This window comes from Nicotiana sylvestris, chromosome 12, assembly GCF_000393655.2.
Source record: "Nicotiana sylvestris chromosome 12, ASM39365v2, whole genome shotgun sequence".
NCBI lineage: Eukaryota > Viridiplantae > Streptophyta > Magnoliopsida > Solanales > Solanaceae > Nicotiana > Nicotiana sylvestris.
The window spans coordinates 86,711,788-86,783,267 of record NC_091068.1 but is presented as its reverse complement, the minus strand read 5'-3'; the positions used below and the strand labels follow the sequence as shown (position 1 = coordinate 86,783,267).

Sequence of the window (71,480 nt, the reverse complement as noted above, 5' to 3'; positions counted from 1 at the left end):
TAATGCTGCTGCTGATGTTATCCGTCTAACGAATGCTCCAAATGAATTCAAAAGGAAACGTAAAGATGCTGCCATTAAAATCCAAAGTGCTTATCGCGGCCACCTGGTAAGCATCATCTCTAGTGTTTCTTGAAATTTTCCTTAGTCCATAGTCTATTTAGTGTTTTTGCACCTGCAATTCCATTATCAACTTGTTTTGGACTTCCATTTGACTGGTATTAGCTAGTAATTCATCACTAAACTTAGTAATCAGGATAGAAATTGCAGTCATTGCTATAAGCGTCTTGAAGATCTTCATACAACCATTTATCGATAAATTGATAAGACTAAAAAGTTTCCAAGATTAGTCAAATCTTTTGTTGAGAATTTAGGTAGTAAAAGACCAAAGAGCCATCTTTGGGGCTACTATGCATCTTTGTTCTTAGTAGAGTGTAAGGATATAGCAGGATTTGAACCTACGACCGTTATGTCAACAGCCAAATGCTCTACTAACTGAGTCATACACCCAAAAAAATATACGTAGTAGTTGCTAGGAAGCAGGCCCCTCTTCTTCTAGAGGAGCACGGCTTTGTATGAGACTCGTACTGCAAAGCAAGTGGAGAAAACCTAAGGTTTCACCCTGTCTTTTTTTTTTTCTTCCCTTTGGCTGGTAAGGTGGTCTATCACCTCGTTTGGGAAGAAAAGCTTTTTTGTCGTCGGAAAATCTCTCTTCACTTAATTAAACCCTTCCCTTATATAGCTAGGCACAATTTTTAAGTGGTCATTTGGTAAGAGGGATTAGGTGGAATAAGAGGTGGGATTAAATTTATACCTCCAACCAAACAAGGTATAAATTTAATCCCACCTATTATCCCATCGTATCCCATCTTATGCCATCAAATGTGGTATTATTTTATACCATTTCTCAAGTGGTATAAAATAGTACCGGGATTATAATCCCGGTACTATTTTGTCCGCATACCAAACGACCCGTAAGAATATATTATGCTTGTTTTTGTAGCTACTTAGTTATTCTTTTCGTTTTCACTTATCAAAACTTCTCTGGCCTAATCTATAACCTTGTGGAATGTTGTGTAGGCAAGGAAAGCATTAAGTGCTCTAAAGGGACTGGTGAAGCTTCAAGCAGTGATTCGAGGTGAAATTGTGAGAAGAAGACTCATTGCCAGATTGAACTTCTTGTTGCCTCTTCAAAAGCCAAAGGCAAGAGTTTATCAAATTAGACTCCCTACCTTTGAGGATTATCACGACTACAGCGACAAGAAGCTCATTAATAGCCCAAACGAGAGCATGAAATCTAACGGATTAAAGGTAAGAAAAATCTTTCTACTTTTCTCTATGATTCAATGAAAGGGAAATCGATTTTGTTTGTCCAAAATGATAAAGTTTATTTAGTTTTTGCAGTTTGAATATTGTCATTCATCTGTTTTCATATTTGTTATATGGTTTTGGTCATTTGCAGCTTAAATGCAAGAGCCATAGGACTTGGGATTTCAACTTGGCTTCAGAACAAGACACTGAAGCCTTGTGGTCAAGAAGAGAAGAAGTCATTGCCAAAAGAGAGCATTTGATGAAATACTCGTTTTCACATCGGGTAACTTCACTTGCATTTGTATTCTCTCACTCCTTTGTTAATAAAATAAGATTTAACTTATATACGCTATAGCAGGTAGCCTGCTTCTTTTTCCACGTTACTAATCTCACTTTTTATAGACAGTTACTTGTACTTATCTTTTAGGTAACCTGACCGTCAGTGTATAGAAGTTACATATTTACAATATGTTGCTTCTTTTCAGGAGAGAAGAGATGATCAAACTTTAGAGGAATTATTAACCAGCAAGAAAAACCGAAGAAGCTGCAGGTTTGATCATCAGGTGGCAGAAATTGAGGCACCAAGAAAAGTAGAGTTATTTGATCAATTTACAGACTCAAATGTTCCTCTAGCTGACATGAACGGAATGATGCAACTTAAAGCGAGGAAAGTACATAGATCAGATTTCATAGAGGAACTACATTCTCCTTCTTCGCTCCCAAGAAGATCATTTTCTAATGTAAAACAAAAATCAAATGTTGATGTTAACTCTTTACCAAATTCTCCTATATTTCCTACTTACATGGCTTCTACGGAATCTGCAAAGGCAAAAACAAGGTCAATGAGCACGCCGAAGCAACACCTAAGGTTACACGAAACATATTCTTCAGGTCAACATTCTCCTTACAAGCTCAAGGTTTCCTCTTGGAATTCATTTAATGGTGAAATGAATGACAGTAACAGAAAGAGCACAACTTCTAGCAGATAGCTCTGAGTGTACAAGGTGTTTTACCAAGATTGAAGAAATACTTTTTTTTTCTAGATCTTATATTTGCTATCAAGCATATTCTAGATGAGTATTGCTGCCTCCTACTAACACAAGTACCGGGTAACTCTGTCCACCAAAGATGAGTGTCGTACATTATTGACCTGTTCTATTCAGTACTTCCAACAAAGGAAAGCAGAAACTCCTGAATTTGCACCATTACTTCTGGACTTGAAAACAATCAGAAAATGAAGCTACAATTGGAACTTGAAGCTGCTTGAGTAATCTATCCAGAGTTGATTGATGAAAGCAAGCGCACAATTTTTATTACTGGATTAACACTTGCAGAGACTTGCCACAATGTATATATAGTTCAATGTTTGTTATTCCTTGTTTTATTTATTTAATTTTTTGTCTGAGTTGAGTATGTTAGGCAGAAATTTTTTGATGTTGGTTGGTGACCTTTTACCTGGAAACATTTCTAAGTTTGGTATTTGCTTAGGGGCTTAGTCTGTGTCTGCTATATTTACTTAGCTTAATTTCTTTTGGTTTCTTTCTTTATACCAAAGATTACCTCTCTATTATTTCATGTAAAATTCTTTGAAGAATAAACTTAAACAATATTTAGGTCTAAGCTCTCCGATTACACCTGATTTTGGAAACTAAAGAAAATGGATTATACCAACCGAATGTAGACGAAAAAGCATTTTGGTATGTAAGATTACTGACAGATAAACAACCAAAATTGGCAAAAAAGGGTAGTTTGGTTGCCTGTTTGGTGAATATAGTCAGAAATGCTTCATAGTTTCAGGCCTCTTTAATCTTTTGATCTTCATCAAACAAACCAAAAATATAAGCCCCAAAATTTTCCTCTTGATGAAGGACAGTAGAAGTAGCTCCTCCTCTATGTTTTGAACTATAGATAAAACACAGTCCAGCAACAACTCTGGTGATCTCACATCTCGAAACCAAAAATAAAGGGATAATACATAAGATGCTCCCTGAACTTGTGTCGAAAAGTGAGTTTCCATCCCAACCTTTACGGGTGTCCTAATACCTCCCTATACTTGTCCAAAGTGAATTTAATACCACCTTATGAAGCATAATACCACTTTCATGGCCTGGGGTGTTCCACACGCGCATGCCACATCAACGCCATGACAGAAATGCAATAAATTAAATTTTTTTGACTTTTTTTCTGTTTTCTTTTTCATTCACATATTATTATTCTTCTTTTTTTCATACCAACCACCAAATTCATGGCTTTGATTTCATTTGAATGAATTAATTTGTTGAGTCCAAAGAGAGAAAAAAAGACAAGAAAGAAATGAAATTTACTACACAAAATTTGTGACGCCATAGGTTGGTGATAAGGGGGTCAAGATCTAGTTGGGTTTTGTTTGTTGAATCACCGGAAAATATAGAAGTTTGCCGGAGGAATTGAAGAAAGAAATGGGGAAGTTTGCCGGAGGAATCTAAAAGTTGAAGAAAAAGAAAGGGAAAAGAGCAAGAAAATTTGCTCTTAAAAATGAGCGGAGTGAAAATGGAGAAGAAAGAAATGGGGTTGAGATGGAGAAGAAAGAGGGGTTTGGGGGAGGGGGTGGGGGGTTGAAGATGAAGAGAAAAGGGAGGTGGGGGAGAGGGGAAGTCCAAAAATATGTTTTATTTTTTGCCAAAAAAATATTTTTTTTGCTTTAAATAAGACGCGCCACCACTTTATTTATTTTTTTTAATTTTTTGCCACATCAGCTTTTAGGGTGGAATTAAATTCTGTATGAACAAGTATAGGATGGAAAAACGACACCCGTAAAGGTTGGGATGGAAACTCACTTTTCGGCACAAGTTGAGGGAGCAACTTATGTATTTTCCCAAAATAAAATATATACTTGACCATAAGACAGAAAGAAGATTCACAAATATTGCATAGCATGGTTGCTGCAGATGCTCCACAGAGGAAATAAACGCTCAGTTGCTCCTTGCTCATTAACACAGCTTTCCTTCAGCAGGCTTTAGCAGGATACTGTTGCAGGACGAGGCAGCAAAATTTTTGGAGTTGATTAAAACCAGAAACTGACTATCTAATCAGTTGTTTTTACCATCTTGTTCACAAATAGCTGATCTCTTAAAGTATCGACTATCTTAGCTAAAACAGCACCATTGGCAGCTAGATACTCTTCAGCATCCTGTCTACTGTTTAAAACCTCTCCATCTATGAAGTAGCTCCCTCCCTCTTTCAGAATGACTTCATGTTCACAAGCCAATTCCAAAACCTCAGATTTTATGCAAAAGCCTCCCCCAAACTGTACCCTCAGTTCAGCTTCTGTTGCTGCAGGAGCTAGCTTATTTTTAACGACTTTGACACATACCCCAAGACCAGTAATCTGGAAAAAAGTTCAAGCCAAGTAAGTGACAAAGCAACATCACTTAAACTCATCTCTGACAAGTCCATTGGAAACAAAGGGTATTACAAAACAAAGACAAGCAGGTAAAGAGTTCTCTTTTTTTTAATTTTTTTTTCCCTGGGGTGAATGTAAGGATTAAGAACGGAGACATGACACCCAGAGAGATTCACACTATAGAGAAGGAGCAGAAGCTCTTTCTAGTTTTGCTAGAGGGAGTGAATAGTACAGTAATAGCAAGTGTACACGATCTAAGAAAAGTCATAAGTCAATGTTCTGGATCACAGATTGAGAGGTCTTCCAATCTGAAAATAATACACACTGTAAATGACTAATAGCTCATACTCGCGTCTATTTGATTAGCTTCTAGCCAATGAGCATCTCAAATATCCAAATGAAGTAGTTTCATATGTTCTCTTCAACAATTAACACACACACATGTCTGGGTCCGATGGCATAACTTAAATGATTTTAAGCTTTTTACCCTGATGACTTCAGTTGTTTATCTGATTAATTATGTTTTGTAAAAAAAAAAAAAATTAAACTGTCAGTAGGGACATAGCATTTTCTCCTTCTCATGCTCATAAGAAAGAGACGGAATGACAGATTCGGAATAATTCATATCATAATTGGGTTACTAAAATATATTTCTGAAGGCACGAACCAATGAGTCAAAAACATGCAATATTTACCTTATCCCTGTTCTTAAGCAATTGTTTTCTAATCGTTCTAAGTCGTACAGCAGCATAAAAAGGCAAAGCATTTCCACCACAAGTTACTTCCTCCATACGCCCTGAGCCTCGAGCTAATCCTTTGTTCGATCTTACCTAAATAGAGGTCAGATCAGTACGCCAGCTGTAACAGAAAACGGATAGCAAGATATAATGTGTTCTAGTAACCAGAACAAACCTGATTAACGAAAATAATTAGTGTGCTAGAGTTGCATAACGAAGAATGAATTTTACGTAGTGCTTGTGTCATTATCTTTGATTGTAAGCCTTTAGGAGAGTCACCTAGAGTAGCATCAAGCTCTAGTCGGGGAACAAGAGCTGCCACCTGTTAAAAGAAAAAAATTTAAAAATAAAACTAGAAATTTCAATTAGCAGCCTGAGTCTAGGGGATCAATAGGATGAAGTAACAGGTTGGGTAAATTATAGAAAATACAAGAATGAAAAAGGGAATTGTGGACATATACTGGGAAAATTGGAGCAAATAAATCAGCCTTGAATTATAAAGGGAAGCACTTACACTATCAACCACAATTACATCCACGGATCCACTTTTTGTCAGGGTATCAACAATACTCAGCAGATTCTCAGCAGAATCTGGCTGTGAAATAAGGAGATTTTCTACATTAACCCCTATTGCTTCAGCAAGAGAGGGGTTCATTCCATTTTCGACATCCAGGTATGCACAGTAACCTATCAGTACAAAGATAATAGGATGAGAGGAAACTAATTTGAAAATTGTTTGAGGAAGGAAAAACTGAAATGGTTGTAAAGATTTCACACTTACCATTCTGGATATCATTATCTCATGCTAAACATTGAAATGTTTCCTTTCAAAAGGTAAATCATCCTTATCGTTGAGAGTTAGAATCACTTTCTTATTTACTCTTCATTAGTTTCTTTTAAGTAATTAGGTTGGAAAGAATATGGATTGCACAATGTCCATGAGTACATCTGCAGATCAAACTGTTTAATATCACTACTGTCTAACGTCGTTTTTTAAATCCTTATGTGGTGCCCCTCGTTTCAAGCGGCATCACTTTTTGTGTCAAACTAGATCAAATAAGATCTAGTTGTTTTCTAATCAAAATTCAAGAAGAAGATCAGAACAAAAGTAGTCTTTTCTTGAGAGTTCTGCGACATATTCATTCTCAAAAAAAGAAAAAGAGTTCTGCGACATATAAAACTAAGAAGCACTCAATCCATTTGTTAGCCAATGAAGTAAGCTCATCTATATAAACACAAAAAATTTGCAGCCATGAGAACTATGCAAAAGAAAAAAGTAAGGATAGTACCCAACTGGAAAAGATAAAGTTTCCGTTCATTCTATCAGTGGATGCTATTTAAAAGAAAACAAAAGCATACAATATGTAAATAATAAGCTAGGAAAACATATTGTGAATAGTAAAAGGTCATTAAACTATTCACCTCCAAGCTTTTGAGCCTCTTTAATTACATGAAGGGCAAGTGTTGTCTTCCCAGATGCTTCTTGTCCATAAATTTCAACAATTCTTCCCTTTAGTAGAAAATTCAAATGAACAGCAAGTGTTAATACCCGCGATATCCTTGTTACAACAACAATATCAAAGTACTTTGATTTAGAGAAGCAACAAGCACTAAAATCATTATACAGATCACTACAAATTTAAAACACACAAAGAAGTACTTTGATCCAGAGAAGCAACACACGCTGAAATCATTATTTTATAACTAATAATCCCCGGAAACTACTATGTACTGGAAGAACCCTTCCCCAGAGGAAAAGGAACTATGGTTACAAATGGCACTAGCATCTTCCTATTGTTAAATGACATATATCCATTTGGTGAAGCCTCACAGCAGAAAAGAAGGAGAATGCTCTAGGCACATGACTATCCTCAGACAATTATGCCACTAAAAGCCAATAAAAAACCACTTCTAATTGGATGCTAGCCTTAAACAAGCCGGTTGAGAACAGTAGCTGATTTATAAATCCAATACGGTTATTTTCAAGATAAGTTAAGACAAATATAGACTATACTGTCCTAATCCTCTCCGCTCAAAAGAAACTAAAGTCTGGCAAAGGAAAATTGCAAACTGCTTCAAGAGATCAGACATTCATGGCCCTTTGCACATACAGGAAAACAGAAAATCAGCCATTACTTGTTTGAGATTAAAAAATTTAGAGAACAACACATCAGCACTACATGAAGACCCCATTTATGCAACCGGTATCGGAGACAAAATCCACATTTGGAAATAAACACATCTAATGTAATCACTTTATATAAAATCACCTTGGGTAGTCCTCCAATCCCAAGTGCTAGATCAAGCCTCAACGAGCCAGTAGGTACAACAGGTGCACGTCGTCTAGCACCAAAGAAGCGCTGCAAGGACAACATTGATTCTTTGCCAAAATCACCTACAAGCTGCGAGAGGGCCAAATGCAATGCAGTGGCTTTCTCTGATGTTTTGGTATCATCTTGGATATCATCAAATTCACCTTCTGAGATTCAACAAAAAACAAGGTTGGAGTTATTAAGAGACACCTGAATGCTCGAGGAGCATGATATACGATGAAGCCACAAAAAGATTCCATGCAGTTTAACACCAATAGGTAACTCCAACCTAAAACTGTACTTGGAGACAAGCAATTGGTTTGGCAGCATACAATAAAGCATTATCTTACATACATTTACTAGTTGAGAACATAATCTCGTCCTATTTCCTATTTGTCAATTTTTCTGCCAAATAATTGCTCTTTGATTTGTAAGTGAACCGATATTTTACCGCAATAAGTATTATGTTTCATACTAAATCGAAACATATATAGTAATACCACACAATTAGTAAATGCAAAACAAATTTTACCAAGCAGAGTTCTAAAAAAAAATTGACCAAGCAGACTTGTGGATACATGTGCTAGCTACATAGCTGAGAAGGAGTTGCCATGGTAAACAGCAATCAACTAAAAATCAACATGTTCAATATTCTTGGCGTAACAGAATAATTCTTCCTCCTAATCTCAATATATTAAGGATTGATGTCCACAACTAGACTCTTGTAATCATTGACTAATCAAGAAACAAGATGTTTAGAAAATTTTTAACTCTGTGTAACTCTACAACCCATATTATTCACTCTCTTTTCTCCCCTTTCCTAGTCAGTGTTATTCGGATCAGATAGAATAACACAAGAAAGCTTCACATGGGGATTAAGCGTACAAATGTTAAGAAGGGTCTCAAAGAGAAAACCTGCTATATAATTCTAACCTGGAAACATGGAACAGCAAAATTCAGCCATCGAAAAGTTTGAAAGACTAGATACAAATGGTATGTATAACACAAAAGCACCAGACAATTACAGAACTTGCAACCAAGCATTTTATAATATAATTTTCTAGTTGTTCCAAAGTCTTATAACATATCAAATTCATTTTTTGCGTACGGGAAGGATGAATCGCTCCCCAAAAGGAATTTATTGATTTTCTCCCAATTGGTTGGACAGTAGGTGCGATGATTTACTTCACCGGCGAGGTCTGTGGTTCAAGTCCGGGATGGCCAGATGCGCCAGGGAAAAGAATAGAAGAAGAATCCGATTACTTCATGCATGCTCCACTTGGCTCAGGGGATATAGCTCAGTTGGTAGAGCTCCGCTCCTGCAATTGGGTCGTTGCGATTACGGTTTGGATGTCTAATTGTCTAGGCGGTAATGATAATATCTTGTACCTGAATCGGTGGATCATTTTTCTAAATAATGAGGAAGAGGACTGAAACGTGCCACTGAAAGAGGTAACCCCCACCCCACCCCACACCCCACCCAAAAAAAACGGTTTGAACTTTTTTATGTTAATTAAAAATGTTTTGAACTTTAGAATCATAAAAATAAAACTAAACAAGAAAAGATGGTTTTTATCACCTGCCCAAGATGCATCAGTGTTCAGCATCCTTGCCCAAGCAATTCCATTCTGATAAATAATTAACCCCCAAAAAAAGACACATAATAAGCAGAAAACTTATAACAAAAAGCAAAAATAAGACTGACAAGATAACAACTATACTTATAACTGAATTCTAAGTTCAAAGGAACAAATACCCATATTTTTAATTGTGTATATGTAAAGAGAGAATAAAATTACCTGGGGTTTGTAGGGAAAAATGGAAAGGCGGCGAATGGAGGAGGGAATGAAACGAAGAAATTGAAGTGAATGAGGCACCATGGTTTGTTCAGTAGAGCATTTCTGCCGCTTCTATTTTGGCGCTTTAGCAGCTGCAGTGCTCTTAAGTCCCGCCATGAATTCTACAAGGAGAGCATTTATATCTCTCTTCTTTTTCTCTTATTTTTCAGAACGAAAAAAGGGGCAATTTTTTTTTGAGAAAAATGACATAGATGATCCCGTATGTTTGGGATTAAAATTAAATTTAAAATAGTCCCTTAAGGGATCGTTTGGTACGGGTAATAGATAATTACTTTCGAAATTAAATTTGAGATATTAGAAGTAGGGCGGGTGCTATCGATCGCGAAGCTATCGCCCGGTTCAACCAACCGTCCGTCCTGGTGCCTTTGCTACTGATTTGACCGCTTCTCATCGTTAATCCGGGTTCACCTTCATTTCATGTTTGGTTGAAATAAAATAACGGTATAATTAATCTCGGGATTAGTTATTCCAAAATTGTAATGTTATTTTTATCCCTATGAGAGGGTGAGAACTAATCTCGGATAATTAATCATGCGATAACTTATTTTCCAACCAAACAGTGCCTAACATCTTGTTTGATTCTTATTACATGTCATTTCATAATGTATCGTATTATATTGCATTGTATTGTTTGATGAATACAATGTTTGGATAGATTGTATCATTTGTCATCATTTCATGATGTGACACACCAAAAATATGAAAAATAAACTAGCAACATTACTAAGAAAAAATAAGATGCGAAGTAGAATTATTATATTAAAAAGTAGGATAAAAGATAAAATATGATTATTTAATAATAAGGAATGACAAGATGAGAGAAAATAGAAAGGAAACGACGCCACCACACCAAATTTGTTCATATACGGGTGCTCTAATCTCCAGTATATTATGCTAGAACTTTTCGTGTATTGGAGTTCCAGCATAATATGTCGGAAGTTCTAACATAGGTGCACCAATCTCCAGTCTATTATGCTGGAACTTTCCGTGTTGCAGCAAAATAATGGCTATTTTTCAATGACTTTGCAAATGCTGGCTATTTTTCAATTACTAGTCTGAAAACTGGCTAGCCCGTGATGTTTTCACAAGCAACTTTAATTGTTTAAGTTTTATCAAAAATATTTTATTATCTTTGTTAAAATTCAATAAATTTTGACTTAAATTTAATAAAAAATCGTAAAAGAAAAGATTTAACCAAAAAAACCAAATGTATCAAATAATAGCATCACCTAATAGACCAAAAATAGTTAAGAAATTTCTAAAATTGCAACTCCAGATGTAAGTTATAGTTAAATATTTTCTTTTTCATGATTTTCTTAAATCTAACAACCACATAAATTTAGCATGATTATGTAATGAATTGATAAAAAATAAATATTATTAATCAAAATGAAGTGATAAAAAAGATTTTCCCTACTCTTATTATGAGTCCGGAACCTAAATAATGTGTGTTTGGACTCAAAACACACAAATAAGTGTATTAAAAAAAACGACATTTCTATATATAGCGTGCAACAACAACACGCTATATATTAACGGTAACGTCTGCCGTTAAGTATAGCGTGTTGTTGTTACACGCTATATGTGTCAGACGATTTGACTTCTCATATAGCGTGTTCAAATTAAACGCTATATATAGCGTTTTCAAATCATACGCTATATATAGCGTTTAATTTGAACTCGTCTTCTTCCTCAACAAAACCCTCCCCCGTTTTTTTACAAACCCTCCCTTCTCCTTCTGGTCCCCCCGTCCCCAACTGCTCGACAATCTAAAAAAAAAATGTAGGCCCCTCCTGTCACACAAAAGGTCAGGAACGTAGGTCCTCCATCGTAGTAGAGCATTCTGGACTCGTGGTTTATCTCCTTCGTCTTCAAATTTTCACGCAATACAACACACAACATCGAGGTATTTCAATTTATTTTATGTCCAAACTTGTATAATAATGTATATCACTGCCTATTGAATGTGTTTTCCATGTCCTTTTGTGTTGTATTTGCAAAACTAGTATGTTATATTTATCCGGACTTAGATATTAGTGTAAAATTTAGATTTAATTTTTTATGTTAATATAAGTATTTAGATATTAGTATTACTATGTCATTATGTGTTTTTTATTTGCGAAACTAGTATTGTTGTAGCTATTTTTTTTAATGTTATCTGATTAAAATATATATGTTGTTTATATTTAATTTATTTATTAGCGTAGTAAAATGTAGAAACTTTTAGCATAGTAAACTGTATAGTATTTTAGCATAGAATCCTTGTAGTTTAAGTAATTTTAGAATGGTAGATGAAAATATATACTTTGTTAAAATTTAGAATTTAAAGTATAAAACAAACACACACAAAATAATTGAAAAATTAAATTTGACATACATAAATATTCACGATAGTTTGGTGCTACTGGGCCTTAACTATCGAGCCTGGAACCCAATTGTTACATATACTTTGTACAATTAAATCTCTAAAAAAATTTAGAATTTAAATTATAAAATAAATACACAAAATATTATTAAAAAATTAAAATTGACACATATAAATATTCATGAAAATTTGGTGCTACTGGGCCTAAAATATCGAGCCTGGACCCAAATTGTTACATATACTTTGTACAATTTAATAATTAAAAATAGAATTTAAATTATAAAACAAACACACACAAAATTATCAAAAAATTAAATTTGACACACATAAATATTCATGTAAATTTGGTGCTACTGGACCTAAAATATCGAGCCTGGACCCAAATTGTTACATATATTTTGTACAATTAAATCTCTAAAAAAATATAGAATTTAAATTATAAAACAAACACACACAAAATTATAAAAAAAATAAAATTGACACACATAAATATTCACGAAAATTTGGTGCTACTGGGCCTAAAATATCGAGCCTGGACCCAAATTGTTGCATATACTTTGTACAATTTAATAATTAACATACAATTAATGTTGTTTAATTTACAGTTGACGACATGGACGCGCCTATACGTCTCAGCCCTTACTCTCGTGAGCTATTAGTGCTTCAGGGCGATCATAGGCCCGCCCATATATGGGATGGAGAGTTACTTTCCCAGGCTCTCTGCGCTAGGAGAGTGGATGACCTGTGAGATTTTCTTCATGACAGAGTTCTCCACGAGCGTGTAGTCCATCGCCTCCAGGCCACGGGATTCTATAGGATTATTGAGATAGCCCGATTACACCCAAACCAACTTGTTGAAAGCACTTGATGGCATGTGAGCAAGGCATGTGGTAGATGGGTCATTTTCCACAAGAGCATAACCTTCTAGATTCATTTATAGTATGTACATTATTACCTCGATTTTGATGGATAGCGGTGCGAGCTTCAAAAAACATTTCTTTCGTTATCATACTGCAAAAATGAATGCCAATGCGCTCGCCATCTATATTTCTCAAATCTTTTTATAGGCACTGGCATAAATTCAACACCCTTTTCCATCAATGATGTTGCAGCTGCAGACCTTTCAACAAATCTCTCTGCCATCTGCTTGAACAACAACCGCACCATGGCTGTGACAGGCAATCCTCTTGCAGACTTCAATAACCCGTTGAAAGACTCTGACACATTTGTAGTCAGAGTTCCCCATCGTCTGCCACCATCCGCATGCAACGTCCAATTTTCAGGGTCATGTCGCATTAACCAACGATAGGCTACCTCGTCTTCTTGTCTGATATATTCCATGTGCATCCGGAATTTATGCTGTTGATGGTTTGTTGCTGCCATCCACATCAAATCATGGAGATCCTTGTTGGGATATGCCTTCTGAAAATTAGCTTTAAAGTGCCTAACACAGTAACTGTCGACGTCCCCTTTTTCTACTGGTCGAAATCGGGTATACGACATTGGGAGAACAACTCTATTCCCTTTCGAGAATTGGGTTTAGAAGTTGAAGAGTCGCCACCTAATGAGTATAGTGCATTAGGACACTTTTTAGAAGAGTTTGAGTTGGAAAACCAGAGTTCGGGTAAGGGCTAGAAATTATCTCGAGGGAAGGTGTTAGGCATCCCTCAAGATCCACTAGTGTGGTCCCGACCATGCTACAATTGTGACTTTACAAGTAAACAATCAAGGTTCAAATAAGGAATCGCATATAACATTGCAATTAGGTTGAAAACTTTAGAAGGAAAGTAGAGAGGGCAAAAATTTATGAAAAAGGATCTGAAAGTTTTACAAGAAGAGATGAAAGCAAATAAAGGGAAGGGGGTCCTTGGTTTACAAATAATATGGATCACATCAATGCAATATCCAGCAATCACTACTCAGAAGAGGGGTCGCACGTGATATTGGCGCACCGGTCATCATATCCATATTATACCCATCCCATCCCGTTAAGGTATTAAAGCGTGGAATGGTATCGTTACTTATTGCATGTTATTACCCGTCTCATCCTATAAATCCTAGAGGGTATTTAGGACCACTATTCCTACAAGGTAGGGACTAGCTGAACCCTTAGGTTTAAAGGACAAAATGCTAAGCGACATACATAACAAGTAGGACTACACATAAAGGGAACACAAAGGCAAATAAAAAGCTCACAGATCCCTCCACAAGTAAACATGTAATCAGCACGTCTCAAACACATTTAAGGTCTCAAAGATAGGAGTTTTCAGAAAACAGGAATAGATAACAGTAGTTGAGTTTAGCGACAGATAAAAAAATTGTTAAAGCATGGTTTTTGAAAATCAAGTAGTGACAGTAGTTTAACAAGGTGCTGGACACGTATTCAAAATAGCACAATTCTGGGCAAAGAATGGTAACCCAGTAGTTTGAAAACATAATAGAACAAGAACCAGAAAACCAGTGAGAGTAAATAGATGCACAATTTCAAGATTTTGTTTCCAGATAGAGCGGGAGTTCTTAAAAAAAAAAACAGAGTGAACTTCAGCAAGAATGGGAGCAGCAGAGTTCAAAATTATAAGAGGCTGATTGGTCTTAAACCGGTAAAACATGATTAATCGATTCTTATTAGGCCTAAAGTTTGTGTAGGCGTCGTATGCGTTGCATAATTACCTTAAAGGGGGTGAACATGCATATTAATTCCAGTTTTAAAAGGACGCAGTTAACCAAACTTGTATTATTAGATTAAACATATTGGTGAGGCGTTCAACAATTGCAACTCAGAAAAAATAAAAGCCCTAAGTAATAAGATGTCTAATGCACATAGAAGCTCCTAAAACATAGTCTCTAAATGCTAATGAGAATGCAGTAGTAATTTTATAACAGTTACTTATTGGTTATTAACTAATCGTGATTACGAAATGAGTATAATAATAGACTGAAAGTAAAGAGCCTAAAATAGGATTACTAATATGTGAGATGCATGTCATATACATGATATCTATTGCGCAAGTAGGTAAATAAAGTCCTATAAGCATGTTTTCTACCCATTACTTGAACTAAGCATGGATAACCCCTCCATATTCACTATTCGACCCCAATCATTCGTTTACAAATTATTACAAACCAAGGATAGCCGAATTACAATAATAAAGAATAAAAAATAAGAAGTTATTCTATAGGGAGCCTTCAGCCAGGCCCAATCTTTCAACCTCACTCCTTTCGAGTTTCACAGCCTTTTCCATGGTCTGGGTGTGGCAAAGCTCTCTAAGGCCCCATTGGGTCCCTGGCCAATACCAACACCCAAACATTTACCAAAAAATGTTGAACAAGTGCAGTATGGAATTACCATCCTTGTGCATCAAAGTTCAGTGAGTACTCAGAGATACCCAAAGCAATGCTTACACGAAGGGGGCAGGACCTAATCTCTAAGAGTAGTGAGAGTGCGTGATATAGTTTAAGGAAATTGAGTTGAGAAAAAAAACTGTTTAAAAATGATCCATATAGAATCAGCTCTTGAAATAAAAACAATAGAAGAGTGTGACAGTTTTGTAAGAAGGTGAGTAGGACAATCTCAGAACTAGAATATCACACATAGTTCAGGGAAGCAAACACAAACAGGGGAAATGGGGACAAGTAGTTCACATGTGAGAGCATAGTTGCACATACGTAGACATCAGAGAAAACATTTCAGAACTTAAACAGTCACAACACATTTCATCCCAAAGTGCTCATGGAAGAGGTTCAGGATTATTTAGTAGCTAGGAAGGGTCGTGAATACATGCTAATACTGTACTGGGGTTAGGGGTAAGGAAGAACTGTATTAAACAAGTAAGGGAAGCAGTAGACATGCTGAATTAAGGGAAGGGTAATCACATCAATGAACTAGCAAAGAGGCACGCTAATTGCAATGAAAACAACAGAACCATAAGTAGAAGCATAAAAGAAATAAGAGAAAGTGCAACATGCATAAAAACATGTTGTTTTGGAAGCTGTAAATCAAATAGCAAACATACCAGTCAAGAGTGGGATAATAGAGCAGTAGTGTGCAGGGATGTAGAGCAGTAGTGTGCAGACCAAGAGAGAAGCAATGTATAGAGCTATAAAATAGTAGAGTAACAAGTTACTCAGTCTTGTCTTCTAGCCGACTAAGTAACCAGTAGTCAATAAGAGAAGCGAGCGAGAATGTGTAGGAAAGTAAGAGAGAACAGTGAGTATGCTTGTGTGTGTAAGAGAGAGTTCAGAACAGTGTGGTTGTTCGTTTGTTATGCTAAATAGAGGGTAGAGTATTTATAGTTTTGAAAACAAGTAGAGAATAAGGTAACAAGTACACAATTATAGAAGCAATACCAATTGGAATCAATCACAGGACCAAACTCCTTTTAATTAGGGAGTCATGATTCGAATGGGTACAAGTTATATCAGATAAGGAAAAAATCACTTAGACTACTGAATCTACCATAATAGGAGTAGTAAAGCATGTAACATGTAATAAGGACCAAATACATAATATTTCAAGTAAGGAAAATATATACTGAATATTTGAAAGTATGTTTATGCGCATAAATATGGTAAAAATATAAATTAACTCTGAAAATTAGTCAAAGAATCACGGATGAGACTAAAATCACAAGGAATTAGTTCTAAGTAAGGAAAACATCTCACAAATAAAGAAGTGATTCAAAATCAGTGAAAAACTTCTAAGGAAAACGTGTACAAAATCAGGAATTCGAAGAGATGCACAGAATCAGCAGAATATTTGGTAAACAATGAATAATTAAATCTATTAAACACGATAGGCACGAAAATCAGAGAACCCTAAGCAAGAAATCACAGAAACAGTAGAAGGTTGGAACCCTAACAACAAAATTAAAGCATAGAACTCGGAGAATAACCCAGAAAATCACACAAACAAGAAAATAATATAAACACAAACATATAGTACTCAAAATCAGAAGATAAAGTGATTTCGAAGAGGGGTTCAGAAACCCTAGTTTGAAAAAAAAGGGAACAAAACGTTTAAAACTTGAGCAATCGTAAAGATCGAGTAGAGAGTAGTGTAAAACATAAAGGTGTGAGTTAAAATCGTTTAAAAATACAGAGATTTAAGAGGTTTGGGTAGAGATTAGGGTTTCATAAGAAACCAGTGAGAAGTAGGAGAAACATGACTGTGAAACTCAGCAATAATGGTGTTCATAGCACCATCGGACCAAAACCCATCGGAGAAAGGCCGAAGACAAACCAGGCAAAGCTTTCAGTGACCATCTCGTATGGTGGAGGCTCCTGGGGTCTCCAGGATAGTGAGAATCAGCGAGATAAGGTTTCACGGCGGCTGGTGGTCGAAAGAGGTGAGGCTGGAGGTGGTCGGATAGATGGTGAAGGCCATCGGAGAAGAACCAGAAGGTTCTAGAGAGAAAGAGGAGAGGAAGAGACCAAGTAGAGAGAGAGACCGGTCTCGATGAAATGAGGGGTCAGGAGGGTAGTTAGAATTTAATTAAGGAAACGAAATTTGGGCCGTTGATCTCATTTGATCAACGACTCAGATTAAATCGAAGTTGGGCCGAGTTATTCGGAGATTGGGCTTGGCGGATTTGGATTGGGTATTGGGTTAATTAAAAATCTGATGGGGTGGGTTATAATTGGGGCTAAAATTGCAATAATAATAGGTTAGGTATTAAATAGCCAATTTCTCCCTCTTAATATTATAAAAATAATGGAAATGATTTTAAAAGAAAATTAAAAGTACTGAAACCATTAGTAATACAAAAATACTGGAACTGATTTTGCAATTATAAAAATACTATTAATCGAAACATGGGCTATAATTGCAATTATATGCAAATTAGCTTTAAAAATACCAAATAAATTTGTAAAAATATGCAAAAATCACCTTAATTATATTTTGGTGTAAATATGAGAAATAAATAAATTATTCACCAAAATAATAACTTTGGGAATAATTATTGGATTTTGCACTGCTAAAAATAGACAATAAATTGGTTTTGAAAAATCCTTAAAAATTTTGGGAAAAATACCAAAATACTTGGACATGCTTATGTATGCACATATATGTTATTTTGAAAGTATTTTGAGTGTAAAAAATACTTAGGGAAAAATTGGGTATCAACAACTGCCCTCTTTACCCGGGAAGGATGAAAGAGTTGTCGGGTAAAGATAAGATGGCTAATTTTGACCGGAAGTGGCGATTTGAAAGGAATTCTGACCGAGCTCTGGTTTCTAAGCCGCCTACATATCCATGGTCTTACAAGAATCAGGTCATATGTAGTTCAGGAACCATTGACGGAATATGCCGATGGAGATTTGAAACGGACGAACGCGATGTTTAGATTGAGAGAGGTTTCTGAAAATCGATAGGCTGCGGGAACCGGAGCGGGATCGCTCCTGCTGAGACGGTCGTTGCCAGCCGGTGTACCTGCAAGTAAGCCATACGAGCGTATATTGTGCATAAATTTAAACGTGATGCAAATTCCCATTGGACAATGAATGCTGTCTTTGGACGGTTAGGATGACGTCCCGGGCTATGAAGAGCGTAAATAAAAATTCGCAGGCCATGAAATGATGTTCTCGGGCCATGTAGATTATGCCTCCGAACTATGATTCCTTTGAATAATGATATGCAAAAGATAAAATAGGGTCCTCAGGCCATGGCATGACGTTCTCGGGCTATGCAAATGGTGCCTCCGAACAATGACGCCTTTGGACAATTTGGCGATCTTTCAGCCCATGAAATGCAGAAGATGGCGATCTTTCAGCCCATGAAATGTAGGATTTGGCGATATTTCAGCCGATGCAAGACGTAAATAAAAGGTGGCGATATTTCAGCCATGCGAGAGAGATAAAGTGGCGATCTTTCAGCCGATGCAAGAAAACAAAGTGGCGATATTTCAGCCATGCAGGATGGAGACAGAGCTTAGTCTCGGAAGGCAGAAAGGTAGCCTTATGCAATGCAGATGGAGGTAGAGCTTAACCTCGGAAGGCAGAAAGGTAGCCTTATGCAAAATACAGATGGAGACAGAGCTTAGTCTCGAAAGGCAGAAAAGTAGCCTTATGCAGATGATGATGGAGGTAGAGCTTAACCTCAGAAGGCAGAAAAGTATCCTTATGCGAAATGCAGATGGAGACAGGGCTTAGTCCCGAAAGGCAGATAAGGTAGCTTTATGCAATGCAAGGAAATGCAAGATGGAGACAATGCTTAGTTTTGGAAGGCAGAAAGGTAGCCTTATGCAATGCAGAAAAATGTAGGATGTAGACAATGCTTAGTCTCGGAAGGCAGAAAGGTAGCCTTATGCAATGCAGAGAAATGCAGGATGGAGACAATGCTTAGTCTCGGAAGGCAGAAAGGTAGCCTTATGCAATGCAAAGAAATGCAGGATGGAGACAATGCTTAGTCTCGGAAGGCAGAAAGGTAGCCTTATGCAATGCAGAGAAATGCAGGATGGAGACAATGCTTAGTCTCGAAAGGCAGATAAGTAGCCTTATGCAGATGATGAGAAATGCAGGATGGAGACAATGCTTAGTCTCGAAAGGCAGATAAGTGGCCTTATGCAAATGATGAGAAATGCAGGATGGAGACAATGCTTAGTCTCGAAAGGCAGATAAGTAGCCTTATGCAGATGATGATGGAGGTAGAGCTTAACCTCGGAAGGCAAAAAAGTAGCCTTATGCAGTGCAAGAATGTAAAAGGACAATTAGTAGTAAGATCTCTTAGCTGATAGCCGATTATGACAATATGACTGCTGGGGAGATTGTGTACGGATAGCGATTGCGGGCACGCGATGGTTCTGAGAAGTTGCATTTTTGGGAAAGTGTGAGTGCATAAATATATCTAATGATATTGCAAATTGAGTGCCTGCATCCAAAGAAAAATCGTGAGTTCTGTAAGGGGAAAATGTTAGTTCGTCTTCCCCGGGCTCTTGACGTTGTGTGTCATTGGGGTAGCGTCGCTAAACAGCAACAATCCGGATAATAGTTATGCATGATTTAGTAAATATAACGTAAGTATATAATCGAAAATAGTTTTCTTTAGATGAACCAACGACTGCGACGTGGTTCCAGACATTGCAACCTCTTTCGCTCCGGAATTTTGAGGGTCCACCTCAAAATTCTGCCCCAGTTTGCTGAGTGGACATTTCTGACGGCTGTGCTGAATGACTAAAAAAATCATCTTCGGAATTTTGAGGGTCCTCCTCAAAATTCTGCCCCAGTTTACTGGGCTGCGCTTCTGGCGATGCATGGACTAAAATCAATTTCGGAATTTTGAGGGTCCTCCTCAAAATTCTGCCCCAGTTCCAATAGCGGGGGGAAATGGATTTTTTATTAAATTGTGACCGAACCCATAAGGCTGCCTACGTATCCCTTCTTAAAAGGGAATCAGGTCAGGCGTAGTTCAAATTACATCATAAAGGGAATCATAAGTGGTTATACATAGTATCGTTTCACTGCATCTGAATTGATTGGCTTCGGCCAGACTTCTCCATCCATTTCTGCAAGAATAAGGACTCCTCCAGTTAGAACCCGGTGAACCACGTACGGACCCTGCCAATTGGGAGAGAACTTCCCCTTGGCTTCATCTTGATGTGGGAATATTTTCTTCAACACCAGCTGCCCCAGTGTAAACTTCCTTGGCTTAAATCTTTTGTTGAAGGCTCTGGACATTCTGTTCTGATACAACTGACCGTGGAAAACTGCATTCATCCTTTTCCCATCTATAAGGGCTAACTGCTCGTAGCGACCTTTTACCCATTCTGCATCATCCAACTCTACTTCTTGTATGATCTTTAAGGAGGGAATTTCTACCTCGGCGGGGATGACCGCCTCTGTACCATAAACCAGCATGTAGGGAGTTGCTCCGGTCGATGTGTGAACTGTGGTGCGGTATCCCAATAAGGCGAATGATAACTTCTCATGCCATTGCTTGTGCCTTTCGACCATCTTCCTTAGTATCTTCTTGATATTCTTGTTGGCTGCCTCCACAACTCCATTCATCTGAGGCTTGTATGTTGTAGAGTTCTTGTGTTTGATCTTGACTGTTTCACACATTGCTTTCATCAAGTCGTTGTTGAGACTGGAACCATTATCGGTGATGATTGATTCTGAAATTCCGAACCGACAAACAATGCGGTCGCGGACGAAATCCACCACAACCTTCTTAGTGACCGCCTTGTATGATGCTGCTTCGACCCATTTGGTAAAATAATCGATTGCCACTAAGATGAACCTGTGCCCATTTGATGCGGCAGGCTCGATAGGTCCGATAACATCCATTCCCCAAGCGGCGAATGGCCATGGTGAGCTTGTTGTAGTAAGCTCGTTTGGAGGCACCTTTATTATATCTGCATGTATCAGACAACGATGGCATTTGCGAACATACTGGATACAGTCTGTTTCCATAGTCATCCAAAAATACCCTGCTCGGAGTATCTTCTTTGCTAAGACAAAACCATTCATGTGTGGCCCGCAGGTCCCTGCATACACTTCGTCTAATAGCCTGGATGCTTCTTTTACTTTGACACACCTTAGTAAACCCAAATCGGGAGTCCTCCTGTATAGGATTCCTCCACTGTGAAAGAAGTTGTTAGATAACCTACGAAGTGTGCGCTTCTGAGTAGCGTTTGCAAGTTCTGGATATTCCCCTATTGTCAAGTACTCCTTGATGTCGTGGAATCATGGCTTTCCATCCGCTTCTTCCTCAACATGGGCGCAATAAGCTGGCTGATCATGAATCTTTACTGGGATGGGATCAATGAAATTTGTATCTGGATGCTGGATCATGGATGATAAAGTAGCTAATGCACAAGCAAACTCGTTCTGGACTCTGAGGACATGCTGAAATTCTGTCTTTGTGAACCTTTTCCTCAACTCCTATATGTGATGCAAGTAGGGAAGTATCTTAGAGTTCTTGGTTGCCCACTCTTCTCGAACCTGATGTATGAGCAAGTCTGAGTCCCCGATCACTAGCAACTCCTGAACGTTCATGTCAATGGCCATTTTGAGCCCCAAGATGCAGGCTTCATATTCGGCTATATTATTGGTGCAAGGGAACCTGAGCATGGCGGATACCGAGTAGTGCTGGCCGGTTTCTGATACTAGGACTGCTCTTATGACAACTCCTTTGAAATTCGCAGCTCCGTCGAAAAACAACCTCCAACCATCATAGGATTTTGCAATATCTTCTCCTATGAAAGATACCTCTTCATCGGGAAACGTATGGGCTCGTATTCTCCGTCCACGGGATTCTCGGCGAGATGATCCACCAAGGCTTGCCTTTTGATTGCTTTCTAGGTCACGTAAACAATGTCGAATTCACTTAGCAGGATTTGCCACTTGGCGAGCTTGCCAGTGGGCATGGGTTTCTGGAAGATATACTTCAGAGGGTCCATTCTGGATATGAGATAAGTAGTGTAAGCACAGAAGTAATGCCTCAACTTCTGCGCGACCCAAGTCAGAGCACAACAAGTGCGTTCTAAAAGAGAATACCGGGCCTCGTACGGTGTGAACTTCTTACTGAGATAGTAGATGGCCTGCTCCTTTCTCCCTGTTTCATCCTATTGTCCCAGAACACCACCGAATGCTCCATCCAATACCGCAAGGTAAAGCAATAGGGGTCTTCCTGGCTCAGGCGGAACCAAGACTTGTGGTGTTGACAGGTATTCCTTGATTCTGTCGAAGGCTTTCTGACAATCATCAGTCCACTTGGTAGCAACATCCTTTTTCAATGTTTTGAAGATAGGTTCACAAATGACCGTGGACTGAGCTATGAACCGACTGATATAGTTGAGTCTCCCCAGGAAACTCATCACGTCCTTCTCGTTCTTTGGCGGCGGCAATTCTTGGATAGCTTTGACCTTTGACGGGTCCAATTCTATTCCTCGACGACTAAAAATGAAACCCAATAATTTACCAGCAGGAACCCCGAATGCACACTTGGTAGGATTCAGTTTCAGATTGTACCTCCTCAGTCTGTTGAAGAACTTTCTTAGGTCTTCCATGTGATCCTTGGCTTTCTTGGATTTGATGATGACGTCATCCACATATACCTCGATCTCCTTGTGTATCATGTCATGAAAGATGGTAGTCATGGCTCTCATGTAGGTGGGACCAACATTTTTCAAACCGAATGGCATCATTTTGTAACAGTACATTCCCCATGGTATGATGAAAGCCATTTTCTCTGCATCTTCCTCATCCATCCATATCTGATGATACCCAGCGAAACAGTCAACAAAAGACTGCAACTCATGCTTGGCGCAATTGTCAATTAGAATGTGTATGTTCGGCAAGGGGAAGTCGTCTTTGGGACTGGCCCGATTAAGATCCCGGTAGTCAACACAAACTCTAACTTTCCCATCCTTTTTTGGCACTGGCACGATGTTGGCTAACCATGTCGGATACTCTACTACCCTGAGAACCTTGGCTTTGACTTGCTTGGTAACCTCTTCTTTGATTTTCAAACTCATGTCGGGTTTGAATTTCCTGAGCTTCTGCTTTACCGGCGGACATGTTGGATCTATTGGCAGTTTGTGAGCTACAATGGATGTGCTGAGACCAGTCATATCATCATATGACCAGGCGAATATATCTTCATATTCCTTTAGTAACTCCGTGTACTCTTTCTTTTCTGATGGTGACAGGTGAATACTGATGCGCGTTTCTTTGACATTCTCTGTATCTCCCAGATTAACGACCTCAGTTTCGTCCAAGTTAGACTTAGACCTATTTTCAAAATTCTCAACCCCTCTGACGACCTCTTCTGGTATATCATCCTCTTCTGAATCCATATCCGTTTGTTGCGTTGTCTCGTTGCAAGTCACAATCGTTGGTTCATCGTCAAGGCAAGTAATAGTAATGTTGTGTAAAATAAAGTGAATGATAGAAAAAATAATAAGAGTGAGATATATAATAAACTGAAATGCTTCGATTGAATTCATAATTGTTTTGAATATCAGAGCTCTTTTCAAAATTAGAAGACAATGTGGAAATAAAATCAGCTAGTAAAAGGTAAAAATGTGATGCATGGTGCTTTTGTTTAGCCTTGCTACCCCGAAGCTTTTCGGGCCCTGGTGGTTCTGATTGACCAATTGCCTAGGCGCTCTCCTTGGTTCACAACTTGTATAGAAGGGCCTTCCTCCTCGAAAATAACACAACAATCCATATTATCATCCTCCAGGAACAGATTCTTTACGGCTGCCAATGCTTCATTTTCCTCCGACCCATATATAGTATCTGCCGACTGGAAAGTCTGCTCTAGGTGAGGTATCGGATGCTCCAGTGGGTAGTAGGGACCGCACCATGGTGGCGACCAGTGATTGAACTCCTCCCAAGTGTACTCATACCCCAAACCAAATGTAGTACCATGTTTCTTCAGCTTGATGGGTTTGGTGATTCCCTGGAGGTTTTTGTCGAGTCCCTTTCCAGGTTCGTACCCACACCAATTCAAGATACTTTCAATCTTGTTATCCCACCATTTATCCTTGTCTACAGCATTGACCCTTTCAATGTGGTGGTATGTTTCTCCGCCTATTCTCCTTCTGCCTCCAATCATCGGGATGGTCTAGCGACTATATATGGGGTTGCTACCATCGCCATGAATAATCACCTCTTGGTGATTCCATTCGAACTTTACTGCCTGATGCAGGGTCGATGCTACAGCTCCAGCGGCGTGGATCTATGGTCTTCCCAAATTGTAGGATGCTGGGACATCTATCACCTGAAAGTCAACGTCGAACCAGGTTGGCCCCATTTGCAAGCATAGGCTGATCTCTCCGATAATGGACCTTTGGGACCCATCGAAGGCTTTGACATTGATGGCCCCATCTTTGATCTCGTGTAGGCTCTTTCCCAATGTTTTGAGAGTTATCAACGGATAGATGTTGAGGCTGGAGCCTTCATTGATCAAGACTCTAGTAATGAAGTAATCCTCGCATTGCACGGTGATGTGCAGTGTCATGTTGTGACTCAGTCCTTCCGACGGCAGCTCATCTTCGTGGAAGGTGATTTGTAGTTTTCCAGTATTTGTCCTACTATATTTGCCATTTCGCCTCCAGTTATGTTGCTGGGCACATAAGCTTCGCTCAATATCTTCATCAAGGCATTTTTGTGTGCGTCAGAGCTCTGTAGAAGAGCTAGGATGGAGATCTGCGCTGGTGTTTTGTTCAACTGCTCAACGACCGAATACTCCTTAGCTTGTATTTTCCTCCAAAGATCATCGGGCCCAGTTTTAATAGTCCGTCCAGAGGTTTGCTTACTGGACTTGGCTAGGTGCTCTGGAGTGTAACCCTGCCTGTTCTGGTCATACCCTGCGCAGCAATTGCTTCTCCCGTCTTGGTCTTCCCTTTCCTCCTAGCTTCAGCTGTGTAATCTCATGGTATGGCATTTGAGTGGAACGGTGTTATGTCTGACATTGCTACAGGAATGGGTACCCTTGGTGGTAACACAACAACTTCGAAAGGTACAGGTGCCTTCGAGACTCCAAACTCAACTTTATTAGCCCGGCCACCTTCGCAGAAGAAGGTGCTTCAAATTCGAGAGGTATAGACATGTTTACTTCACCACCCCTGGAGGGCTGATTCTGCACAACAATCGGGTTAAGTGTGACTGTCGGTTTCTTTGGCTCATCACCCTCAGCAATTAATCCTATCGACCCCTTAGGGTCCCAGTCATCTTCGATCTCGATCATGTGAATATCTCCACCTTTGTGATCAGGTAGAGGGTCGTTGCGGACATTAGAAGCAGGCTCCTTTGCTACGATAACCTTATTATCGATCAGAGTTTGAATCTTGTCCTTCAACGAGCGGCACTCTTCAATGGTATGTCCCTTCATGCTGGAGTGGTACGCACAAGTCTTATTAGGGTTAACCCATTGGGAAGGATTTTTTGGAGTTATGGCAGGAATAGGGGAGACGTAACCAGTAGCTTTAAGTCTCTCATATAGCTGGTCAATTGGCTCAGTGATGGCCGTATATTGTCTGGGAGGTCTACGGTCGAGATTTGGTCTGGGTCTAGGGAAATTTTGGTGAGTGGGAGGTGATTGGTAATGAGAGGGTTGAGCATTATAAGCTTGGTAAACAGGTGCAGGTTGAGAGTATCTGGGTGAAGTGGGTTGATATGCGAGAGGGGGAGATGATTGGTAAACGGGTGGTGGATTTTGGTAAGAGGGTGCGGGTGCTTGGTAATTTGGGATGGGCTGATATGTAAGTGGAGGTGACGGGTAAGTGTGGTATTTTAGTGGTGATTTGGCTCCCTGTGCGACCATCACGACACTCACATCCTTCTTTTTGGATGTGCCACCAGACTGTACAGCCTTGTTGGTGGCTTGCAATGCTTCAAGATTAGTAATCATACCATTCTTAATGCCTTCCTCAATTCTTTCTCCCATCTTGATGATATCAGAGAATTTCTGGCCCTCGATCAGCATCAACCTCTCATAATATTGTGGATCCTGAGCCCGGACGAAGAATCTGTTCATCTGTTCCTCTTCTAAGGTCGGTCTGACCTTATCAGCCTCTAATCTCCAACGAGTAGCATACTTACGGAATGTCTCGGTAGGCTTCTTCTTCAAATTCTAGATGTAGAATACATCTGGTTCATTCTCTATATTGAATCGGAATGTGTTCATGAAATCTGATGCCATACCTACCCAGCTTGTCCATTTCTTGGGGTCCTGGCTGATGTACCAGGATAAAGCATCCCCTTCAGACTTCTCATGAAGAGTTTCATACGGATTTTCTCATCCCTTCCGACTCCAACCAGCTTATCACAATATGTCCTCAAATGGACTCTGGGATCTCCTGTGCCATTGAACATTTCGAACTTGGAAGGTTTGTACCCCTCCGGAAGTTCAACATCTGGCTGAATGCAGAGGTCCTCATAATTCATCCCCTCTATACCTTTGTTTCCTTCCATGCCCTGGACTCGGCTGGTCAACTTCTTGAGTTCTGCTACCAAGTTTCTGATAAGAGACTCCTTGTCATCAGACTCAGGTGCACTTGAGATTGGTTGAGTGTAGCAGGGTACGGTATCTACATAGATGGGAGTGTTGTGGAGGTGGTCGTTTGTGGTGTTCAGTGGTTTAGGAATGAGTAGTGGAGTGTTGTTTGGAGTGTGGCATGTGTTGAAGTGTTGAGCATGAGTGGGTTGCATCTGTGGTTGTGGGGTATTCTGTGGAGGTGCGGGATTTTGAGCATTTGGAAAGTTGACATCAGGAGCGGTGAGAGAGAATGATAAATTTGCCAAGTTCTGAACTTGGACTAGTTCTTCTCGAAACTTCAATAATTTTTGCTCGAGTTGGGCAGCAGTTTCTTTAGAAATCAGGGTACCCGGAGGAATCTCAATTCTTTCAATTTCCTTTCTGGCACTTGAATCTCCCATTCTACCTTTGTTCTTATTCTGGATATGACTCGGAGGAGGAGGAGGTGGAGGGCCCTTGGATCTCGTACTGTATGATGATGGTGCCAGAATGCACGAACTAACCTTTGGGGAGGGGAATAATAAAAGAAAAGAAAAATAAAAAAGGTAACAAGTTAGTGCGGATTATAAGAAGAAAATGTTGTAATATTTAAACACATTGCGCAAGAATATAAATCGCGTCCTAATTTGGGTGCCTCGTTGTGCCCGAGGTAGGCCTAGCGACAAATTAATTTGGAGAACTTATAATGCTAAATGCCTCATTTTATTGATAAAAATAAGACGAATCCAAAATGACACTAAATAACGGAAAGTAAAATGTCACTAGTGGCCATTGGCCTTATTACATCATCAAAGCAAAATGAAAGACTCCTAACTACTTGGTCCCGGAAGGACCGTTTTCAGGTTGAACGTTCTCGTTGATCAAGTCCTCCAGCTCACGCAGATTTTCCAGTAAAAATGCTATCGCCAGACGTTCTCCTTTGCCTTCTTCAGCATTTGACAGTCGATGACTCTTTTCCTCACTTTCCCTTCCAATTCCAGCAAGTTGTACTCCAGGTATTCTAGATTCTCACTAGCCTTGGTGACTCTCTCTTTCCATTCGTTGATTTGGTTGCTCGATGGGAGGTTTCTCCACCAAGTCTGCAAGAGTGAAGGTATGTTTACCATACCGAAGTCAGGAACTTTGTCATTCATTTTCTGCAAAACAAAAGGGTTAAGACCTCACCCCACCGGACTCGACTATTTAATACCAATAATCAACATAAAAAGCATTTAGTTCTCCAAATAAATGCATAGAACATGTAGGTGTCCGTTTGGGTTTCAGGGAAACCCGATGGACTTTGGACAAGGCTATCTTAATGAGTCATTATGCAGACAACATAACTGACTCGGCTAGGTTTGACCATGATGCATGTACAATTAAATAGAGTAAGGTTTCTATTGGGGTATTAGACAGGTACCCTTGAGTGGACAACTCAAGAGGGAAAGGCACGGAACCGTCGACTGCACCGCTGATCGACTGGTTTTACCGCAAATACGCTTTTGCCAAATTTAAAGGGTGATAATATTGGAAGAGCGCAACCACTCATTATAAGCGTTACTATGGTATTTGTTTGGCACGAGTGGAATATGATGTTGAAGATGCAGTTTACAAGAATGAAACAAATTGACATGTATTTTCACGTTCATAAGATAAATAATTACAATAATTGCAGTAATCACAACAATATTGAAATAAAGCAGTAAAGGAAAGCAGTTAAAGGAAAGAAAAGACATGAAGAGCCAAGTCAGTTTCGTAGTGGAAGAATAAAAGACAGTAAATAAAGAAACTAGTGAGATAGTAAAGTCACAAGCAACATGCAATGGTAAAAGCCTAAAGTGAATCTCCCCAGCAGAGTCGCCATGCTGTCGACGCCCCCTTTTTCTATGGGTCAAAATCGGGTATACGACATTGGGAGGACAACTCTATTCCCTTTCGAGAATTGGGTTTAGAAGTTGAAGAGTCACCACCTAATGATTATAGTGCATTAGGACACTTTTTAGAAGAGTTTGAGTTGGAAAACTAAAGTTCGGGTAAGGGCTAGAAATTATCTCGAGGGGAAGGTGTTAGGCATCCCTCAAGATCCACTAGTGTGGTCCCAACCATGCTACAATTGTGACTTTACAAGTAAAAAATCAAGGTTCAAATAAGGATTCGCATATAACATTACAATTAGGTTGAAAACTTTAGAAGGAAAGTAGAGAGGGCAAAAATTTATGAAAAAGGATCTGAAAGTTTTACAAGAAGAGATGAAAGCAAATAAAGGGAAGGGGGTCCTAGGTTTACAAATAATATGGATCACATCAATGCAATATCCAGCAATCACTACTCAGAAGAGGGGTCGCACGTGATATTGGCGCACCGGTCATCATATCCATATTCTACCCATCCCACCCCGTTAAGGTATTAAAGCACAGAATGGTATCGTTACTTATTGCATGCTATTACCCGTCCCATCCTATAAATCCTAGAGGGTATTTAGGACCACTATTCCTACAAGGTAGGGACTAGGCTGAACCCTTAGGTTTAAAGGAAAAAATGCTAAGCGACATACATAACAAGTAGGACTACACATAAAGGGAACAAAAAGGCAAATAAAAAGCTCACAGATCCCTCCACAAGTAAACATGTAATCAACACGTCTCAAACACATTTAAGGTCTCAACGATAGGAGTTTTCAGAAAACAGGAATAGATAACAGCAGTTGAGTTTAGCGACAGATAAAAAAATCGTTAAAGCATGATTTTTGAAAACCAAGTAGTGACAATAGCTTAACGAGGTGCTGGACAAGTATTCAAAATAGCACGATTCTGGGCAGAGAATGGTAACCCAATAGTTTGAAAACATAATAGAACAAGAACCAGAAAATCAATGAGAGTAAATAGATGCACAATTTCAAGATTTTGTTTCCAGATAGAGCGGGAGTTTTTTTTTTTATAAAAAAACCAGAGTGAACTTCAGCAAGAATGGGAGCAGCAGAGTTCCAAATTATAAGAGGCTGATTGGTCTTAAACCGGTAAAACATGATTAATCAATTTTTATTAGGCCTAAAGTTTGTCTAGGCGTCGTATGCGTTGCCTAATTACCTTAAAGGGGGTGAACACGCATATTAATTCCAGTTTTAAAAAGACGCAATTAACCAAACTTGTATTATTAGATTAAACATACTGGTGAGGCGTTCAACAATTGCAACTCAGAAAAAATAAAAACCCTAAGTAACAGGATGTCTAATGCACATAGAAGCTCCTAAAACATGGTCTCTAAATGCTAATGAGAATGCAACAGTAATTTTATAACAGTTACTTGTTGGTTATTAACTAATCGTGATTACGAAATAAGTATAATAACAGACTGAAAGTAAAGAGCCTAAAACAGGATTACTAATATGTGATATGCATGTCCTATACATGATATCTATTGCACAAGTAGGTAAACAAAGTCCTATAAGCATGTTTTCTACCCATTACTTGAACTAAGCATGCATAACCCCTCCCATATTCACTATTCGACCCCAATCATTCGTTTACAAATTATTGCAAACCAAGGATAGCCGAATTACAGTAATAAAGAATAAAAAATAAGAAGTTATTCTATAGGGAGCCTTCAGCCAGACCCAATCTTCCAACCTCACTCCTTTCGAGTTTCACGGCCTTTGCCATGGTCTGGGTGCGGCAAAGCTCTCTAAGGCCCCATTGGGTCCCTGACCAATACCAACACCCAAACATTTACCAAAAAATGTTGAACAAGTGCAGTATGGAATTACCAGCCTTGTGAATCAAAGTCCAGTGAGTACTCAGAGGTACCCAAAGCAATGCTTACACGAAGGGGGTAGGACCTAATCTCTAAGAGTAGTGAGAGTGCGTGATATAGTTTTAAGGAAATTGATTTGAGAAAAAAAACAGTTTAAAAATGATCCATATAGAATCAGTTCTTGAAAGAAAAACAATAGAAGAGTGTGACAATTTTGTAAGAAGGTGAGTAGGACAATCTCAGAACTAGAATATCACACATAGTTCAGGGAAGCAAACACAAACAGGGGAAAGGGGAAATGGGGACAAGTAGTTCACATGTGAGAGCATAGTTGCACATACGTAGACATCAGAGAAAACATTTCAGAACTTAAACAGTCACAACACATTTCATCCCAAAGTGCTCATGGAAGAGGTTCAGGATTATTTAGTAGCTAGGAAGGGTCGTGAATACATGCTAATAATGTACTGGGGTTAGGGGGTAAGGAAGAACTGTATTAAACAAGTAAGGAAAGCAGTAGACATGCTGAATTAAGGGAAGGGTAATCACATCAATGAACTAGCAAAGAGGCACGCTAATTGCAATGAAAACAACAGAACCATAAGTAGAAGCATAAAAGAAATAAGAGAAAGTGCAACATGCATAAAAACATGTTGTTTTGGAAGCTGTAAATCAAATAGCAGACATACCAGTCAAGAGTGGGATAATAGAGCAGTAGTGTGCAGGGAAGTAGAGCAGTAGTGTGCAGGGAAGTAGAGCAGTAGTGTGCAGGGATGTGGGATGCAATGTATAGAGCAATAAAATAGTAGAGTAACAAGTTACTCAATCTTGGCTTCTAGCCGACTAGGTAACCAGTAGTCAATAAGAGAAGTGAGCGAGAATGTGTAGGAAAGTAAGAGAGAACAGTGAGTATGCTTGTGTGTATAAGAGAGAGTTCAGAATAGTGTGGTTGTTCGACTGTTATGCTAAATAGAGGGTAGAGTATTTATAGTTTTGAAAACAAGTAGAGAATAGGGTAACAAGTACACAATTATAGAAGCAATACCAATTGGAATCAATCACAGGACCAAACTCCTTTTAATTAGGGAGTCATGATTCGAATGGGTACAAGTTATATCAGATAAGGAAAAAATCACTTAGACTACTGAATCTACCATAATAGGAGTAGTAAAGCATGTAACATGTAATAAGGACCAAATACATAATATTTCAAGTAAGGAAAATATATACTGAATATTTGAAAGTATGTTTATGCGCATAAATATGGTAAAAAATATAAATTAACTCTGAAAATTAGTCAAAGAATCACGGATGAGACTAAAATCACAAGGAATTAGTTCTAAGTAAGGAAAACATCTCACAAATAAGGAAGTGATTCAAAATCAGTGAAAAACTTCTAAGGAAAACGTGTACAAAATCAGGAATTCGAAGAGATGCACAGAATCAGCAGAATATTTGGTAAACAATGAATAATTAAATCTATTAAACACGATAGGCACGAAAATCAGAGAACCCTAAGCAAGAAATCACAGAAACAGTAGAAGGTTGGAACCCTAACAACAAAATTAAAGCATAGAACTCGGAGAATAACCCAGAAAATCACACAAACAAGAAAATAATATAAACACAAACATATAGTACTCAAAATCAGAAGATAAAGTGATTTCAAAGAGGGGTTCAGAAACCCTAGTTTGAAAAAAAGGGAACAAAACGTTTAAAACTTGAGCAATCGTAAAGATCGAGTAGAGAGTAGTGTAAAACATAAAGGTGTGAGTTAAAATCGTTTAAAAATACAGAGATTTAAGAGGTCTGGGAAGAGATTAGGGTTTCATAAGAAACCAGTGAGAAGTAGGAGAAACCTGGTTGTGAAACTCAGCAATAATGGTGTTCATAGCACCATCGGATCAAAACCCATCGGAGAAAGACCAAAGACAAACCAGGCAAAGCTTTCAGTGACCATATCGTATGGTGGAGGCTCCTGGGGTCTCCAGGATAGAGGGAATCAGCGAGATAAGGTTTCACGACGGCTGGTGGTCGAAAGAGGTAAGGCTGGAGGTGGCCGGATAGATGGTGAAGGCCACGGAGAAGAACCAGAAGGTTCTAGAGAGAAGGAGGAGAGGAAGAGACCAAGTAGAGAGAGAGACCGGTCTCGATGAAATGAGGGGTCAGGGGGGGTGGTAGTTAGAATTTAATTAAGGAAACGAAATTTGGGCCGTTGATCTCATTTGATCAACGACTCAAATTAAATCGAAGCTAGGTCGAGTTATTCGGAGATTGGGCTGGGCGGATTTGGATTGGGTATTGGGTTAATTAAAAATCTGATGGGGTGGTTTACAATTGGGGCTAAAATTGCAATAATAATATATTAGGTATTAAATAGCCAATTTCTCCCTCTTAATTTTATAAAAATAATGGAAATGATTTTAAAAGAAAATTAAAAGTACTGAAACCATTAGTAATACAAAGATGCTGGAACTGATTTTGCAATTATAAAAATACTATTAATCGAAACATGGGCTATAATTGCAATTATATGCAAATTAGCTTTAAAAATACCAAATAAATTTGTAAAAATATGCAAAAATCACCTTAATTATATTTTGGTGTAAATATGAGAAATAAATAAATTATTCACCAAAATGATAATTTTGGGAATAATTATTGGATTTTGCACTGCTAAAAATAGACAATAAATTGGTTTTGAAAAATCCTTAAAAAATTTGGGAAAAATACCAAAATACTTGGGCATGATTATGTATGCACATATATGTTATTTTGAAAGTATTTTGAGTGTAAAAAATACTTAGGGAAAAATTGGGTATCAACAGTAACGATGATAAACATAAGGTTCTTGCCATGCAGGCAAGTTCTCCACAGAACTTAAGATACCACCGTGCCGATCGGATATTAGACAAATACCGGAACGCTGTTTCACAACGTGCTCTTTCAAGTGGTTCAAAAACAGAGTCCACGTCTCTTGGCTTTCATTGGCACAAATAGCAAAAGCTAGAGGAAATATCTGCCCATCAGCATCTACTGCCACAACTATCAACAGTTTGATATCGTACTTTCCATAGACATGAGTGCCATCTATGGATATTAAGGGCCGACAATGCGAAAAACCATCAACTGCTGGATTAAACGCCCAGAAAACGTAATTGAACATATATTCTGGTTTACCTGGAATATGCTCAAGCTTCCATTTAATAACTATCCTGGGGTTAAACTGCTGCAGTGCAGCCATGTACCTAGGGAGATCTGCAAATGACTTATCCCAGTTACCATAACTATTTCAAACGCTCTTTTCCGCCCGAGATATGCCTTTCTTTTAGTAATTGTATGGCCATGTTCCCGGTGGACTGCTGTAATGCACTCTTTGATTTTATACCTTATGGTTTCTTCGATGTGTGGAATAAGAACAAGAGAAATCAAGTCAATATCTAAGTTGAAATGATTCCCGTTGAATGTGTCCATTTCGCATGTGTGGGTGGGAATGTATTTACCCACTTTCCACAGACCTATCTTCTTCTTCATCGCACGCAACATCCAATGACATAGCCAAAACCACCTGCGACAAACAACCTTGTATACAACTGGACTTGACTCCCATACCGTCATCTCACGATACTCTTTTACGTTATGCATTTTACAAGCCCTGCTTAGGCGCGCTTTACCAGGAAAAAACATGCCCTTTGCCAACACCGTTGGTCTAGACTCATCCTACATTGTTGTTCGAATTTCATCAAAATCCCTTGTTAGAGCTTCCACATCCGGCATGTTTGGCAAGTTATCAAGGTAAGGAACCTCCCTTGAATGAAACGACACTTGGGACTCATGCACTCTTCGTCTAGGGGGTGGAGCATACTCTCTCGTCAAATCAGGTCCTTCCTTCTCATCCTCCTCATCACCATCCTCACGATGAAAGGGTGTATCGCCTCCAGATTCATCAACATTGTTGTCGTAATCACTGTTCTCTTCCTCACTCTGTGCATCTGCCAGATCCCGATTTAATACGTCGTCTTCGGGCAATGAGTGAGTATATTTGCTTCAACTTGCTAGTTTTCACTGCACAATCAACAAATTAATAAGATGCTAAATTTACAAAATACTTTTCTTATAGCCGTATCACTTCACTTACAAGTCGCAATGTGATGAAATTCCATGATGGACATTTTCATGTAGGTAATAGCTTTCGGATGGACCACTTTGATCCAACACACCAAAACTATGCTCGGGTTCATTATTGATAAAACTCATATATGACATGTACCCCCTGTTAAATATATCAGCGTTAATACAAATTGAATACAACAAAATTGTACATCGTACCACAAAGGAAAATTGAAGCTTACCACTCGTCTTGTGAATTATGTAAAGCAGGCGGGGATAAGTTTAAATCAAGGAAAACTCTTTCATCAGGAACATGTCCGACAAAAACTCCTCCAGAATAGCCAGCTGATGACTGGGGATTATCCGGAACATGTCTGGCCACCTCATTGTTTGGAACATCTTCGACCTTGACGTACATATCCAACATATTTATTACAAGATATTTCTGGTATTCATCCGGAGTCCTCAGAAAATCCCTCAAAGTTTCATCATCGTAGATGTTTAACTCCGAGTAAAAAACAGCCCCTTGCGGAGTGACGGAATACGGATATCTTCCAGTTACTTTAAGTATCACTGAACGTTTCCTCTTTCCCATTTTTTAGCATAACAACGATATCAATTTATCGTACTCTAGTGTAAGTGGTAATTTACATGACCGTGTGGAGATAAACTATATCTCACAGAGTTATTCTCCGTCACAACCTCACCCCCCAATATAATGAAACTCTTATTCTATGCTCTTCAGACATTGCGAAAAAAATGCTTCAGAGTTTAACAATAAGAAAATATTGAAGAGAATTAGAATTGTATGTGAACGATTTTTCCAAATACTCTGACCACTTTATATAGGAAATGGCTAGTCCGGGAGGTAGAAAATTTTGGATATATAGCGTTTTCTAAACACGCTATACATTAAAATAATTGTGATTGTCTGTTCACTTATTGGTGGGGCCAAAATCAGAGGATATCGTTTTCTAATTGTGTGCTATACATATAGCGTGTAACAACAACACGCTATACTTAACGGCAGACGTTACTGTTAATATATAGCGTGTTGTTATTGCACGTTATATATAGAAATGTCATTTTTTTAATACACTTATTTGTGTGTTTTGAGTCCAAACACACATTATTTAGGTTCCGGACTCCTCTTATTTCTTAACCCGGATTTACTGAGCAAATTTAATTAGGGAAAGACAGATCTGAATAAAGGGAATTGTTTGATTTTTCAACATTTCCCCTAATTTGATTTCTGTCGAATTTTCATCATTAGAATCTACTGGTTTATGGTCAAATACAAAAGCTGAAGCCTCAGTCAAAGCAAAGTTGTTAATTGCTGGCACCTAACATCATTGACTTCCCCAAACTCAAAACACTGTTTTGTTTATTGTGTAAACTGAGCAGTTGGAACCAAATCAAGAATCAACATCCAAACATAAGCAGCCATGTCTTTGGCGATCTCTCAGTTCTCTTGCTTCTCTTCAATGAATCGCAGATTATTGGTACAATTTCACACTCGACCACTGCACCCATGTTCTCCTCTTCCCTTCAAGGTACAATCTTTTTACTTTTTTCCCCTCAAGAAATGATTTTTATGAATACCCAGAATTTTATTTGTCCATTATTATTGCCAAGACATGTTTTTCCCCATAATTTCTTTTAGGGTTATTGCAAAAATAATGTTTTTTCCTGCTGGATGTTGCTTTAGTTACTGTTTGCAGGGGCTTGCATCCGCTTCCTTAAGCTCGAGGTGCATATAAAGTTGATTTTATAAGTAGATAGGGTGTGATGATGTACCTTGCTGAACTAGTTTAATATCTTGAATCTGCCTCTGACTGTTTGGAAGTTAATGCTGGGAAGTAGGGGTGGCAAAATGGTTCAAAGAAAACAGTCAACCACCCATATTATTTCTAAAAATGGGTTGGATAATTAACTTTTTAAAAACGGGTCAAATATGGATAAGAACCATATTATCCATTTAGAAAATGGATAACCAATGAGTAACCAATGGATAACCAATGGATCTAATTTTTACATTTGTAACGCCTCAAATTGGGGGTTCATCAAGTTAGAGAGACTAAGAATTCTTCCAAAAGTGATCATATACAAGAGGTCATGGATAATATGGGTAACCCATATTATCCGCCGGTTAACCCTTTTTTATCCGTATTAAATATGAGCCGGGTCGGATAATTGATCCGTTTTTCATTACCCGTTTTCAATCCGAACCATATCCGACCCGACCCACCCTTTTGCCACTCCTACTGGGAAGAGTAAAGAATTTTAAGAAATTTTGGACAATCTCCTAAGTAATGTCTCTTGATGAATTTATATGGTGTATTCACCAATCATATGTTACGATTAAAATGGGCCAATAATACAAGCAGAATGGTTGGAGAGGATTCGTTTAGCTAACCCCAACTGGTTTGTGATAGTTGATTTATTGATTGATATGTTTTGTCCAATAAAATTACTTACTTTTAATGTGATCATAATTATTATGCCGAAGATTGGCACATACTTGCGCTTTCTAAATATGATTTTGCTCATAAACAGAGGAAAGATGGAACCTGAACTGTGTCTGGATTATTCTTTGTAAAACAAGCATATAATATACGACCAGAATGGACTTTTGGGAGCTTTGATTTTCAAATTTGCTAAGTGAATCCTCAAACTTTCTATGATGCTTTCTTATACTTGATTGTACTATATTATTATTCTGATTTCAGCCGCTATTTTTCAACCTTCGTTCTCACTCATTTTCTTTCTATGTTTCTTTGAAGCAAATTCAGAGTGGATAATTTTGCTGATAGTACGGATATGACTTCAATAATAACTGTTTTTCTCTTTCTGAATTCTGATATAAGGCTAAAGGCTCCTTCGGTTTGACTTTTTGTATGATGGTTGACATTTCAGTCTGTAGAGTGTCTCTCCATGTTGAATCTGTATTCCTTCACTTAGACAAACTTCACTTGCCATGGATTTCAGGTAATTGCTATGAATAACGACGGACATGGCACGGACGAATCCAGTTTAGGGAGCAGGAATTCTTTAAGTTATGCAACAGATTCATCAAAATCACTTAATGGAACTTCATCCAACTCATATTCTGCACCAGAAGAATATGTTACTAGGAAAGAAATGAATGAGTCGGTGCAAGAAAACTCCAGCAGCCAGCCAAAAAAGGCTGCAAAAATTCATGATTTTTGTTTAGGAATTCCCTTCGGTGAGTATTAACTCATACTCTGAGGAGGCTGAGGAACATATGATACTTCTGTATTTAAGGCATTCCATTTTTCATACTTTTCTTCATGATGCTTATAGTGGTACAAACAAGTGCACTTTTTCTCTTTGCTACATCTTCTTGCAATTCTTTTCAAGTTAATCCCTTTTCCACTGGTGAATTCAGCCAGTTTAGATTTTTTAAAAAGTTGGGCAAGTCCTGTGAATCGCAGCCCATGAAGTCACTTTACTACCAGAAGTCCAATGCACTTTTCATGTTCCACCCTAGTTCTAAATTCCCGGAACATGTACCTCACACGTGTGCGCGGCACTTCTCTGGATACACCCATGTTGGGTACATACGTAATATACTTGGTACATATGTATATCCATTACCTTGAGTGGGTGCTCTGAAATGTGCGCATCTATAGGAAAGTGTATCAATGTAATATTGTAATGTCAGCAGACTACATTAAACTACTGTATTGTAGATAGTGTCTATAAAAGCACTAGGCATAAAGTACAATGCTTTGGCAGTTTCATGATCTCTTCTGTTATTTCTCAGAGAAATCATTCAAGTCGCATATCCTCCGGATCTATCTTAATCTTTGTTGTTACAGTAAGAAAGATGTTTTAGTCTCTTGCACTACTCAATTTATTGTCAACAACTTATTGATTTACATCACAGGTGGTCTTGTTTTCACGGGGGGGCTTATTGGTTTTATTTTCTCAAGAAATCCAGCCACATTAAGCAGTGGTGTTCTTTTTGGAGGTGCGTTATTGGCCCTCAGCACCATTAGCATGAAGGTCTGGAGACAGGGGAAAACTAGCTTTCCATTCATACTGGGTCAAGCAGGTATTTGCTGGTTTTCTATCAGTTATTTGCTAATTTGTTTTTCTGCCTCATCTAGTTGTGGCTATTGGATGGGCTTCACCTTGTTATTGGTGGTGAGCAGGGGACACTCTCTTCGAGTGTAATCTCTTTTTATATGTGTCTATGTGATCATAGGTTTAGCATTATATGTGATCATAGACACGTTTATTAATGCACTAACTTAGGCATCCATAGCCTAATTACCCTATGAACCTAAATCATCATTGAGCTCAGTTCCCATGGTTAATTTCTATTTTTCGCTCAAGTCTTAAATTTAACAACTTCAACCACAACTGCCTCCTGTCGAGAGTCTCGAGAGTCTTTTGGAAACAACCTCTCTACCTCCCAAGGGTAGGGGTGACCCCACTAGTGGGTCTCCACTGGGTTTGTTGTTGTAACCACAGCTGCCTCCTGATATAAGTAGAGTGAGGTCCATAAGGATATTCTTCATGCTAAAATGAAAAGGGTAAAAGAGGGAAAGAAAGATGTGAGTTCCCCAAACAATCCAAAGAGCTGTCTCCACAGTTGTTGGAGCAAACAGATATTCATTTTTTTTGTGTGTAGGTGTTTTTTTTTTTTGGGGGGGGGGGGGAGTTGGAGAGATGGCTGAAGAGGGAGAGAGAAAGAGAAGGAAGATGACATCTTCTTAGATCTTTGATAAAATAGCTTACTACTGAAAAATCATCTGATTATGTGTTACTGTGAACCTTTTAACTTAACGAATGGTAAATATTCATTTGCATGTTCCAACCTGGCTTGACTGAAATGAATAGTTCAATCTTACTCAATTTTGACTGCACATTTTAGTGCCATTCTGCAGTGCTAATAGATTATGGCCTTGTTAATGTGGCAATATCTGATTTCCAACATTACGCTTCTTTATTTTTTTTATTGTAAAGCTTATGGCTTTTTAAAACTTCAGAAATACGTAGTCGCTATATCACCTGAACAATGTAAAACAAATTCTCAATAGGTATTGCTGTGTGATCAGTTTTGTACTGTTATAGTCGGGATTGTGGTAGTGTATGATATTTGCTGACTCAGGGAGAAGGACAATGCTGTGCCTTTGTATTATTATTAGTCGTGGATTGCCATGTCGATGTGCCCAATTTTGAGGTGGTTGCTGTTGACATCAATACATCCAGCCTATTGTAACATTTTCAATATCTGCTTCTATTGTGGAATCACAAGCAAAGCTAATTTCTAACTTTATTAAGCATGCATTTTCTCATATTTTATGAAGAGCTCAATATAACACATTAATTCAAGGCACTGCATTCAAAGTTCTTATTATTGCTATATGATTCTTAGTGAGCTACTAATCTTCTCTGTGAGACACCCAAATAACAAGGGCGTAATGTGAAATTTCAACCTATATGGCTGCAAGTAAAATATTTCTCCTCAATGAAAAGTTTAATCTGCAGTTATCTGTGATTTAACCTATTGTAGATATGCTGCTACTAATTGAAAAGAAATATAGTTTTTAGATTCACTTTATGCATCATTTATATACCATCTTACACATTTTCCAGTTAGAGTTGAAGCTTTTAATGAACTCCCTATTGTCTGGTTCCTTACCTGCTAAAATAAATTGCAGAATGTATGTTCCTTTCACTAATTCGTCATTCCCTTTTTGTTGTCCTGCAGTACTTGCTGCGGCCCTTCTGTGGAAAAATATGCAGACCTTCTCACTGGTAGTTCTCCATAATGTCAGAGTCTTCTAATAACTTTATTGCAAGGTTTACATTGTCTAATAAAAATGGTGGTCTTCTTTTTTGTGTGGTGCAGACGGGAAAATTGTTCCCTACTGGCTTTTCCGCTGCCATCAGGTACTGCAACGTCTTCTTTTCTTGCTTCTCTGCGAGTATTCATTACCAGGTGCAACCGTGCAATATTATCTTTAATTTATTGCTAAATTTGCAGTGCTGCGATGTTCTGCTTCTACTCCTATGTGATACTGTCTGGGGGTAATCCACCACCCAAGAAGTTGAAGGCATCTACTTCAGTGACATCTTAGTTGCGCTAATTCTTAGAAATATGTTGAATATTCATCATAAACGTGGGCGGTTTTACAGTGAGCAAATCCATTAATTTGCGCAAGTTACATGTTGGCAAATGGCAAATGAGGGAAATGAGCAAAGTTTTGATAATATGTTTCTTGGAATGTGTAATGATTTTGCAAAGTTTCATGGGAGTTTGTTCGTTAGCAACTTGCTGGTGGCACATTTAATGTTATGATAGATTGATTAATACAAATTATCATGTATGGATCATTTTAAGTACTTTAGCATTATAGCACAAAATACACGATGTCTTTGCACTTTTTTTCTTCCTGTTTCTGTTATATAGTTTGTTGTCCTGGATTTATCTTTGTAAATGTACTAAGTTTCTCTATTGGCAGGTTCATTTTTGAAAAGTTGATTTTATCTTTTGGTAGAAGATGAGGAAAATAAATTGTCCCTAAAATTGAGAAAGAATGTAGAAAATTAATGCTTCCACAAGTTCAATTCTGCTTTACATTTTAGTTTTCTGCTATTGATGATTGAAAAATAGTAACGTTTACAAAGTCATTGAAAAATAGCCATTATTTTGCTGAAACACGGAAAATTATGCTTGATTACAAAGCTCCTGCATATAAACTTCTAGCATATTATGTTGGAACTCAAGCACATGAAAAGTTCCAGCATAATATGATGGATTATGGAGCTCTTGCGTCTAAACTTTCAGCCTATTATTTTCGAATTCCAGCACATTATGCTGGAATGTCATATATAAAAAATTCGAATACCAGCATAATATGCTGAATTTTTTTCGGATTTTTAAGGGTATTTTTGTTCAGATTTTATTTTTACATAAAAAAGTGACTAAATTTTGATTTCTTTTGAAACTGTAATTATTTTCAATTGTCAGTGCTATTTCTAATTTCCCCCCTATATTCTAGGGGAAAAGCCCACATTTTGCCCTGGACATTGAGAAATTAGTTATTCATACCTTTTAAAAGTTTGTTTCAAAAACAATTTCATCGTTTCCTATATGAACATTTTTAAGTATGACAACCATTTTAACTTGCTACAAAAGGGAGACACATGAAAAAAGAAAAGGAAAATTTCATATTTGTCCATGTACTTTGCAAAATTAGTCATTCATATAATATTGGTAAGCTGGCAGCGTTTCAACAACAATTAATTTGCTATACGACTATTATAATGCTGTACATAAATATAAAAATCTACTCAAGTTTTCTAAATAGAGTGCTAGAAAAATTGCAGCAAGCCTCATGATTATAGTGTCAAATTTAATTAAAACATCCAGAATGATGAAATCCGCACTTACACCGAACAAATTTGCAGTAGCTCTAAACTGCTCTAATGGCAGAAGTTTCTAGAGCACAAAAATGAAGAAGAAGCAGGTAATGCAAAATGATTCTCACTTCTCTGAAAACACAGAGTATTTATAATGAGCCTAACTAACTAACAATTAACTTATGAGCTGGACGTGAGCGGGCACTAAGTGTACAGTGGCATTAACCGACTAACTGACACACTAACTACCATTAACTAATACAGAAACTTGAGTTTTCAATTTTAGACAGAGTTTACCAAGGAATTCTAAATATGTTTCCGAGTCCCAGCGGAACAAAGTATAAGAAAGGAAAAGGAGAACCTTAAAACAGGCAGCCATTTAAGAGCATCACGTTGAGTTCCGGCTAATTTGGTCATGGTTCAGTGATTAAAAAAAAAACTAGCTTGCCCGTATTTTGACCATTTTATCCTACATATGCCAATTTAAACTCTATCTTTTCTATAATTTCAAATTACTTCATTAGCCACTTGACCACATCATTAGTTGCACCGAAGTCAAGAATTTGTATGGGTAACTTTGTTCCTTCTTGGTTATCATGATAATTCTCGCATTCTTAAGTACAATTTTTTTTATAATAAATCAAAATTTCTTTGATTGACCGTATTTAATTTGAGACCTGATTTTTTTAACACTTTATATGATAAAAATTGGTTATTAATAATGAAAAATATGATATTATTTCCCACCTTCTCTATGCTTCATATTTATTTTGTAGTGATTTAATATTTTCCTCTTGTACATTTAAATATAAATTATACGTACATAATAATTGTATACGGTCAAAATCAGCATTGCCCTTTTTGTGCAACTGATCGAGGGTGGAGCATGATAAGTCAAGGATCAGCTTCGATTTATATCAAACTATGGTGCAGGGTTAGGTTGTCAAGCTCGAGACCACGAGACCGATTGAGATCGAGACCGACCAAAACCGAGACCGAATGAGATTGATATCGATCATGATCGGGACCGAATAAGATAGAGATCGAGGGAAGCTTACTGGGTCAAATAGCGAAAAGACGAAATACCGCAATCGGGCGAGGATCACGGCGCAAATCTCGGCACGTATCAAGAAGAGGCCGATTAATTAGCCAATCATAGGATTTCTTACTGTATTTAGAATTGTACCAAGAGTAGGACTCCCCTACTATATAAAGAGGGTCTAACCATTTGTAAAAGACATCATATTCACGTTACTTAAAGCAATATATTCTCTTTCTCTTAAGTTTTCAATATTTCTGTCATTTTGTTCATACTTTCCGGCGAAATATTCACTTGGTTCGAAGGCAACCTAGCTCAAGGATCAAAGCTATACATCTCATTTGGTTTGCTTCACTTATATTTGCAGTTAATTTCAGTATCAATTTATGTTTGCTCTTAGTTTGTGCTAAGTAAATCACGTGTCCTACGGGGGCAGAAAAGACCCGAGCATCCTCTGGGACCGAGATGATAATTGATCGCTTGCGCCCGAGATCAACACTTGGAGATAGAAACCAAGTAGTCAGTTTAAGGCTCGAGGAATCCTCGCTCGAGCTCTTCTTTGGTATCTCCAAGTCACCCAGACTGGTGACATCTTCCACTCCGACAAAGTAGCCATGGAAAGGGTCTTCTGCACTATGGACCCCTTCATCATGGAAAGTCTCCACAGCCTGAGAATCCTTAATCATTGACTCAGTGAATGAAGGAAGCGATAGGGGAATCTCCAATTTCTATCGCCCCAGGTAAATCTTTTGGGGCACCGCCTTCATCTCGGGGAGCCTCGAGCATGGTTTCTACACCAGCATCAACCGCCTCCTTGGTAGCCTTCTCACCTCGAGGCGAAATGCCTTCGACTCTTACTGGCTCAGGGACTTTGGCTGAAACTTCCCCCTCAATCTCATCAATTCGAGACAGAGCCGTTTCAGCTCGCACCGGCTCAGTAGTTCCTCGAATCTCGGTGCCAGCTCGCACACGGGAAACTAGCCCGGAGTCTTCTTCTTCTTCCTCAACCTTATCCCTTAGCCGTTGGACTGGCTCCATAGATAAAGGGATGATTTTCCCCTTTGAGTTACATGCTGCTTTCTTTTTGGGTTTCTGCCCCTTGGAGTCCATGGAATTCGAAGCCCTTTTCCTATTTTTCTCCAGTGTCGATATAGATGGTTGGATTTCTTCATCACCAGATGGGAGCCTCATCATCACATCCTTCCCGAGACCTACAAAAGGAAAGAAATGAGTAAGCCCGGGAAAATATTCGAATAATGGTCAAATATTAAGTCAGGAAGAAAGGTTTACCATGACTACTATCCTTCCATCGACCCTTCGCCAAATAGCGCCATGCATGCTTAGCGTGCGTTGACTGCGATATTAGGCTCCTGACCGAGTGCTCAAGTTGGGGAACCGCACCCGGCATCCAAGCAATGACTATATCAAGTACACTGATAAGAAAGGGTGAAAGAATGAAGAAAATAAACAGAAGCTAAGGATGGAATTATACTTACGTTTCATATTCCATTTCTTGGGAAATGGCATACTTTCGACCGGGATCAAGTCTAAGTCTTCACTCAAACAAATCGGCCCATCCAGCCTAGGTTTTTGTCTTCATCTATGCTCGAGAAAGGTGCCCTAGTGGCTCAACGTTGAAGCTTTATTAGTCCTCCTCGATAGAGTCGAGGGCTATATAGGCGTATGAGGTAGTCGAGGGTGAAGGGAAGCCCATTGACTTTGCTTGAGAAGAAACTGAGTAGTATCACTATCCTCCAGAAAGAGGCATAAATTTAACCGAGGGTCACCTCGTATTTCTTGCAAAATCTATGATGATCAGATCAAGGGGACCCAACGTGAAGGGGTAAGTGTAAACACTTAAGAACCCTTCCACATGGGTGGTGATTGCTTCTTCTGGAGCTGGCACCACCACGTATTTTTTTACCGCAATTGCAATCTTTTTAACTTGGAAGAGGAGTTTTCAGTTATCGAGCATATATACCTCGATACCGAGTCGCATCGGCCCGACACCAAGAAGTTTTTTCAACCTTAAAATCAGAATCGGGAACATATCCTCTAGGAAAATCTCTTCAGGGCGTGGCTCCGCTGCCGGTCCCTCACCGGCCGACCGTGACGATGAAACAGTCTCCTTTCGTAGAACGGTTTTTAAAGTCTTAGCCATTTTTGCTTTGGTGAGTAAAGAAGAGTGAAACTTTGGAGGAGTGCTTGGTATTTTGTGATGAAACTCAGGGATATGAGAATACAAAGCTTTGAGGAAGACACAAGATTTTGAAGATTAAAGTGAAAGAAGATTTGAAAATAAAGTTTGAAAAGTTAAGAAGGAGGGTATCTATAATTTCCCAACGACGGTTCAAAGCCGATAATGGCCGACCGTCGACTAACGCGCATTAGTGCCTGGGCAACCGTACCGACAAGACGTTTCATTTATCCCTGTTGCTTACGTCATGATGTATCGAGGCGAAGATCGAGGACTCAAATCGTTTCTTGTCATTACTCTCCAAAAAATGAGGGGACTATCTATATACGGTCAAAATCGGGCTTTCCCTTTTTGTGCAACTGATCGAGGGTGGAGCATGATAAGTTAAGGATCGGCTTCGATTTATATCAAACTATAGTGCAGGGTTAGATTGTCAAGCTCGAGACCATGAGACCGATTGAGATCGAGACCGACTAAAAGCGAGACCGAATGAGATCGATATCGATCATTATCGGGACCGAATAAGATAGAGATCGAGGGAAGCTTACTAGGTCGAATAGCGTAAAGACGAAATATCCGCAATCGGGCGAGGATCACGGTGCAAGTCTCGACATGTATCAAGAAGAGGCCGATTAATTAGCCAATCATAGGATTTCTTACTGTATTTAGAATTGTACCAAGAGTAGGACTCCCCTACTATATAAAGAGAGTCTAACCATTTGTAAAAGGCATCATAGTCACGTTACTTAAAACAATATATTCTCTTTCTCTTAAGCTTTCAATATTTCTGTCATTTTGTTCATCTTTTCGGTGAAATATTCACTTGATTCGAAGGCAACCTAGCTCAAGGATCAAAGCTATACATCTCATTTGGTTTGCTTTATTTATATTTGCAGTTAATTTCAGTATCAATTTACTTTTTTTCTCAGTTTGTGCTAAGTAAATCACGTGTCCTTAAAACCACAGTATAAATTCAGTTGTTATCCATTTTTTAGGGTAAACAATAATATTAACAGTTATATTTAAATATGATTCTACAATTAATTATTACTTAGTTGCTTTTGAAAATATCTGTGTTACTGTACTATTTTTGGTTACGATATATTATAGTCTGATTCTGATCACATTCTATTCCTGAAGAATTGTGTAATTGGGCATCAAAACAATCAGAGAATCTTGCAACAGGGAGGTAAGATTTCTCTTGATAAAAAGATATTTTTCTGCATGCTTACTATACTAGCTGGAAAGCTTTTAATTGTGTAACTGAATAAATAAATATTATCCAGTGGTGAAGCGTTAGTCTTGTCAAAATTTAGAGGTCTTTTACATTATACTATTGTAATTCACTGCATCCCCGTTTCATTCGCTGTTTTAATTCCTCATATCCCCACAAATCAAGAGGTCTTTAATTAATAACGCACCACTCTTCTATATAAAGTTCATTTTTTTTTTCCTTCCATTTAATTTTTTAACTGCTGGCTTGCTGGAAAGCTGGCACCTTTTGTATATTAACACTAAAAACTTCTTTTTTTTTTTTAAATTTTAAAAGGGGCCTCCAGCAACACCATTGCCACCGTGAACCGCCGCCACGTAGTGGCTGAGAAACCTAGTGCAACCGTAAATTAAATCATGGCCAAGCCAAGTTTTGTCCCAGTTGTGTTTGCCTTTCTGTTTCTTTCATCACAGACCTTTTGCAGTGCTCATGATGATAATGAAGTTGGTATAAATTATCTTTCATTAATCCCTTTCTCATATTTACTATTTCACCTTCTTATGTACTCTATTTGGTTTTGTTTTATCAATATACTAGATATTTTATATTCCCTCCGTTTCAATTTAGATAAGGTAGTTTGACTCGGTACAGAATTTAAGGAAAACAAAAGACCTTTAAAAACTTGTGATTTTAAAAGCTTAAAGGGTAAAAGTTTTGTGGGACCATGACATTTGTATGATTATAAATGCTTCTCATTAAGAGTAAATCGAGTACAATGAAGAGTTTAAAGTTAAATTATTTTCAAATTTAGAAATGTGTCATTTATTTTGAAACAAACTACTAAAAAAGAAAGCACCTTATATAATTTGAAACGGAGGGAGTATGTATGTTTATAACGGTGATCGATGTTCAATCGAGTCAATTTGCATTACTAAATTCTGCCACCTTTCGCCCGTACAAGTATTGGTATAGATGGAAAAAAAAAAACCTATTGTTTTTTGCAATAGAAGTATAGGACTAATGAAGGTTTGTCTCTGAGATTGAATCAAAGTATAGCCAATTAATTTTTCATAGTGCACGACAAATACATAATTTTATACTTTAATAATATGTCCTAACATTTAACTTTGTTGTGGTGGAAATGATCACATGAAAAGCTCGAACATTTTTCTTCTCGTTGATATTCATTTACTAGGTGACATAATTTTTCTTTTCAATAAAAAGGGCTTACTAAGGTGGCTGGATTATGTTAAACAAGAGAAACAAAATAAAAGCGTTTTTCTCTCTCTTCATTCTGCAATGATATTTATTTCTTCTTCTTCTCTAATTCTTATATGTATATGATATTTTTTTTCTTTTGTGTGTGAAACACCAGATGATGAGTCAAAATTCACTTACCTGTTGGGAACCAACGAAGGACCAGAGAATTGGGGTAACCTTAAACCAGAATGGACACTATGTACTACTGGCAAATTTCAGTCTCCAGTTAATATCCGTAACAAAACTGTGACGGTTACCACTGCTCTCCAACATTTGAAACCAAACTACAAAGTCGCACCTGCTATTATTATTAACAGAGGTCATGATATTAAGGTATATATATATATACACTGAGTCTGACCATGTAAAGTTTTCTTTTTATTTAATTTAATAGAGATTTGCCTGTAATTATACAGTTTCAGTGAATCCAACTATTAATTTTTGGCCTTTTTTTATTTTTTTTTGGTTTGCTCAAAAAAAAAAAAAAACTATTAATTTTTGGCAGTTGCAATGGGAAGGAGATGCAGGATATATCAATATTGATGGTACTGAGTATAAATTACAACAATGTCACTGGCATACTCCTTCTGAGCACAAACTTAATAATAAATGGTTTGTCTCATTATACTAGCTTATCAATTCCATTTGGTCTAACATAAGTATCATTTTAGTCAAATTCAAGATAAGAAGGCATTAATGATTTTTGTCCAAATCTACTCTGAATAATCCTTAATGAGAAAATATATAATTTTCTTAGTGAGTGTGCCAAAACCTTAAAAACTTTAGGACAATATTGATATTTGCAGCTTTGCAATGGAGGCGCACATGGTTCATCAGAGTGCTGATGGGAAAATAGCTGTGGTTGCAATACCTTTCAAAATTGGAAGCCCTAACCCTTTCTTTGAGGAGGTAATGATCCAAATCATTTAATTTGTATTAATTCTTCTAGCTATTCTTCCTTCTATTTCATATCCTAATTATACTATGTTGATGTTCTTTAAATTCATTTCACTATTACCACAACTTACATGAATAAGGAAAAGGTCAAGAAAAAATACTAGGAGTACGTAACAAATTATTAGACAAATCCTCTTCTAATTTTTTTTCTCTGTTTCTTTCTCCTTAGTTACCTTATTTTGCATGTAAACTTAACATTTTTTTCTCTTGTACCAGTTAATGCATCACATCGAGACAGTTGATGATAAGGGTCTGAAATTGGGATGGGTTGATCCTCAACAACTTGGGGTCGGCGATGAACCTTTCTATCGATACATTGGTTCACTCACTGTTCCTCCTTGCACTGAGGGTATCACTTGGAATGTACTCCCCAAGGTATCCATTTTTATTTTTTCATCTTCTCAAATGTTTTTATATTTGGAATGGTACGTTTTAGGTCTAATTTCTATTAATTTTGCTGAATTATTCCTAACTGCATATTTATAATACATGAAATTCTAAATTAATTACTCCCTTAGTATCTTATTTCTTCTTTATTGGCTAATGTAGGCAAGGACTGTTTCTATGGAACAATTGATGGCATATAGAAGTGCTGTTCATGATGTAAGTATTACTTCTCATTTAATCGTCCTAACTTCAACAAATTTTATTCGACATCTATAAATCTTGAAAACTTTTCGTATATTACGGACTTGCCGTTTTCCATAAGGTTAGAAATAAAATGTGTTTGTTGATAATGTATTTACGGTTTAACTTATATAAACTGATAATGCAATTTTATTTTTTTTACGTATTTTAACATGTTACGACTTATATATATACCCTAATAGTGTACTTTAAAATGCAAAGCAATTATGAGTAAATCTCATTTAGGTTTTGATTTGTTAATTTTCTTTTATTTTTTTTAAAAAAAAATTATTTAAAAAACAGGGATTTGAGGCAAATGCAAGACCAGTTCAGAGCTTACATAAAAGACCAGTATATCTAGCTATATAAGTCCAAGAATGAATGACGCCAACTTCAGATTAGATTGTACTTACACGTGAATATGGAAACAAGAACAAACTGTGTCTGTGGTGGTCAAGTGTTGGAAATGACCTTTTGGAAAGAGATATTTGGAACCCAAAAAGTCATAGTTGAGGTCCACATAAAGGAAATATACACTAGTCTTCACTTTCTTTTACGTGTATATCTTTAATTATGCATTATTGTGTAAATATTATTTACACAATTCATAGAATTATACTATGAATACCCTTCGATGACGTCTTGTTCAGCGAAATTGGAGACCATTAAATCTTAAAGGTGAATTTAGTAGCATTAAAATCGAACATCAATAAAGGCAAAATGGTTAGCATGATTAAATAGGTCCTGGATTTAGGTATTATTACAAAGTTGCCATTTCTCCATATTCGTAAAACGTAAAGCTTTAAGAAAAAACAGAGCTACCGCCGTACGATTTTGCGAAATTGTTACGCATTTAGGTGTGTTTGGTAAGAAGGAAAACATTTTCTGGAGAATAATTTATTACACTATCATTAGATATACATTAAATTCAATTAATATATAGTGCATGTGTCCGCTAAATTATACTAGCCTAAATCACGCTTGCTATAGTACACGCTCCCTCCTTTTGTATTTTCATAAACAAACTAAGAACATCATTACTTCTCAATAGACAAATAACAGCATCATATTATCACAGCAAAACATTTAATTAGCACAGTTTGAAATTAATCAGGAATGAATATATCAATAGCTATAAAAATCTTCAGAGAAAAGGGGGCATTGATCCTCCAAATCTTGTGGAATGTCAGGAACAAATGGGGGATTAAGTTTAAGTATTTCTGCAGCATAGGCATCCAATTCTTTATGGTAAGAAGCAATATCATTATTGGGACAAACAAAGGCAATTTCTTGATCCTTCTGCACTTGCACTAACAACTTATCAAAAAAGGCCAATTCTTCTTCAGTTAAGGGCTTAAACGGTTCATTGAATGATGGCAATGCAGTATATGTGGTTTCTTCCGTAGAGACTAGAGGCAATGGAGCAGCATTTGATTCTTCTGTGAGTAAACTATCTAAGCTGATATGCTCGTCGTCCCCATTCCAAAAATTCCCCACACACACCCCACCCCACCCTCTCTCTCCAAAAAGGTTTTTTATTTTTAAATTTCAATTTATTTTTGGACACTACCCACCCTGCTACCCCTCCCCGCAAAAAAATTATTTTTTTTACTTTTTTTTTGTAATTTTAAATTTTTATTTTTCGTTTTTCTGCACCACTCTCCCCTCACCCGTCAAAACCCCACCCCACTACCCCCCACCCCCCACTCCCGCACAAAAAAAGTTTTTTTTTTGTAATTTTTAAACTTCTGGTTTTTCGTTTAATTGGAAAAACTCCTTCCCCCCCCCCCCCCCCCCCCCCCCCCCCCCCGCACAATTGTTTTTTTTATTTTTCCGCACAACACAAAATTTATTTAAATTTTATTGGATTTAAATCCATAAAATAATTTGGACCATATTAAATTCAAGACATTAGTCCAAACAAATATTGTCGCTAGTAATTGGGCTAATTATTAAAAGCCAATATATGTGTTGGGCTAGTCCATTTAATTAGATTATAAATTAAATGATAAGCCTACTTCAATAGCCCAAGGTCCAAATGGCTATTTGCCCGTCTTAAAGCCCAGGCTCGTGCCACGTGTCAAGTGATGTAGCAATCCAAGTCAAAAGAACGAGCCAACAAAATCATGACATGTATCAAGTGATGTGGCAATCCAAGACAAGTAAATGAGCCTATGAAATCATGACATGTGTCGAGTAATGTAGCAATCCAAGCCAAATAAATGAGCCAATTAAATCATGCCAAGTGTCTGGATAGTATTGGTCAGTTCAAACGGACCAATCAAATTGCAGAGCCATACCACTCCCTACAACAATAAATAGAGGTTTTTATAAAGCTAGAAGACACCAGAAGTGCTAACAAGAAGCAAACAGAGAGCTCGTGGATCAAACACCGCAGATTTCTCTACAAGCTACAAGTTCAAGCACTCAAACACTCAAGCTATAAGTTCAAGTTCAAGTTCAAGTTCAAGATCAAGAACGAAGCCAAATCAAATACCAAGACGTTCAAGATCAAATTACTTGTTCGTGATCAAACCCAAATTGAAGTTCAAGGAGGAGATTCAAGATCAAACTTTACAAGCCCTTGAATCAAATCAAAGTCAAGTTTATTAAGATACTTTACAATCTTGAAGAATCAAAGGAATACCATAGAGATTGTAACACTTTTATTTATTGAAATCAAATACTACATTTGTTACGCAATTTTCCAGTCTTGATTATTTATTTTTCTCGACGCGAAAATTTGTTGTTACAAATTTCTAGCACGCCCAGTGGAACAATTTCTACCTCCCATCTCTTCAAATTACCAAATTTCAAGAACACAGAAATGACTCCTAAGAAGATCAACTTCAAACTCACTTCTGCTAAGGCTACGGATTCTAAATTTTCATCTGATGTGGAAAACTTGCTGGATGCTACTATGGAAAGCGTAGGGCCTGTCACTAGGAACAAAGCAAACTTGCTGGGACAAAAAACATTTCAAATGCCATCTGCATCGGTTCCTATCTTTGATTTTCAATCCTCAAAGAGGGCAAGATCCTTTCCAACTGAATTGGAAGAAGGAGCGAACATTGCTGAAATTGTTTAGAAGACATTGGCTCTACTTAGCCCTTCTAGATCTAAGAATCTCATCGCACAGGGCGATGGTGATGTCTTGATCACTGGATCTTCTCCAAGCACTCCACATGAGTTATTCCACCCAAAGTATGGTGTAAGAGAAAATCCGTGCTTTGCTCCACCATCCATGACGGTTATCCAAGCAATGGTGACTAATACTTCAACTGTTGAAGAACAACTCGCAAATTTAACAAAGGCAATTGAAGGGTCAACGAAGCATATGCAAGATCAAGATAATCAAATTATCAAGCTGACAGATATAGTTGAAAGCATGATGGAGGGAGATTCAAGTCAAGCACCTGGAAAGCTCCCGATGATGCAAGATAAAGGAGATTCATCTGCAAGGCAGACAACGACTCCTAAAGAGTTTCAGATTTCATCTGACAGGGTTATTCCCATTAACAAATTGAAAGACTTCATTATGAGAACCATCAAAGATAAGTACGATGTTGCTGCAAAGTCTTCTCTCGCATATGCAAAGCCATACACTGTGAGAATTGATAGTTTGAAGATGCCTGCAGGTTATCAACCCCCAAAGTTTCAACAATTTGATGGTAAAGGAAATCCGAAGCAACACATTGCACACTTCGTCGAAACTTCTAATAATGCTGGAACCTATGGAGATTATCTTGTCAAGCAGTTCGTCCGTTCCTTAAAAGGAAATGCTTTTGATTAGTACACTGATCTCGAGGCTGGTTTCATCGATATCTGGGAGCAACTTGAACATGAATTTCTCAATCGCTTCTATAGCACAAGGCGCATTGTAAGTATGGTTTAACTCACAAATACGCATCAATGGAAGGATGAACCAGTTGTTGATTTCATCAATCGATTGAGGAATGCGAGCCTCAATTGTAAAGACAGACTTAATGAAGCTTCTGGAATAGAAACGTGTATCCAAGGAATGCATTGGGGACTTTGCTACATCCTGCATAGTATCAAGCCTAAGTCTTTTGAAGAATTGGCTACACGTGCTCATGATATGGATCTAAGTGTGTCTTCAAGCGGAAATCAAGGGCCACATGTTTATGAACCTCGCAAAGTGAAGGATAAACAAGAAATAAAGAAAGGAGGCAGGTTTTTTCCGAAGTCTAAGAGCAAGGAATCAATGAATGTTAATGCCTCGCCATTAAAGGTCACTACAAAAATGAGAAAGAAGCAAAGTGTGAAAACAACGTCCTTACAGGATAAAGTTGGCCGAAAGTTAACTCTGAAGGAAATGCAAGTGAAAGAATATCCATTCTTGGACTCCGATGTCCCAACAATTTTTGAAGAACTCCTTGAGTTGAAACTCATTGAGTTACCCGAAATGAAGCGGCCAGATGAAGCTGGAAATATTAATAATCCAAATTATTGCAAGTACCATCGGTTGATTGGCCACCCTATTGAAAAATGCTTTGTCTTCAAGGAGAAAGTCATGGACTTGGCCGCTGAAGGAAAAATCTTGCTTGAGGATGAGAAATACAGTTCAAATCAAGTATCTTTCATTTTTGGTTCACTTGATCCCATTTTCCTTTGCAATTTTGTCGAAGTACATGAATGTGATGGCATCCAAACTGCATCATCACCAAATATGATTAAATTTGGTGACTTTGAATCTATCAATGTGAGCAAACCATTGCTTCTCTCTATGGAATATAAACTAATAGTGGAGGAAAGATCTCAAGAGAAAGGTGAATCACATGATGATCAAACTGATGATGAAGGTTGGATTCTTGTGACTCGGCGGAGACGCTGCAAGACAAATTTACAAAGGGAGTCAAATAAGCAGTTGACTAGGGTAAAAATGGTGAAAAGAACCAAGAAGAAAATGATAAAGAAGAACTAGAAGAAAGCAAAAATGCCGGAGAATCACTATCAAAGGCTACGTCGTCCAGTAACATTGGAGGAATTCCTGCCAATCTGGTTACACCCGCGAGCTTCCTATGAATATATCAAAGCCTCATGTTGTAAGATAGATGAAGAAGAGACAACAAAGGAGGATCCATCATTGTTGCCACCTCCTTTGCCTGAAAAACTCACTGGGAAATCTGAGGAGGTGGACGTTTGTGATGCAAAAATCACATTTACTAATGATGATCTTTTTCTTGGTGAAACACGCCATAATCTCCCCTATTTATGGTTGGTTTTGTGTGAGAACAGAGAATAAGTAGAATCTTGATCGATGATGGGTCTGGAGTCAATATTCTCCCAATTCGTACTATCAAAGAGCTTGGCATACCGATTGATGAACTATGTGAGAGTCGTTTGATGATTCAAGGGTTCAATCAAGGGGGGAAAGAGCTATAAGGGCTATCAAATTGGAAATAAATATGGGAGATTTGCATTCGAGTGCATGGATGCACATGATCGATGCAAAAAACCTCATATAATATCATGTTAGGAAGCCATGGATACACGAGAATAAAGTGGTTTCATCCACCTACCATCAGTGCTTGAAATACTGCAAAGATGGGGTCGAAAAGAATATAGTTGCTGATGATAAGCCCTTTACCGAGGCTAAATCATACTTTGCCGATGCAAAATTCTATTTAAAGAATTACGTCTCAAAGGAGGTTAAGGTTGATGATGTGATATTGACCAAAAATGTTGCAAAGGAGGTTGATGCAACAACTAGCAAGGAAAATATTACAGTTGAAAAAGATCAGGTGCTTTATGATAGGAACAAGATGAATGAGGCATCTTCAAGTAAGAAAGTGACTCATGTTCTTCGCTATGTCCCAAAGATAAGGGATGTTGAAGATCCATCTTCTACACTACAAGGTAAGGTTTTGGGAGACTTGACCCTTCCTATCAAGCGAATTGATGCAATTAAGTCGTCTACAAAGTTGTTTAAAGGGTTTGTCAAATCATCAAGCCACAATTCGCTTCTAAATCTAACACTTCCTGCAAAGCGCACAGATGAGGGCTTTGACCCAAACGCCTACAAGCTGTTAGCAAAAGCTGGATATGATCCCAACGAACCATTCAAGTTGGGAAAGCTCCCGTCTGAAGCTTCAAACCCTACTCAAAAGATGATGATGGAGAAAGGGTACCCACTGAAGCAATCACGTGAAGGATTGGGTTACAAACAACCCTCGCCAATCCGTATCTCCATTAAAAGGGCAAGTTGTAACTACATTACTGCTAAAGAAGTGTCTACGACGCTTAATAAGAAACCTTCTGTGTTTTGATCGACTTACGAATCCAAGGACCTCAGTCTTTGATATGTTGGGACCATTGAAGAAGGAAAACAAACGTCATGGAAGTGATAGAAGGATTGGAGCACCTATCTTCGCTAAAAAGGAGATTTTGACCACAAACTGCCCAAGTCTGATTCCTTCTAGAATGAGGCGAGAGACCAAACTTGTAGTTTCATGCGAAAAGGTCCTCAAAGCAAAGGCTCATACTATAGTACACACTAGAGAACGGGAGGAAGATGAAGAAAGTGTGGGGTCATTATATCATATCACCATTCATGATGAACAAAATGCTTCATCTTATACGGAAGTCGAGGAAAAGTGCCTTGATATTCATGAATGTCATCACATATCTTTCAATGATGGTGATCCTTAAGAGGATGAAGATGCTAAATATTCACCACCTAAGCTTGAAGAAGGGGTGAAGACAATGGTTGATGCGCTAAAAGAAGTCAATCTCGGAGTAGTTGAAGATCCAAAGCCCACATATGTCAGTGCCTCTCTAACTAATGATGAAGATGACAAATATATTGAGCTACTTAAGGAGTTCAACGATGTATTTGCTTGGAGCTACAAAGAAATGCCAGGTTTAGACCCCAAGGTGGTTGTTCATCATCTTGCTATCAGACGAGGTTCTCATCCTGTGAAGCAAGCACAACGTCGCTTCAGACCTGAACTGGTTCCTTTGATTGAAACCGAAGTTAACAAGCTTATTGAGGCTGGTTTTGTTTGTAAAGTTAAATATCCTACATGGATTTCAAGCATCGTCCCTGTAAGAAAGAAGAATGGCCAAATCCGAGTTTGTGTTGACTTTAGGGACCTAAATAACGCTTGTCCTAAGGATGAATTTCCTCTTCCTATCCCAGAGCTCATGATTGATGCAATAACTGGATACGAGGCGATGTTATTCATGGATGGTTCATCTGGATATAATCAAATTCGTATGACACCGAAGGGCGAAGAACGTACTGCCTTTTGCACCCCTAAAGGTATATACTGCTACAAGGTAATGCCTTTCGGTTTGAAGAATGCTGGTGCTACATATCAACGTGACATGCAAAATATTTTTGATGACATGCTTCATCAAAACGTGGAGTGTTATGTTGACGACGTAGTGGTAAAGTCAAGGAAGACGAATGATCACTTGCAAGATTTGAGGATGGTATTTGAACGGCTTCAGAGATACCAACTCAGAATGAATCCGTTGAAGTGCGCTTTTGGAGTTACTTCTGGGAAGTTCCTCGGTTTTATTGTTCGACATCGAGGTATCGAAATTGATCAAGCTAAGGTGGATTCTATCTTGAAAATGCCCGAGCCTAAAGATATTCATGAATTAAAAAGCTTGCAGGGTAAGTTGGAATATCTTAAAAGATTTATTTCGAATCTGGCTGGAAGGTGCCAACCATTTAGTCACCTCATGAAGAAAGGGGTTCATTTTGAATGGGACCAAGCTTGCAGAAATACTTTTAAAAGCATTGAGTCTTATCTGATGAAACCTCTAGTATTGGAAACCCCCATACCTGGAAAGCCATTAATATTATACATTTCAGCACAAGAAAGGTCAGTAGGAGCGCTTCTCGCTCAAGGAAACAATGAAGGCAAAGAAAATGCGCTTTATTACTTGAGTAGGATGATGACGCCAAATGAGCTCAAGTATTCTCCTATTGAGAAGTTATGTTTGGCACTTGTCTTCTCTATTCAAAAGCTAGAGCATTACTTCCAAGCTCACGTTGTGCGACTCGTCTCAAGAGCGAACCCTATCAAGTTTGTCATGTCTAAACCAGTCCTAAGTGATCGGTTAGCAAGGTGGTACCTCCAATTTCAACAATTTGAAATTGTGTATGTTCCTCAAAAAGCGGTAAAAGGACAAGCATTAGCAGACTTCCTAGCTGATCATCCGATTCCAGATGATTGGGAGTTGTCTGATGAATTGCCTGATGAAGATGCAATATTCATAGAAATTCAACCTCCTTGGAAGATGTATTTTGATGGCACTGCACATCGTGAAGGAGATGGCACTGGAATAGTGTTTATCACTTCTCAAGGAGAAGTTTTGCCATATTCTTTCACTCTGACACAACGGTGCTCCAATAATATTGCTGAATATCAAGCGCTCATACTTGGGCTTGAAATGGCTGTGGATATCAAACAATTGCAACTACAAGTTTTTGGATACTCCAAGTTAGTGATCAATCAGATTTTGAGTAGCTATGAGGACAAGATGCCAGAGTTAGTGCCATATCACAAATATGCTCAAAGATTGATAAGTTGGCTTGGAGAGGTAACTATTCAACACGTGCCGAGAAAGGAAAATAAGAGAGTTGATGCATTAGCAGCCTTAGCTTCTACATTATCTTTGCCTGATCAGACACAAGTCATTGTTTGCCAAAGATGGGTAGTTCCTCCACCAAATGACTATGAGAAAGAATAAAGCAAAGTTGAGAATATTGCTTTCGTTCTTGAGGTTGGAATTGAATACTGGCGACAACCATTTATCTTTGTTACAGTATATTGCCAGAAAATCTTTGAAGGAAAATGGAAATCCGAAGGAGAGCCCCTCGTTTTCTTTATTACAAGAATACACACTACAAATGATCATTTGATGGAGTGCTCTTACGTTGTTTGGGGACTGATGAATCCCTTCAAGCCTTGCAAGAAGCATACTCTAGAGTATGTGGTGTGCATCAATCTGGGCCAAAACTTATTTCAACATAAAAAGAATGGGGTATTATTGGCCAACCACGGTGAAAGATTGTTTGGATTACGCTCGGAGGTGTAAAGCTTGCCAATTCCATGCTAACTTCATACATCAAGCACCTGAAGTATTACACCCAACTGTTGCCTCTTGGCCATTTTGATGCTTGGGATTTAGATGTTGTTGGTCCATTGCCGAAGTCTTCTGGTGGACATCTATATATTTGGCCGCAACTGATTACTTTTCGAAGTGGGGCAGAAGCTGTTTCTCTTAAGGAAGTAAAGAAGGAAAATGTAGCTAACTTCATCCGAGTCAATATTATCTATTGATTTGGCATTCCGCAATATATATTAACGGACAATCGTAAGCCATTTGATAACAAGTTGATGAATAAAATATGTGATCTTTTTGGCTTCAAGCAACACAATTCCTCCATGTATTATGCTGCTGCCAATGGACTAGCTGAAGCATTTAACAAGACACTCTGAAACTTGCTGAAAAAAGTTGTTGCTAAGTCTAAGAGAGATTGGCATGAGAGAATGGAAGAAGCTCTTTGGACATATAGGACAACATATCGCATACCAACACAAGAGACTCCTTATTTGCTTGTTTATGGAGTTGAAACAGTCCTTCCACTTGAGCGTCAAATCCCATTGTTGCGGCTTGCCATTCAAGAAGGACTCACTGATGAAGAAAATGCTCGGTTATGCCTTGAAGAATTGGAAGCTCTTGATGAAAAGAGGCTAGAAGATCAACAAAGCCTTGAATGTTATCAAGCTCGTCTGTCTCGATCTTTTAATAAAAGGGTACACCTTAGATCTTTCCAAGTGGGTGACCAAGTTCTTGTGGTCAAAAGGCCTATTATTACCTCTCGTCAATCTAGGGGCAAATTCTCTGCTAAGTGGGATGTAGGATGGACCATATATTGTACAAGAGGTATACTCAAGTGGCGCTTACAAGATAGTTGACTCAGAAGGTTTGCGGATTGGCCCCATTAATGGGAAATTCATGAAGAGATACTATCCTTGAAGAAAATAAATACGCTCCTCGACGCACGAGCATAAACTGCATGTTACTATTGACCCGCAAGAATATAAACTGTGCACGGCCCATAAAAAAAAGTCCGCTAGGTTGAAAACCTCGAAAGAGGCGGCTTAGGCAAAAGTTAGGACATCAAAAAAATTAAATAAGTCCACTAGGTTGAAAATCTCGAAAGAGGTGGCCTAGGCAAAAGTTAGGACGCAAAAAAGGAAAAAAACCTCACCCATTTCGAATTATAGAATGACTTGATCCTTTTCACCGAGGTACGTAGGCAGTTTAGAGTTTTATTCTAAGTTTAGTCATATGAGTTCAAATATTACCCAAGGCATTATTCAAATGAGGTACGATGGAATATAATTCACTTGATTGACACTTGAAAATTAGGTGTATATGTATTCTTTAGTTGAACTCTTTGTCTTATCTTGATGGTCAATGGGGGCAAGCCCTCCATGTCAAATTAAGGTCTTTGATGGAATGATTGTAGTTTCTTTAATAAAAGGCTAAATATTCAAGTTGAAGGCTCCAATTCTATGTCAAGTCTATTATATCATCAATTTGAAGTATTCAAGCCCGCTAGGTCTTAAAGTTGCAGTATTCAAGTGTGCCAAGTCATCAAATTCACAAATTATTAAAAACAAAGAAGCTCACTCGTTATAAACTACAGAATGACTTGATCTTCACCGAGATTGGTATCTTCAAGACAATCAAAGTTTTCAAGACCGTCATGTCTTTTAGCTGAATTCTCTATGTTTGCCAAATCGCCAAGTTGAATTCTTCATATTTTCTATATCATTGATTTGAAGTCTCTACATACTTAATCTTCAAGTTGAAGTTGAGTTAAATTCTTCTAGTCCGCTAAGTCTTCAACTATCCAAGTCTGCCACGTCTTCAAGTTGAATTCTTCAAAGTGGCTACGTCTTCAAATTTAACTCTTATACTTTAACCTTCAAGTGAATCATCAAGTTAAAGTCTTCAAGTCGAAGTCTTCAAATCTGTCAAGTCTTCAAGTAGAAGCCTTCAAGTCTGCCATGTCTTCAACTTGAAATGTAAAAAAAGATTCTTCGACTATGAGGTTATCTTTATTAAAGTAATATCTTTGGAATTGATTTCTTCTTCTACCTGTAAAAAAAGAAAAGGAGAAACATATCTATATAAAGGAGATCATAAAATTGCTTGCGAAGATTGAAGTTGAAGAGATATTCTTGGTGGTTAGCTTTTTGAATAAATAAATAAATCATGCTTCATACAATCTCTGATTCATGTATCTCGAAATGAGGACAAATTTTCATTCCTTTGCGCCAAAAGTTCAAATCTTTTGGTGGTGAAGTAAAATCTTCAAGTTAGACTATATAATAGACTTTGCTGGTCTTCATCTTGGGTAAAATATAGTGTTCAGCTTAGACGGTGTAATGGTATTATTCCCGAACAAAGCAAAGTCTTCAGCCTAGAGGGTTGTCTTTGCCTTGGACAATGTATAGTCTTCAGCTTAGACGGTATAATGGTCTTAGCCTCGGACAAAGTAAAGTCTTCAGCTTGGATGATTGTCTTCGCTTCAGATACAATAAATCCTTGGCTCATACAGTGTAATGGTCTTTGCCTCAGATAAAAGTAAAGTCTTTGGCTTAGATGGTGTAATGATCTTTGCCTAAGATAAAGTAAGATCTTTGCCTAAGATAAAGTAAAATCTTTGGCTTAGACGGTGTAATGGTCTATGCCTCAGATAAAAATGAAGTTAAATCTTCAAACAAAATGAAGTCATTAGCTTAGACGGTGTAATGGTTTTCGCTTCAAATAAATGAAGTCTTTAGCTCAGAAGGTGTAATGGTCTTCGCTTCAGACAAAATAAATCTTTGGCTCATACAGTGTAATGGTGTTTGCCTCATCTAAAAGTAAAGTGTTTGGCTTAGATGGTGTAATGATCTTTGCCTAAGATAAAGTAAAATCTTTGGCTTAGACGGTGTAATGGTCTATGCCTCAGATAAAATAAAGTTAAATCTTCAAACAAGATGAAGTCATTAGCTTAAACTGTGTAATGGTTTTCGCTTCAAATAAAATGAAGTCTTTAGCTCAGACAATGTAATGGTCTTCGCTTCAGACAAAATAAATCTTTGGTAGAGACGATGTAATGGTTTTTATTTCAGACAAAATCTTTTGGCTTAGACAATGTAATGGTCTTCACCAAACAAAGTTGAAAAGTAATTTGCATGACAAGCAAAACGACCAAAGTTAAACAACAAAAAAAATTATTTTGGATTTGTGTGAATAGCCAGGTGATATTAACTAAAGATGGAATCATAGCAGAAGTAATTCATCTAAAGGCAATCAAGTCAATTCCAATAAAGATCCCCTATGGCGATATATTGAAGAAGTCACTTGACTAGACTTACAATATTGACTGAATTTGCAAGTGCAGACAAGTTTCACTTATGGATTATAGCAAGCAACAAATGGATGAGTTCATGAATGATCCAAGCAAGTAACTAACGCATAGATTAAAAAAACAAACGTATTGCAATAAATAAAGTCACGTGATTCAAAAATCACGCAATGGTACAAGGCCAAAAGAAAGTATCTGGCATGGTACATTCTTCTTATATATGAATAAAAATTTCATATTCTCACAGAAGAAAGATAAAACTACTCACAGAAGAAAGATAAAACTACTCATTGATAGCTATTTCGCAGCAGATGTTGGAGAACGATTTTTTTTCTCCTCTCTTCTTGAGTTCTCTTTGCTTTGGAATTTTGTGTGTATTTCAATCCAGGCTTATGGTGTCTCTATTTATAGATGTTTGGAGGAGTTCTCCTAATCCAGTAAGATGTATCGTGGCTAGGATATTCTCAAAGAATAAGATTTTATCTCCTAAAAATAGGAAAATAGTAGCGTGGGGAATTATCAATAGAAGATCCGATAAAGTTGAAGAGTCCTATAGAGATTGAGTCTAGCTGAATTCAAAGAGCAGGGAAAATTTTTAAAAAAAATTCGCGACGGAATGGGAAAACAACACAAAGTCTTTGCAAATTGAGAAGATAAGGTCGTTGTCGTTTTTTTTGGAAAAGAATAAAGCGACAAACGCCTTTTACCATTGAAATGAGTAAAACTTGCCAATTATTGCAAAATTCAACACTTTAACATTATTATATTATTTTAATGTTAAAGTATGAATTAAAAGATGTACTTTGCAGCAATATTAGCAAGTTAACATATTTTCATTAATTAGCTCAATGTACCCTTTATATTTAAGGATATTATTAGTACTTCAAGCCTAGTCTTTGAAGATTAATATTCGACAAGTCTTGAAGTAGGGGACATTTGTAAATATTTAAATTTTATTGAATTTAAATCCGTATAATAATTTGGATCATATTAAATTCAAGATATTAGTCCAAACAAATATTGTGGCTAGTAAATTAGGCTAATTACTAAAAGCCAATATATGTGTTGGGCTAGTCCATTTAATTGGACTATAAATTAAATGATAAGCCCAGTTCAGTAGCCCAAGGTCCAAATGGCTATTTGCGCGTCTTAAAGCCCAGGCTCGTGCCACGTGTCAAGTAATGTGGCAATCCAAGTCAAATGAACGAGCCAACAAAATCATGACATGTGTCAAGTGATATTGAAATCCAAGACAAGTAAATGAGCCTATGAAATCATGACATGTGCCAAGTAATGTGGCAATCCAAGCCAAATAAATGAGCCAATTAAATCATGCCAAGTGTCTGGATGGTATTGGTCAGTTCAAACGGACCAATCAAATCGCAGAGCCGTACCATCCCCTACAACTATAAATAGAGGTCTTCCTAAAGCTAGAAGGCACCAGAAGTGATAACAAGAAACAAGCAGAGAGCTCGTGGATCAAATACCGCAGATTTCTCTACAAGATACAAGTTCAAGCACTCAAGCTACAAGTTCAAGTTCAAGTTCAAGTTCAAGTTCAAGTTCAAGTTCAAGATCAAGAACGAAGCCAAATCAAATACCAAGGCGTTCAAGATCAAATTACTTGTTCGTGATCAAACCCAAATTGAAGTTCAAGGAGGATTCAAGATCAAGCTTTACAAGCCCTTGAATCAAATCGAGGCATTTGCATCTATACCCGCCTTTTGTGTCACGTTTTAACTTGTGCCCGCTTTGCAAAAAAAGTTGCAAGCGTACTCGCTTTTTCGCATAACTTCAGCATACGGGCCTGAAGTAGCAAAGACAATCACGCAAAACTTCAGCTTTCTAGTAGACGAGCCTGAAGTAGCAAGTGTGATGAACCAAGTGTGCTGAAATTTTTGTTTTGTAACTGACGAACTTCAGCTCTAAAGATGAAGTTTTTTTTTATTTTGTAACTGGCGAACTTCAGCTCTAGAGCTGAAGTTTTTGTTTTTGTAACTGGCGAACTTCAGCTCTAGAGCTGAAGTTTTTGTTTTGCCTTAGCTAATAATTAATAATATAGGTTGCAAACAATAGCGAATTCCAGAAACTTAACTACTGAAGAAAGCATATTCCAAAGCATTGGCTTCACAGTATGTGTAGTTCAAGATAGTAGACGATTTGCGTGAAGAAAGGACGTAAAAATGAACCAGCTTGCAAAAATGTAAATACACGGTCCCACTGTTATCATCTAACAAATCTATCTATGCACAATCCAATCCAAAGCAGATAAAATAGGGAAAATTTCACATAGAACAACTGGGCTCTCTACTTTTCAATTTTATAGCCTATATTTATGGCAATCATCCCATGAACTGAAATTCCATAGCAGCACCAACAACAACAGAAGAAATAAGAAGAAGAAAAAGAAGAAGAAGAAGAAGAAGAAGAAGAAAACGAAAGAGGAGAAGGAGGATGAGAAGGGGGCTGAAGTTATTTAAAAAGTGGGTATAAGTTAAAAGTTTTTAAAAAAATGAGTATAGGTTAAATGGGGGCGACCAAATAGGGCGGCCCGTGCATTTTTTACAATCAAATCAAAGTCAATTTCATTAAGATACTTTACATTCTTGAAGAATAAGAGGAATACCATAGAGATTGTAACACTTTCATTTATTGAAATCAAATACTACATTGTTACACAATTTTTCAGTCTTGATTATTTATTTTTCTCGACGCGAAAATTTGTTGTTACACCCTTCCCCCCCTCCCGAAAAAAAAAATATTTTTTTTATATTTTCAGTTTTAGTTTTTTCATCTTTCGGTTTACAAGTTCGAAAGTGTATGGTTTCATGTTTATTGTATATAAATTATTTATGAATTCTCTTGAAAGGTTATTTTTCTTAATTTGCATACCAAACACCGAAAAATGAATAAAATTACTATTTGTTTTCCAAAAATGTTTTTTGTAAAACATTTTTTGTTATACCAAACACACCTTTAGTTTAGAGTCTTTAGACTAACGTGTGGTTTAATTTGAGTTTGATTTTGTTTATTTGACGCCTTTTAACAATATACTTCTATAAAAGTTATTAGAATTTTTTTTATTAGAATCGGATTACGAATCCGGAACCTAAATATTGTTGATTTTGACTCAAAATACATTTTTAATGCTAAAAAGAAAAAGTTACATTTCTATATATAACGCTGTTTTACACCGCACTATATTTTAATGATGTTTTGGCCGTTAAAGTATAGCACGGTATAAAACCATGCTATATATGTATAACGCATGAATAAACCGCGCTATGCTGACATCATGTGACGGAGAGGTATCGCGCATTATATAACCGCGCTATACTGGGTTTAGCGCATTTATATACCGCGCTATACCTTCTCATTAATAAACCCTCCTTCTTCCCCAACGACGGAAACCAGACGTCCCAATTTAAATAAATAAAAAACTGCGGTGGGGCCCCTCCTATTTTTCTCCAAAAAAATCCGAGTGGACCCCACCCGTCACACAAAAAGATAATATTGTAGGTCTCACATCCTACCCAAGCCTTCTATTGTTGTGGTTTCCTCGTTTCGGGCTCGAAATTTCAATTCATCGACTTTTCAAAAAATATAAATTGAGGTATTCCGATTTGGTTTATGTCGAAACTAGTATAATAATGCATATTAGTTGTCTTGAATGTATTTGTTATTTTGTGTTTTGTTTGCGATTAAACTAATATGTTATTTTTATCCGTATTATGATATTAGTGTTTTAAGAAAATATTTATAAATTGAGAAATCATTTTTTTTTGTTAATAAAAATGTTCATAAATTTCTTTTACTGTTTTATATGTAGTTTCGTAAATGCTATGTTATTAAAATATATTTGTTGTTTTTATTTAGTTTAGATTATTTATTTGCCTAAGACTAGTGCTCTTTTAGCGTAGTAAAATATAGAGCCTTTTAGCGTAGAATCCCTGTAGTTTAAGTATCTATTATATTGATAGATCAAACACAAACTCTGTCCAATTACAATTTAGAAAAATTAATTATTTAATTTATAAAACAAACATTCAAAATTATGAAAAATCTTAAAATTGACACACATAAGAATTCAGGATAGCTTGGTGCTACTGAGCCTCAAATATCGTGCCTGGAACCCATATGTATATACTCTGTCCAATTATAATTTACAAAAAATAATTATTTAATTTATAAAACAAATACACAAAATTATGAAAAGTATTGAAATTGACACACATAAGAATTTAGGATAACATGGTGCTACTAGGCCTCAAATACCGTGTCTGGAACCTATAGATATATACTATGTCCAATTAAATAATTAAAAATTAATTATTTAATTTACAATACAAACACACAAAATTATAAAAATATTGACACACATAAGAGTTCATGATAGCTTGGTGTTACTGGACCTCAAATATCGAGCCTGGAATCCATAGGTATATACTCTGTCCAATTACAAGTTACAAAAATTAATTATTTAATTTATAAAACAAACACACAAAATTATGAAAAGTATTGAAATTGACACACATAAGAATTTAGGATAGCTTGGTGCTACTGCGCCTCAAATATCGAGTCTGGAACCTATAGATATATACTCTGTCCAATTAAATTATTAAAAATTAATTATTTAATTGACAAAACAAACACACAAAATTATAAAAATATTGACACACATAAGAATTCAAGATAGATTGGTGCTATTGGGCCTCAAATATCGAGCCTGGAACCCATAGATATATATTCTATCCAATTACAATTTATAAAAATTAATTATTTAATTTATAAAACAAACATACAATTAATATTGTTTAATTTACAGTAGATGACATGGACGTGCCGCCTTTGCATCCTGGACTTGTCTCCGATGAGCTATTAGTGTTACAGGGCGATCATAGGTTCGCCTACGTATGGGAGGGAGAGCTACTGGTCCAGCCTCTCCGCGCCAGGAGAGTGGACGACTTGTGGGACTTTATGAGGGGCAGAGATTTCCATCCCCGTGTAGTCCAACGCCTGTGGGATACGGGATTCTACAGGATTTTTGAGATTGGGCGGCTGCAGCTCGACTGGTCTCTGATCATGGCCTTAATAGAGCGGTGGCGACCGGAGACACACACTTTCCACCTGCCCATTGGCGAGGCCACCATCACGCTGCAGGACGTGGAGGTTTTATATGGGATGCCTGTTGATGGACTGCCCGTTGCACTGCCTCAGACAATGAGATATATGACACGTGTGCAGTACTTGGACTTGCTGCAGCAGCTCACTGGTTTCAGGCCACAGGATTAGACTGTACATTCAAGGGCCAATCGCATGAGTTTGACAGCTATTAGACAGCATTTGGAGATATTGCACCCCGTCATCACCGGCGAGACAGATGATTTGCATATTCACCGGTATACGAGGTTGGTGCTGCTCCTTTTTTTTGGGGGAGGGGGTCTTATTCCCGAACACTTCGGGAAATCTAGTGAGTTTGCAATTTCTACATCATCTTCAGCAGCTAGATGCTTTACCCCAGTATAGCTGGGGTGCTGTTGTTCTTGCTTACATGTACAGGCATCTGTACTGAGCGAGCATGGGCATCCAGAGTGACGTATGTAGTTTTTTGCTGCTTCTACAGGTGACAACATATTCGAATACTCTGTTCATTACTTCCAATTCTATCTAGTCAAAATTTATCTTAAACTTTACGTCAACTTTGTATGTTAGGTTTGGGCTAGGGAGCGGTTCCTGCAATTGCAGCCACCTCTACCACCATTACCTCTGGATGTACCACCTCCGTTTCTCCCTCTAGCTAGGAGGTGGGTTCTTCTACAGGATATGTACGAGATTATGTTGCTCATCATAATCTTCCCCTTTGCAAGGATGTGTTGGATATGCTGGAGGGCGCACAGGTAAATGTATACCTAAACTTACTTGGTATAGGTTCACTTGTGTTGCGCATACTCACTTTTATGTTCTTATTTGATAGTTCATCTGGACGCCATACAACGACGACTTGATAGGTGGCCTGCCCGATTATTGCTCGGCCGTCTGACTGATTTGGAGCACTTCCATCCCGCTGATGTGCCTCGATATTGTGGAGCATCATGCCACGGAGCGGGTACTTTGCCAGTTTGGCCGTCCACAGTATATACCGAGGGGGCTTGCATAGGAGGCTACACACTATCAGCGGGATAATTATTCTAGGGCGGACGACGCATTTGTAGCATGGCTAGAGGCATGGGTCCATACTTGGGACCGACGAGAAGACCTGATTTCGCCCCCACCTTCACAGATCCAGACGATGACTATTTAGCTCTATACGTCCTGGTACCGCTGCGTTACCCAACTTTTTTTCGGGAATCCCAATCATCAAGCTGGCAGTCGATATAGACCATACACCGATAGGCACGAGGCACTAATATGTTATTTGGTATTCTTACTTACAATTGTGACGTAGCGTTTTGTAATTAATATTTTACATGTTGTGCAGGCTATTGGTCTAGATTTATTCCTCCAGTTGGGACTGCAGATGCAGCAACATGCCGGCGATCCTGCGGTCGCTTTGTAGGAGTTCGGCCAGCAAGTGACAGAGCTGGCTGTCCAGACACTGCAGCGAGCCAGAGAGGGCAAGCGCTTAGATCACGACCCTGATTATGTGGTGCCAGAGCACTACCATTAGGGTAGAACTATCGCACGCCCGAGGGGACGGGGACGGGGACGAGGCAGGGCTGTCCCACGAGGCAGGGGTACCCCACGAGGTTGTGGGGTCCGGTGAGGAGGTGGTCCCCAACAAGGGGGTGTTGAGGCACCTGATGAGGAGGTTGGAGCTGATCTGCCGGGTGACATTCCTCAGGCAGACAAGCATCCCAGCCACATGCCGTCTGGCACTGCCAGCATTGCAAGTGGCCCCGTTAGAGCCATTATTGATTATGGCCACAAGCTTCACCAGAGGTTGGGAGCAGTTCCTTTCAGGCCCATCGACCGCAACTGAGGATCGGCCGACCCGAGATGTGGATGGTGGGTACAGGATGAGTTTTGGCTCATCATCGTCGGATGCTGTGGATCTATCACAAGTGCAGGTATGTTTGTATTACTATTAATTTTTTTTTTCAATCTTAATATTGATTCGCCATAAATTAATTTTTAATTTTCTTATTAAGGCTTCATCCCAGCCCGTCGCGGAGGCCACTTTGTGTGATGTTGAGGACACCACAGATGCTTATATTCAGGATCTCGACGAGACCATGGTAAGAAAATGTTTTTGACTTAACACGTACATTACTAATATACATTTTCATATATTGAGCTTACTTATTATTTTGTTGGTTGCTGATGGACCGACGACCCCTTCTACCGATCCTGCCAGCCCAACTGACGATCATGCTGCAGCGCATCCTCATATAAAGAGGCGACGTGATGGGGATGATCCTGATAGTGTATCCGGGCAGGAGGGGATGCGCCTCAGGCCAATGACTGCATTGAAGCACAAGGGCTTTGGGACTCATTTTCTTTTTGTATTTTATGTAAATAATAACAACAATTTTACATAATATGCGCATTATGTTTTTATTACCCCATTTTTTCTTTATTTTAATGCTACAACACAAACACAAACATAGAAACTTAACATAACTTGAATTCAGTACAACTAATGAAAACACATGACATGGGAAACATAAAGATATACTACTACGCTCAACACATACATGTCATTGTTTAGTCACCACTGCCTAGTATTCTCTGTTCCAACCACTTAAATTTTTCTTCCAGCTTATGTTTTTCTTCTTCCACCTTTTTGAGTTTCTCCTTTAACTCCGCAACTTCTCGTTTGTATTGTTGTTCATATTCCCACTTTTTTCTGGTCAAATAATAAAGATACTGCTGATCGGGTCCAACCCTACACCACTACAGAGTGGCAAGAGTGGTCGATGCAGTTTTTACCCGAGAAGGTCGAGATTGAATCCACATGGAGCTAATACAATGTTTGGAGTTGGATTCATATCTAATCTAGCAGTGTGTAGTGCTCTTGATTACACTTCCAATCATTCTTGTTTGTTTGTTACCGCTAATGTTTATACTAATGATGCATGAAATTAAGCTAAGTAGATAATTTTGTAGGGTTTTCTATGTCACACCTCCTTTTTTCGCACCCGCGGGGGTGCAAGGGAGTTTTTCCAATTAAAGGACAATCGGAACGGGATTTGTTTAATTATTTCAGAGTCGCCACTTGGGAGATTTAGGGTGTCCCAAGTCACCAATTTTAATCCCGAATCGAGGAAAAGAATGACTCCATATTACAGTCTGCGTACCAGAAATCCGGATAAGGAATTCTGTTAACCCGGGAGAAGGTGTTAGGCATTCCCGAATTCCGTGGTTCTAGCACGGTCGCTCAACTGTTATATTCGGCTTGATTATCTGATTTTATACAAATATGAACTTATGTGCAAATTTTAACTTTTTACCGCTTTCATAATTGTTATTATTATTTTCTACAAGGAATTGCAACGTTGTGAAAATATATCCCGAACCGCGTTACAATCAATGTACCCGTGGTCGTCGACACATTTTGACTCTATTGAGATTTGGATTTGGGTCACATCAATGTGCACCCGTGTTTAAGAAGGTTAAATTATTAAAGGTGCGCCTAAAGCAACTAGCGTATTGTTATTTTGGGAAGGCCGTAAAATTCGCTAAACGGCCTGTCCCGAATTCTAAGTATTTTAATATATACATTTAGAGGGCCCCGCAGCTTGTGCATTTTTGTTTGTCGAGGCTCGTCTCATTTTTATTTAAAAGGATAAACCTACAGTGACTATATTTTCTATTAAGTTCATCTCTAAAAAATCCTAATTTATTCACTAAGATCTTAAAGTCATTATAATCGGATCACATAAAATGTACCCCCGAATTTTAGGCATTGTAACCATGTCATGGGAACCGTACCCCTAACCACGATGATGATTTGTATACATGCCTAAAGTAAGCTACGAATGTTCATAACGACCGAAAATAATTAATAAAAATAACGATCAAAGCTCATTCGTTCATGAGAACTAACAGTTTCATAATTCATACACAAACTAAATTCGCGCTACATCATTCAATCACAGAAATTTAGAGGCATGCTAAGGGAAAATCCCGAAACAGAGAATCAAAAGATGGAAATTTTACGACTAAAGCAATATCACGTATTCATTCAAGATTCAAGTATCACTCCGGCTAAAAATGTAATCATGCAAGAACAGAACAAAGAGAGAATAAAACTGGACCTCAAACTTGTAATGTTTTCGTTTCTTTTCTTTTTGAAATATGCTGAATAAAGCATTCAACACATAGTTCAACCATTAAAACCCAACTTAAACAAAATACAATCAATGACCAACATTAGGATCATAGTAGATTCCAAAACTCACGGAATCGTGTAATATATCTATGGATCAATAAAAGAGAGTGATAGGAACAGACCTTTCTTTGTCCTCAATGTAACGGACCTCAACGAACAACGACGACCTCAACGGAAACGAAAACTCGAACCAAGATTTTCAACGACCTCGACGCTCACCTTCTCTCTCTACAACCTTGACGGGCAGTGGGTTATTTGGGCGAT

The 71,480-nt window shown here is 38.0% G+C and overlaps 6 protein-coding genes across 12 annotated transcripts in view; 5 read left to right on the top strand and 1 right to left on the bottom strand.

Annotated features, from left to right (window-relative positions):
* The window catches only part of LOC104223260 (protein IQ-DOMAIN 12-like), a 3,701-nt gene extending 898 nt beyond the window's left edge, over window positions 1-2,803 (top strand). Inside the window, exons 3-6 of the mRNA XM_009774660.2 lie at window positions 1-106; window positions 1,078-1,308; window positions 1,460-1,591; window positions 1,794-2,803. The exon at window positions 1-106 is cut by the window's left edge and continues 167 nt beyond it. Of these exons, the coding sequence (XP_009772962.1) occupies window positions 1-106; window positions 1,078-1,308; window positions 1,460-1,591; window positions 1,794-2,297 (973 nt within the window). The 3' untranslated portion in view covers window positions 2,298-2,803. The remainder of the gene's footprint in view (window positions 107-1,077; window positions 1,309-1,459; window positions 1,592-1,793) is intronic.
* A 1,284-nt stretch (window positions 2,804-4,087) lies between these two features.
* Window positions 4,088-9,785, bottom strand: LOC104223259 (DNA repair protein recA homolog 2, mitochondrial). Of its 3 annotated transcripts, none has more exons than XM_009774658.2 (8): window positions 9,539-9,785; window positions 9,319-9,367; window positions 7,698-7,906; window positions 6,850-6,937; window positions 5,942-6,114; window positions 5,603-5,749; window positions 5,386-5,520; window positions 4,088-4,675 (listed from the first exon to the last, which is right to left on the bottom strand). In XM_009774658.2, the coding sequence occupies exons 1-8, from the start codon at window positions 9,617-9,619 to the stop codon at window positions 4,373-4,375; spliced, it is 1,185 nt and encodes a 394-aa protein (XP_009772960.1). In that variant the 5' UTR covers window positions 9,620-9,785; the 3' UTR covers window positions 4,088-4,372. The 3 variants fall into 3 exon arrangements, with proteins under 3 accessions (XP_009772960.1, XP_070021649.1, XP_009772961.1); XM_070165548.1 differs by lacking the exon at window positions 9,539-9,785 and adding an exon at window positions 8,848-9,058; XM_009774659.2 differs by lacking the exon at window positions 9,539-9,785 and adding an exon at window positions 8,925-9,058.
* Window positions 9,786-35,973: 26,188 nt separating this feature from the next.
* Window positions 35,974-41,297, top strand: LOC104221392 (protein FATTY ACID EXPORT 1, chloroplastic-like). The gene is made up of 6 exons (XM_009772456.2): window positions 35,974-36,338; window positions 37,774-38,011; window positions 38,696-38,863; window positions 40,529-40,575; window positions 40,670-40,710; window positions 40,805-41,297. Exons 1-6 carry the CDS (start codon window positions 36,231-36,233, stop codon window positions 40,896-40,898), a joined length of 696 nt encoding a protein of 231 aa, XP_009770758.1. The 5' UTR covers window positions 35,974-36,230; the 3' UTR covers window positions 40,899-41,297.
* A 5,608-nt stretch (window positions 41,298-46,905) lies between these two features.
* Window positions 46,906-52,150, top strand: LOC104221390 (alpha carbonic anhydrase 4-like). 5 transcript variants are annotated; one of them, XM_070165251.1, is made up of 8 exons: window positions 46,906-47,139; window positions 48,008-48,225; window positions 48,398-48,504; window positions 48,699-48,801; window positions 49,066-49,224; window positions 49,399-49,452; window positions 50,862-50,917; window positions 51,538-52,150. In XM_070165251.1, the coding sequence occupies exons 1-7, from the start codon at window positions 47,049-47,051 to the stop codon at window positions 50,880-50,882; spliced, it is 753 nt and encodes a 250-aa protein (XP_070021352.1). In that variant the 5' UTR covers window positions 46,906-47,048; the 3' UTR covers window positions 50,883-50,917; window positions 51,538-52,150. The 5 variants fall into 5 exon arrangements, with proteins under 5 accessions (XP_070021352.1, XP_070021351.1, XP_070021353.1 ...); XM_070165250.1 differs by having other exon boundaries at window positions 51,503-52,150; XM_070165252.1 differs by lacking the exon at window positions 51,538-52,150 and adding an exon at window positions 50,667-50,724 and having other exon boundaries at window positions 50,823-51,086.
* Window positions 52,151-59,006: 6,856 nt separating this feature from the next.
* On the top strand, window positions 59,007-59,435 carry LOC138883323 (uncharacterized). Its single transcript, XM_070164004.1, has one exon. It carries the CDS (start codon window positions 59,007-59,009, stop codon window positions 59,433-59,435), a length of 429 nt encoding a protein of 142 aa, XP_070020105.1.
* Window positions 59,436-66,718: 7,283 nt separating this feature from the next.
* Window positions 66,719-67,177, top strand: LOC138883322 (serine/threonine-protein phosphatase 7 long form homolog). Its single transcript, XM_070164003.1, has one exon. The coding sequence runs from the start codon at window positions 66,719-66,721 to the stop codon at window positions 67,175-67,177; it is 459 nt and encodes a 152-aa protein (XP_070020104.1).
* Window positions 67,178-71,480: the final 4,303 nt, after the last annotated feature.

Coding starts and splice junctions, on each gene's coding strand:
- LOC104221390 (XM_009772455.2), top strand. CDS start 47,049: ATGGCCAAGCCAAGTTTTGTCCCAGTTGTGTTTGCCTTTCTGTTTCTT. Junction 48,505..48,698: donor CACAAACTTAATAATAAATG/GTTTGTCTCATT, acceptor TGATATTTGCAG/CTTTGCAATGGAGGCGCACA. Junction 48,802..49,065: donor CTAACCCTTTCTTTGAGGAG/GTAATGATCCAA, acceptor CTCTTGTACCAG/TTAATGCATCACATCGAGAC.
- LOC138883322 (XM_070164003.1), top strand. CDS start 66,719: ATGGACGTGCCGCCTTTGCATCCTGGACTTGTCTCCGATGAGCTATTA.
- LOC104221392 (XM_009772456.2), top strand. CDS start 36,231: ATGTCTTTGGCGATCTCTCAGTTCTCTTGCTTCTCTTCAATGAATCGC. Junction 38,864..40,528: donor ATTCATACTGGGTCAAGCAG/GTATTTGCTGGT, acceptor GTTGTCCTGCAG/TACTTGCTGCGGCCCTTCTG. Junction 40,576..40,669: donor ATATGCAGACCTTCTCACTG/GTAGTTCTCCAT, acceptor TGTGTGGTGCAG/ACGGGAAAATTGTTCCCTAC.
- LOC138883323 (XM_070164004.1), top strand. CDS start 59,007: ATGGAAGAAGCTCTTTGGACATATAGGACAACATATCGCATACCAACA.
- LOC104223259 (XM_009774658.2), bottom strand. CDS start 9,619: ATGGTGCCTCATTCACTTCAATTTCTTCGTTTCATTCCCTCCTCCATT. Junction 6,115..6,849: donor AGAGGCTCAAAAGCTTGGAG/GTGAATAGTTTA, acceptor TTGTACTGATAG/GTTACTGTGCATACCTGGAT. Junction 5,750..5,941: donor ATGTAATTGTGGTTGATAGT/GTAAGTGCTTCC, acceptor TTCTTTTAACAG/GTGGCAGCTCTTGTTCCCCG.